Source organism: Copadichromis virginalis, linkage group LG9 (genome assembly GCF_057382275.1).
Source record: "Copadichromis virginalis isolate Kocher_CV1m ecotype Utaka linkage group LG9, C_Virginalis_male_GT1.1, whole genome shotgun sequence".
NCBI lineage: Eukaryota > Metazoa > Chordata > Actinopteri > Cichliformes > Cichlidae > Copadichromis > Copadichromis virginalis.
The window spans coordinates 23747724-23819812 of NC_140626.1; the positions used below are offsets into that span (position 1 = coordinate 23747724).

Below are 72089 nucleotides of genomic sequence, written 5' to 3' on the forward strand. Positions count from 1 at the left end.
GGGACAATGACCAAAGCTAAGCTAAACACTTACAGGAAATTTAGAATTGCTGTCAGATGTCATAATCGTACAATTAAAGAATAAATTGTACAATTAAAGTCTCCCTTGTGATTGTACAATTATATAACACCTAGTACACAGTTATGTTTTACCATGTGTCTTGTGCTTTTGGATAATAATACATTTGATACTTTATGGCACATTTGCATGAATGAGACATTTCACTCACTGCCTTTCATCACAACTTCAGATAGGCTGTTGCTCTGTCAGTGTGTGGTTGAAATCCTGTTATTCTCTGCTTATCTTTGATGGTTTTAAGAAAGAACCTTGATTTTTGGGAGGGATTTTTCTTACTTTTAAAACTGACATGACACTATTAGTGAACTATACTGATGGTTATTGATTTTAGGTAGTTAACCAGTCACCTCAAAGACTTTTCAGAAACGTTACCATGAAAGGCTAGTGTCTGTTATTATTATCCAGCAGTCCCAAGCCCTCTTATTTTAGAGGGGCCTGTTTGTCTGTACATAAGGTATAACAATATCCATATTCTTGCCAGACTGCCAGTCCTAAAGAAAACTTTTTTAGTGGGGCATCAACCATTTTAAGTCTCTGAGATGCAAAAGTCCAACATAATATAGATTTACATGCAATAAGTGTAATTCTTGTTACATTCTGAAGCAATGCTATTATTAGTGTTGCCTTACTTTATGCTGAAATCTTTGTTAGATTTCCATTTATGATTCAAAGCCTATTTCAAATGCTTCCTATCATCACGGAGTCAAAATTAGACCCATCAAAGATTCATATATTTAGGCCTTAGTTTCATTACGGCCCACTCTCACCAGCTCCTATCTCGTGAATCATTATGGACATACTGAGCGTGGGTGGTCATCTCCAGTACTGTGCCAAGAATTACAAACTAGCTGATGAAAGTAGCAGGGAAATTGACTGTTTGACGTTTGTCGACAGTCATCAACAAACACGGCAGCAAGTGGCGTCAGCTGGTATTCAGGCAATTTCACTGCCTGTCTAAAAGAACGATCAGGGTATTTGATTTGTTCTCTTTGCTTGCCAGCATTAAAAAAAAAGTAGATTATATTTAATTTGTAATGCGTGAACATTGCCCTAGATAATACCTTGAATGTGCTTAGATTTACAGCTTCCTGTGAGCAGACAATATAGAAAAAATGTGCATTTACACAAGTAAGAAAAAGTAATCAATTTAATTTCTTCACACCATCAAGAATCAAAATATATTCAATTTAGCATAACAGCCAAATCGCAGTCAATATATATTCTTGGCTGGACTGATTGATTTCTTGGATTTGTATTTACATTTAAAACAAAGGCTGAGTTTTCTTACATCTAAGAATGAACTTGTTTTTATCTTCTTTTTTTGTCTTACCGTCTGTCTTTACAATGAAAAATCTCTGACATCCACTTTAGAAGTGGCATAAACAGTCTGTACCCACAGGGGGGCTCTAAATGCCAGGCTCTCGTTGCTCCTTTTATGCAACCACATTGACCTAGACACATAGCCACCACGTAGACTTGGGCGCACACACCCTGACACCAGAATGCCCTACTGCACAACACTAGTCTTCTGTCTGCACTTCAAATGACAAAATACAGGTTTAAATACACTAAAAGATCATTCAAAGGACTCCAAAATAGCTCATAAAGGACATGTTGTGTGACTGCTGTTTGCTTTCTATAAACAGAGCTTCTGTGGCTTTAGAAAACTCCCCATCCTCCACCCATCTTCCATTCCACATTTGTCTTTTCCATAAATCAATATCTGCTGAGAGTGTGGGGCTGCTGATTGTTTTTACAGAGCGTTGCTGTGTAATTTTGTTAAATGGTACTTGCACCCAGTTTACTTTGAGATGGTAAACAGTCTGGCTGGTAAAAAGTGAGGGTGTTGATTCCCCTAGAAGCATACAATCAACATAATTGGTATTGTGGACTCAATGTATTTCATTACTTACCTGGGAGTTAGGCATGATGATAGGCCCGTAATAATAAGTACTATTTTGGTTACAACCAACATTATGGATCATGTTCAATACGGATCATCTTGTCTTACCTAACATGTGGCATGAATCTTTTTGTTTTTCTGTTTGTTTCATATATGTTATAGATGTTAGCCTCACATGTGAGACTGCAAACAAAACATATTAACAGGGATTTGCAGACTCAGAGTCTCGAGCTCTTTTTATACAACCCAATAAAGGTTTTACAATGTGTTAGAGCTGCTGCTCTTGCCTCAAACAGGAGTTTTTAAATGGTTAAAAAAGAATTAGCAGTAAATACTTCCACTCTTCAGCTGGCACAAACCAGGTTTTAATCAAAATGTAAAAGTCATTTTCTTCTTCTTTGCGCTCCAATGATGCAAATGTAAAAGTGACGATGATGATCGAGTTTTTGGTTCTTTCTATAACAGGTACCTTTACCAAACAAGTAGCAGCAGGCCTGCATACTTCTGTGTCTCCACTGCTGAAGATGTTGCTCCATAGTGGAGATCCTAGACTGCTTGTTAACAAATGATACAGACAAGGTCACATTTCCAAGCTTTTAAGCATGCCTTTATTAGCTGCGTCTGTTCTGCTCACACAGTTCCTAAAAGACTTCTGGTCCCCGAAGTCCCATTTATGTGAAACGTGAGATTAAATTCATTTAACATCTTTTGAACTGTGCACAAGTGAAAATAATGGACACAAACGTATTTTCACGCATCCATTAATGCACAAAATGCCGACTCAGTGGCATCAAATGTTTCCTGCTGTATCTGTGTTCCATCACAGTACTTTTCCACTGATGCCTCACTCACAATTGCACTGCGCCTGAACCTTCTCCCTGGCCCCAAACCACACTAATCATACAACTCCCCTACGACCCCTCCGCCCTCTTCTATAAATGTAATTTGAGAAATTTACAATGAAATAACCATGCACTACATTGTATCTCTCTCTCTCTCTCTCTCACACACACACTCATGCAGTTGGCCTTTTTGCCATGATGTGTTTGGATGAAAATGTTGCACTGTATCCTGCAGAGGTGGTATATTCCTCAGGGATGATCACTGATTTTGCATGGATTTCCCGGATCCACACAAACCATGTCTTACAAAACTATTCTGTCAAGAGGATGATGAATTACCTAAAGCATATGGCTAATGATAACTTGTATATTTTCACTGGAAACAAATTCCATGGAAATACTCCTGGTTTCATTCCAAACGCCTCCTCTCTCATTGTCCAAAAATGATTCAACACCCACAATCATAAGTGAGTGTGTTGCACTGGATAACATGCGGTTTTACTCTGATTGACACAAGCACTTTTACGTACAGTGTTTTACGTGGGCTCTGGATAGGCTGGCTTGGTGCCAAAAGTTCATAGTATAGCGCACCAAAGGTTTATTAATCTACAGCTGGAACTTAACTCTAGTAAAAACAAGCAGTGCTAAGGTGCACGAGGAAATTAACTGGGAAGAAAAATGTAGGGAAAAAAGTGGGGAAATTAAACTAAGAAGAACTGAAACTGTATATCTGTGACTTACTGTAGCCTTTTTTCAAGAGAGTTAGATTTGGTGGCTCAACAGCATAAACAGAAGTATGAGAGGATGTATCTTGTTGAACTTGGACAGTTAGGAATAGTTATTTTGCCCCTTAATAGATTTTCTGCCTTGTGGCACATGCCAGGTCACAAGGCTCGTACGCTTTAATGTTTTGATTCATTACCCCAGGCAGTAAATGAGTGACTGCACTAACAGGTAAATAGTGCATTAAAGGCAGACAAAATATGCTGGAAACTTCTTATTATCCCCGTGGTGCAAGATTGCCTCTAAACCATCAGCTACAGATATGACCACACATAGACTGACCCCAGGCACTTAAAATCCTACAATGTTGTAAACACTTAATTTAAATCCTTTGTTTGGTCAAGACCAGAGTGCTTGCTGGGGTAATGTCTAAATCACTATTTGCCACTGGGCACCCTGCAGTTAGTGGTGCGCTTGAATTGACTTTGGTATAAAAACTAAATTCCCATCTCAAAAACCATTTACCCTAAGTATGGGTATTCATCAGGTTAAACATGGTGCGTACAACCATGTACAACTGTAAAAACACAGACTCTAGAGTTGATTTTATTAATAAAAGAAGGACATGACCTTGACCCGCCTTTGCCTCCAAAACACCGAGTATACTGTATCCTACTTGCGACTTTCGAATAAATCAAGGTTCGGATATGTGTCACCATTTCTTCCTTTTGATAAAGGCATTGCTGTGAGAATCTCCTAGGTTTTTCCTGCATGCCTGGTTGTAATTAATGTCACCTTTCACAGGGTCTGGACACTGCGCAGTTCAAGGGAAATGATGACTACAAAGGGCTCTTTCAGCAGCTGAGAGCCTTTCCTAGTCTGACCTAAATCTCCTCCTTCTCCGCTCCCCGCGTCTTTACTGCTTCATAGCAGCTACTCAGAAATTCAGCCCTCATTCGGCTTTACGGGGAGCAAAAATGCACATCTGGTCAGGTAAATACACGGCCCTCAAGGGGGAAGTAAAGCTCCAGAGGCTGTCGGCAATAAAAAGAAATGGGATTTGATAAGAAGGTGAGAACTTGGATAAAATCTAGGGCTCAATCTAAGGTGGATATTTTATTAAGTTTCTAGATGGTAAACATATAGTCATGTAAGGGGTAAAAATCATAGTTTTCACTGGATGTTTTTTTCCTCTGTAAGCTGTGCTTTTAACACCTCCCCTCTCTGTTCTGTCATCAGTCTTCTAAGCACCATCTGTACCACTTCCATGAAGTTGCATGTACATGTTTACACTTAGCCCCTAAGGTAAACTGAACCACATTTGCACTGATATACATCATCACACCGCGCCCAAACACTTCGGGGCTACTCCCTGTGCAGAGGAGTACTTCAGTCCAAACCAACCATGATGGGTTTAACATGTGATGCGTCCAGACTTGAACTGATAAAGCGATAAGACAATGAAAGCTTGTATGCAGTGGTAACTACATCCAGACTTTCTACAATCTACGAGGAGACTTTTTGGTTTTCTCTCTGGACAGCGAGTGCTTTAAATGAAAGAATGTGCTTTCAGCTGCTCCATTATTTCCTACGAGGTCATCAAAGTGGATGGATTCACATGGTATGCCAGATGCAACCATCACATTTACCCACACTTATGACCTCCTGAAGCTGGGTTTGTGTCTCCTTTCAGGGTCTCGTGAGACTCATGAGGCAATGTGTTGACTATACCGCAGCATACTTTAGTATATTAAATGCAAAATTAGAGTAAATGTGAAAACATTAATTTTTCAGTATTCAGGGTTTTTTTAATTGAATTAGACAATAAGTTAAAAAATAGTTTGCTGAGTTTCAAAATAAAGTCACTCATATCTGTCAGAAAAAAGGAAGAACATTTTGCAGAAATATTTTCAGTAAAGCAAATCAGTGTTGCCAATATTCAGTACAGAAAGAAGGAAAACCTTTCAAGTAAAAATGACACATCGATCTTCATTTAGCTTGAATTCTTAATGAATTCTGCTCTCTTTGCTATGCAAAATTACAGTGCACAAGTTCTTTTAATGGGGCACAAACCAAATGGAAATGTAATTAAAAAATCACAAATAAAACCTTGACTGACTCAGGGTAGAAAACAATGTAACTTACACTGCAGAAACATGATTATTAGCACCAGTAGTAACTTTTGAAGCAATACGCAAGTTCAGTCACATTTTACCTGAAACACAATTTTATACACAATGGTCATCTGCACAACCTCACACAGTAGAGCTAATTGCTAGCAAATCAACCAGGGTGGATGAATGATGGTTACCATGACAGAGCAATAAAAATCATGACAATCTACAGCATAGATGATTTCCTGAAAGATTTTTGTTTTGAATCAAAAAATGAAGCAGTAATGTGACAGAAATCCTTACCCTGCTAGCTTGGTTTTTGTTTCAATTTGTGTATCAAAACTGTTAATTGCCTTTGTTACTTCCCTGGCCTCTCTATTCTCTGTCTGACAGAGGTTATTTGAATGCAACTTTTTCAAGATTTTAAAGCATCTGCTTTAAAAAAAGAATCGCATCAGAAGAACAGCTTGTGCACAAAACTTCAAATCATACAACCAAACAAAAAAAAAATTGGATGAAAAAAAGCGAAGCGTGGTTGAAAGACTTGACATCATAAGGCCGTCAGGTAGTTCAAGGATCAATAAAGGACACTGCAATATAGCGGGTGCCGCCGGTTGTGGGTAGGCCTTCATGCAGGTGAGTCAGTCGTCCCGGGTGCATGAAGCTCCAGCCTTTCCTCGGTGATTCTATGCTACAGTTATACCGATGGAAACGGCAACCCCCTCCCTAAAAAAAGTAAATTGGATTTATAATTGTGAAATAAATCACTGGGTTAACAATACTCATCAGACAGATTATCTAATTGGAAAGCTTAAAATAAAATCTACATTTAAAAAATATATATAACAGCTATAATATTAGTGTGACTTATGCCCCATAATACAAGTCCTTACCTGAAAGTCTATGCCTTTGTTATTGAGAGCAATGTTAATGGTGAAGGTAGAGGAGTCATGGTGGGGCCTCAGGTAGGCTTGTCTCTCAGGAGTGTATTTTACAACAAAGTTCATCAAAGCATAACCCTGTGACAAAAGGATAGAAATGCATTGGCTGACAGTACTGATGTTACCTTCAAATAAAGAATTATGCTTACAATGTGTTTACAATATGGTAATACTATTCTAATAAGTGAACCTGTCCACCAGTATTACTTTATTATTATAAGGTTACTATCACTTTAAAATCTGTATAAAATTTTTTTAAAATACATGGATGTCGCCTCCAGCTCGCACTGGAACGGTTCGCAGCCGAGTGTGAAGCAGCGGGAACGAGGATCAGCACCTCCAAATCTGAGGCCATGGTTCTCAGCCGGAAAAGGGTGGAGTGCCCACTCCGGGTCGGGGATGAGTTCCTGCCCCAAGTGGAGGAGTTCAAGTATCTCGGGGTCTTGTTCGCGAGTGATGGGAGAAGGGAGCCGGAGATCGACAGACGGATTGGGGCTGCAGCTGCAGTAATGCGGACGCTGCACCGGTCCGTGGTGGTGAAGAGGGAGCTGAGTGTAAAAGCGAAGCTCTCAATTTACCGGTCGGTCTACGTCCCTACCCTCACCTATGGCCACGAGCTGTGGGTAGTGACCGAAAGAACGAGATCGCGGATACAAGCGGCAGAAATGAGCTTCCTCCGAAGGGTGGCTGGCCTCTCCCTTAGAGATAGGGTGAGAAGTTCGGCCATCCGGGAGGGGCTCAGAGTAGAGCAGCTGCTGCTCCACATCGAAAGGAGCCAGCTGAGGTGGTTCGGGCATCTGACAAGGATGCCCCCTGGGCGCCTCCTGGGTGAGGTGTTCCAGGCATGTCCCACCGGGAGGAGGCCCCGGGGCAGACCCAGGACACGCTGGAGAGATTATATCTCTCGGCTGGCCTGGGAACGCCTTGGTATTCCCCCGGACAAGCTGGAGGAGGTGGCTGGGGAGAGGGAGGTCTGGGCCTCTTTGCTTAGGCTGCTGCCCCCGCGACCCGGCCCCGGACAAAGCGGATGAAGATGGATGGATGGATGTCAATTTTATTGCTAGCAAGTTCTGATAGTGTTTCCAGTATAATATTATAGTATTCCTACTAGACATACATACAAAGGCATATGTATGTTTCCTACTACAGTTTTTAGGGCCACTGAAGATTGGTGAAAAAAATGAGGGAAGGGGAATCGTCTCAGAAATTTGCCACTTTAATCTTGAAGCTTTGCCTTTTTTTCCCCTCATAAATAAATGCACCTTATTGTCTTTCTGATCTTCAGCGGCCCTAAAACGGTATCATAGTTTTCCCTAGTTTCTGGGTACTTATTACCAAATGACTTAAATTTCAGTGTCACATTAAATTATTATAAACACTGTTGACACAAGAGATTAGTTGGATTACTAAGGGGTAATAACTTAAATTTTCCATATTGGCACCTTTTTCTTTCCACCTTACTACCCCATTATTACCATTATTACCACAATATTAACGAGTGGTGATGGGAAATTCTACCAATTTGTCATCCAATGGAAAATTTGTCATCAGTTGTTAAGATTCACATCAGAATCACAAACATAAACATGAATAGCAGGTCAGCAGCTCATTATATGATTAAACTTTTCTGCTGTTATAACTCAGCTTTTACTAGAAAAAGGTCAGATTCACACAAACCTTTGTGTAATAGCCAGAGAAAACTTTTAACGTGACAGGTGATATGAACTCTCGGATGAAATGCAGCCACTCTTTCTCAAACCCAATTTGCTTCATGTGAATGTCATCTGTCGGCACAGTCTCATAGCCTCCAGCAATCCGCTTGTCCTGAGAAAAAGGAGAGAAACAGAGCCCGATGCAGTGTGACTAACGATGGAACAAATGACCTACTATCCTCAAAGTGTGTGTCCACAGTTTTCAAAGTGATGGTGATTGTGATGATGTGCATGTGTTATTTTTTTTTAAACCACAGGCTGTTCTGTTGTCTGCCTGTATGAGACTTAATGACCCATCCAGCTCAGTCGTCTCTCAAACAGAGTCAAAGTATTTGTAATATATTAATCTCCCTGGCCAACTTTGAGCCACTGGGAATTAGACACCATTAAACTAAAACACAGCTGGGGTTTTTTGGTTGTATTCAAATGGCCAACCTTGTGATGACAGCACTAAAATCATTTTTCACTATATGCATTAATCATAGTTGCATGTGTGTAACTTTCTGTGTCATACCAAAACATAACTTTGACATTTAAAAGCTAGCAAGCTAACCAAGAATAGTCTGTTTGATACTTGTTACATCTGGATGCCATTTAACCCACAAACAGTGAAAGAGTGCTTAGAAGTATCAGCAATAGTTAACTCAGTTAATTTATGTAAACTTTTGGGGTAATTTCAAAAATCTAAATTTCTACTGTATAATTTAAAAAAAATCAATAAACCTTTTAGTCATGCTAGTGGTGTTAGCAAATGGTAGCATGCCCTCACACTATTGTTGTGAGCTAAAGCTGGTGCTGCACATAACCAGCCATAACCAGCTTCACTAGCAGGCTTTTTAATCATTATTAATGATGGGAAGAGTGTCTTCTTGTTTCTGGCAACACACAATGGGTATTTGTCATTATATAACATAAATGAAACCATCAGTTGATGAATTTAAAGTACACTGGTTGTATTTAGCCCTAAAAAACTTTAAGATGTTAAGCAAGATAAAGCAGACATATCAAACTATAAGTACATTTCAGTTTTCCCAGCACATCTGTTATGCTAACTAAATTAACTTAGGCTACGTTCACACTGCAGGTCTTAATGCTCAATTCCGATTTTTTGATCAAATCTGATTTTTTTTGCCTGCTTGTTCACACTACAAATAAAATGTGACAGCAAACGCGCTCTAGTGTGAACGCTCAAAGCGACCTGCATGCGCGAAAGAAGACGTCACACACAACAAGCTGTGTTTAGATGCAGACCAAACAATATTGTTTGACTGATGGCCCTTAATATAAAGACTTCAGACTTTACGTTTCCCAATTTTGCTTTAAGTTATAAAGTTATTTTGTTATTTACATTTGGCCTAATAATTATCCTTATTGCTGTTTTAAAGAGGAGCGGTGCTTCAAAGGATAGTTGCAGATTTCTGTCAGAATCTACAGATTATACAGTACAAATAAAATTTTCACGTTTCTCCAACGTTGTCTTCCCAACAGTTTCACTAACATCTACACTGGATGGCCAGGAAGCGTTCATGATGACTTCTCGGGGGCTGATAATTGGCGTCTGTCTTGTGTCAGTGACGTAAAAGACGGATTTAATGCGACATGACCGTTCAAACAGCAGTCGCTTTCTAAAACATCAGATATGTATCGGATTCAGTACCACATTCGAAAGTGACCCAGGTTGGATTTGAAAATATCGGATTTGTGCTGTTCACACTGTCATACCATGATCGGATATGGGTCGCATAGGGTCAAAAAAAGTCAGATTTGATGCGCTTTCGCCTGCAGTGTGAACGTAGTCTTAATCTTTTCCATCTTCTTTCTTATCATAGTGCTGAATTTTTACGTTCTATACTTTTGGATACATTTAATGTATTTTTTGTCCCTGTGGTGAAGAGGTCAGTGGTTGCATCTCAGTGCCTGGCCTCTCTAATAAATAACCTTTGCTTTTTGGCTCATACTTCTAAACTGAATCCAGTACCACTGATATTTTATTATGGTTGTCACCTTATTAAAATGTGTAAACATAAAACACAGAAAGAATAAGAAGAGCACTGTGCCTGTAGTGTGACGATTACACTTAGCACTTTATGTTCAGTGAAACTGAGCTAACAATACACACCTGGTGTTTGCCTCCAGACCATGAACCGTAATGCTCCATCTCCTCGACTAGTTCATCACAAGCCTTCTCTGAAAAGACTGCGAACCAGAACACATCTGGACATGGCTATAAAACACGCACACACATATTGACACACAAAAAGAGGCCACTGAGAATAGACTTGAATAACACCTTCATGTTGAGCTCTAGTAACTGTAATGTAATACCCAGATATGGTAAAACCAGATGTTGGGATTTTTTTTGCTGCGACATTATGTCATCCCATTTCCCCCCTCGGTCTGTATCAGTATGTTGAAGACATACAGATACACATGTATATATACAAACCTGCTCCAAGTAGTTGTCAGTGAAAATTCGAGTGTAGTTTGAGTGGATATATTTCTCTTTCCAGTCCTGCAAGCAGAAAGTACTTCAAATTAGTGCCCATTTTTTGAACTGTTTTCTGACCTGCATACCTCACAGAGCTAATCTCATCTCCCACAGGGCAGATCCCAGCTTGTCAAATACAGTAGTAAATCATCAGCCAGGAGCCTTATCACACCAAAGTCATTATTCCAAAATTGTCTCACATTTGTAATCGTTCCATTATTGTTAATAACCTTTACAGGTGGCTGTTGTTTATCTCAGCTATTCAGAAAAAAAAAGCTTTTTTGTGGTTGAAGGATAATGAGAGATCATAATGACTTACCACAGGGTTTTCAAATATCTGCCACAAGTCATTGTTGTAATGAGAAATGTTATAATTGGCTGTGGAAATGAGCCTCCCAAATTCGTGACGGTTGGTTATGTACATGAAGACTCCCTGCAGCAAGCAGGAGAAAGTTGAGTAAGTTTCGATTTACTTGTCTACATAATCATCATGCATGCAGTATTAGAACACATGAATACTCATGAGTAGTTATCACTGGCAATGAAACTGACAAACTGATACTTGTGGCAAACTACTAAAAGCTTCATTTGCACAAAACTGAGAATATAGTTGGATTTAAGTGTGCTTAAACACACTGAAATCATTACTGAACTCTATGTTCAAACAGACACAGATGTCATATAAATAATCTTAGATTATTTATGGGTGTTGGGGGAGGGTCCTAGAGGGTTGGGAACTGGATAACATGGGGCAGGAGAGGAGTGGGAGAACAGGAACAGAGGGGTGCTAGGGAGGTCGGGACAAAGCAAATCCAGGAATTATATTCCCTCTAAAGTGAAGCATGGGGAGGGAGATGTGTAGGAGTGGTTTGGACTTACTATCAGACTAGGCTTTGTGCTTGATGAAGATGAATGAAAAATTAAGGATAGTTTTGCAATCTCTTTGCACAAGATTCCAAATTGCTAATGTACAAATGCATTCTGTGAAAAACTGTGATTTGCACCAGATGTTTAGCATGACTGCGGGAAAAAATAGTTTGAGCCTAGTCTGAGATTAGTCAGTGTGTTTAGAAAGAGCAGCTGGTAACGTGTGTGTGATGTAGGGTTTGGTTGTTTAGGGTAAAGCATCAGGACAGGGGAACTGCGCACTGTGTGAACTTTTTTGTCTCCTCCGTGATCTCCTCTTAGAAGCAATCATAAAAACATAAAAGATTATGAGTCTTTCTCTGTCTGACTGAGATCATTTTACTTTTAGACCTAAAGTTATCACAAGCAAAAAGTCAACATCAATTTTCGAAAAGTTGCCGGTCATCTTAATTTCTTATGCAACAAGTAGGCAACTCAGTACGAATTTATTAAGAATTTGTAACTGCGCATTTTCAAAAAACAAAACCTCCAATACTAAATTCAGTATAAGGGAAAATTTATTTCTGTACCTAAAACTATGCATGCTACATGGCTTAGATTGGTTTCTGAGTGCTAACCCATTGGAAATGGATGTTTCAGAAAGCAGAGTAGTCAAAACAAATGGAAACCTTTGGGGGCCTGAGCATATGGAATGATTCCGGAGAAGGGGAGTCTTTTTCTCTGTGACTGGTCTAAAATAAAGGAGAAGCATCATGTAAATAAGGTGACATTAGTGAATTCAAAATAAAAAACAGGGTGACAGAGGAAGTACATATGTCACACACATAGGAATTCAGGAGGAGAGGAAACACGCCTGCATGAAAAAGAAGCAAGATTCCCTCTGAAGCTGATGTTTTTGTAGGTTAACATGGGAGCAATGCATGCTGGGGGAGCAGGCCAAGCAAACCAGACAACATACACTGTGTTTGAATCAGACACCGCAGCTGCCAAGTCCAAGTGACGCAAAGCAAGACTAGGTAACAAGTTCACAAGTGAAAAGGAAAAAAAACCCACAAGAGACAAGACCCTTTCTGTCTGGTAGCCAGCCAGGCATCGGTTGTACTGACTGCGCTCAAGACGTAAGGTTAAAAGAAGGTAAAGGATGATGGGATACAAGTGTAGCAGAGAACCTCGCACGACCAAAGAGACACTGTAAACACAGGACGGTCATGACTTGCTGACGAAGACACTCATACATACTCATACATACAAACACTGATACTTGCCAGTCTTTGGTTTCCGTTGAGCTGTTGACTTTTGTTAGTAGCAAATTCATTGCTTAACCAAACTAACTATCATAAATATACCTAAAGTTAGTATGACCTTATACATTCTTGTTGCTAAATTAATCTTAATATTTTACGGACAGTAGTGCTAATAGAGGAATCCTTAAAGATGGCGGTTGTTCCTTCTTACCATGTCTCTGGCATTTCTACATAAAGCCATATCTGGGTCCAGTTTTTCCAGAACAAAGTAGTTCCTTTCTTTCAATTCATTCCTTAAGGCACTGCCCTTGACCAGGTATACATGTGCCATGTAAGGAATGTTCCACACACCCCTAGAAACAACAAGACATAAAGACAGGAAGTGCTTATTTTGTATTAATCCAGTATGTATGTATGTAAGAATGTATTCTTACAGTGTGCAGTAGTGAACTGTGTGGTAGAAAAGAAAAAAAAGCTCAGCATATTCATTTAGAATCTTTTGAAACTTACATAACAACCATTTATTTTCTGCATGCTGTCAATCTGAGTTCCAACTGTTGTGGGTGAATAAGTGTTTCCGTGCAATCTTAGAGCAAATCTAACTTACTAACTTACTTTTAAGCAAAGTCAGTCAGAAATAAAAGTTTAACTTAGTGTTTTTCTCATCAAATCACTTTTCTGACTCTTCACATAGGCCTTCTAAGTTAGCAGGTCTTATTTTTTGTGGCTAAACATGAAGGAAAATAGTTCCAGCACAACGGTGCAAGATTTATTCATAGTTACGGACATGCTCAGAGATCCAGTACCCACATTTGCTTTGTGAACCATGAAATGCAAAGCCATAACTTTGTTTACCCTTATTGCTCTTGTGACTTACACGCGTTTCCTCTGCACAATGTCAACATAATCTTCAGATCGGGCGTAATACCCATCCAGACTCAAGGCTCCCCAGAAGTTGGACCACAGCTTGCCGTGACGAGTGACAAGGGGGCCAATTATTTTTCTGTTGGAAAGTGAGAGACGGAGTGAAGAGATGGTAACTCTGTCAGGGCAGTTAAAACTCAGTGAAATCTCCCAAGCAGGCAGCCACCTATTGCACCAGACCACTTGCCACTGGGGTAAGGCCTCTATCTAAAGTCTCAACCTCTAGCTGGATAGTATACTTTATATTACACTGCAAAGTCAGAAACAGATCACAGAAAACCACGATTCGAACCACACCAGTACATCATGCTGGACTCAATTCAAAGAAGTGTACTTTCTTTCTGTTAAATAAACTGGGAAAAAGTTTGCAAAATAACACCACCATAAATCACAGTGTGGGTTCGTATATATACTGCAGTATGCTAATGGTAAACTTTCTTGGTTGAGATAAATTGGACTTTTGCTCCCACAACCTCTGTGCCAGCTGAGAATTCCCATGCTGTCTTTAAATATCCGTAAACGCCAGTCACAATACCATGCCACGGCCACAGTGACATCTAGTTTATGGGAAGGTTTCTTTAAGATCGTGAGCTGCAGAAGGGCAAAAAGAGGTTGAATGTTTGTTTTTTGTATAATGCAAAGTGGCATTTCTGAGTTAGTTCAATAGACTCTTTTGCTGTATCCATGTGGCCAGAGAAAAACAGGAAGCCAACGCAGCCTATTTTAAAACTTTAATTCACTCAGCTGTAATGTTCCTGTGGTTTTGCCACTTGCGGGATAAACTAAATGGTTCAATGATCACAACAGCTACCAAGAAGGTCCAAACAGGCTCAGTTGTGGCTTCTATTCCAGTTACTGTGTGATTACCTGTTTTGCTCAATGAGGAGCTTCAGTGTCTGTCTGTTGGTCAGCATGACATCAGAATCTATGCTGAAGTAGTAGTCGCATGTGGCATCCTGACGGCAAAGATCCCTAATGAAATTAAAACACAGACATGGCGGAGAAAATGATTTTTTGTTTTCCAACCCAGAGCTGATTACGGTCAATAAAAGGCTTGGAATTAATCACTGTCACGGCTTTAGATTTATCAGCGTCAAAGTATAAGGTGTAATTTTCAATGGTGGAGTCTGACTCTTGCTATCTTTAAACCTCCAGTGGATAAGGAGATTTCAGAAAATTAGAGACTCCTAATAAACCTAAGACTTCTTCATTACAGGGCTGTGCTGACCAATGCTTCCCGGCATGCTGTGCCTAAACGTTTTGGTCCAAATAAAGCTGCAGTTTACACCTGAGTGTGTGAGTTTGTGAATCCTTACACATTGCCGAGGATTTTAAATCAGTCACAATGCAGCCTGGAAAAAAAATAAGTCAATGAATTTAATTTAGCAACATTTACAACCTTCTTGAGGACAGTCTCAGTCTCCATCAGAGGTTTGTAGATGCTTATGACACCTGCTAAACTATGAGAAGACATTTTGGATTGGTCCTCCTTAAATAATTGTTTTCCTTCTACAACAATTCCTTTATGATGAATTGTAGATAGATGTGAAGAGTTCAGACTTAGTTGTAGAAATCCATAATGTCAGAAGGAAAATGGAATTGCATGCTAAAAATCAAGCATGCCCAAATATAAAGTATGGCAGACGGAGCATTATGTTTGGGGCTTCTTTTCAAAAATAGGGTCTAAGGCTTCACAGACAGAGGAAGGAAATAATTAAAAATAAAATTTAAAAAATCAAAAACATTAGAATGGCTGAAAATTAAGAAAATTCATATTTTTGAATTACCAAGTTGCTGGCCTTAGCCTGACTGGGATGCTGAAGAGGGTTGACAGTTACAATAAAACATACCCTGCCTTGACATCCTTTAGAACGATAATTTACAAAATAAACATTATGTTATAGTTAAAAAACTTTAGACTTTAGAGCATGAACCCATTAAGAAAGAGCTTACTAAGACTTAAATAACTCGACTTTATTTTCTGTAATAGGAGTGGACCCCTACTACCATCTTTTATCTAAAAGCAATTATATTGATAGAGAGGGGAAGCTCACAGCCCACATTTCCAGTTTCCTTAGCACCTTTTCCCAGGTTTGACTGTGAATGATATTCAGAAGCAAAAACTACAACTGTTTGCCTGTTATTAGTTTAGTCATATTATGTTTATCTGTAAATCTGTGATTTAGCTGAACCTAAGACCACGTTTTATGAGTAATCAATACAGAAAGACTACAAAGCAGCACCAAAGGTGTATTTGTCTCTCTGGTTATTCTTAATACAGACCTTGAATGCACTGAATTATTCATGCTTCTAGCAACAAAGATGACCGTTTTCCCAAACAGAAACCATGAAAACTCGTTTAGAGGTTTTGAAAGTATTGCATGGTTAATCAAAGTCAGAAAACACCATATCCTTTATAATCATTCAAAAATTCTAAGAAACTTCAGATTCTGAGAAATGATACATTTATAATAGTTATACATACATTGCCATATTCCTGGCCTCTCCTTGGCTCAAATTTTCTTCTGGTCCCACAACTTTGAAACTGTTGAACACATTCTTGTTCTCTTCCCAGAACCTCTGGATGTGCTTCTCGTGGTAAACCTCCTGAGCAGGGAGCCAATATTAATGGATTAACAGAGACACCACATACTGTGTAAGGAGCCATGTAGAGATCTAGGAAGGAAAAAAAAAACTGCACATGCAGCTGCATGTACTCACATTGTTGTGGACAAAGAGTTTGAGTTTATCCTTTGGGTAATCCAGGGTCAGCAGTCGCTGAAAGAATTCAGGAAGAAATGGAGTTGGCTGCTCAATGAATACTCCAACCAGCACATTTGGATACTCCTGTTTAGATTCGAAAGAAATACATATTGTTTAGATTTCATAAAAGTGTCCCTGGCAGTGGAAGACTTGTTTAAAATAAATCATGGATGATTTTGACATTTCATTTCTCACATAAGCAAACCATGAAGCCAATACACCTGTCACTGCATTAACTCTATTTTCTTGATTTGACTTTAGAATTGTGCCTTGACTATTGTCTTTGCAGAATTTGGTGCTGGCTTTAACATTTTAAATATGTTGTTAACACATTGCAAAACCCTTCGCATTAATTTCCTGAACATCTTCCATCCTGACCAGCTGATATGTTGTAATCTAATGAAGTGGGTAACCAAAACCACGGTACAAACACGTGCACAAAATGATTCCGCAGAAAGTTGAGGAAATAAAGATAAAATGGAAAAATGAAGCAATAGAGAAGAGAAGAGCAAAGACTTTCCCATGACACTCAGCTCCAGCCCACACAGCTCAGTCTGGACTCTTGAGCCTCTTGACCAGTTCATGGCAAAGGTCTGGGCCAAGGATGAAAAGAGATCCGAGAAGAACCATCTAATTTGCAAGTTCCACAATGACTGTGTTTTAGGCACAAGAATGGGAGCTCATCCATCAAGGCAATGTGAGCTTAAATTGTCACAGAAAAGCAGGAGCAGACAGAAACATTAAAACGAAAGCAAAAAGTTACCCTTAGCATTTCTTATAGCAGAGAAAAGCAACACCCAACAGTAGAAACAGTTAAAGAAAAGCAATGAAGTGGCCTGGGTGGGATTGTTTGGTCTTTCGTGGTGTAACTCTCAGTGTCATTGCAGGGCTTAATTTCAATCTCAAAACACAAGTACACTAAAAACCAACAAGTACCTCCTCCAAACTGGGTTTACCCCACAGGAAAGGCCTGGACAGTATGACCAAACTTTCCACATGACCTGAGCTCCCACCAGTTTCTGTCCCACATAAACAAAGGGGCACAGTGGAATGAAATGTCCTTTCTAATGTGCCTATTATTGAGAAGGAGTAGTGTTTTCTTCATTCACTGTGGAAGGTCACCAATAGCAACTTTCACAGTGATGCCTTTCATGTAGCTTGGTTTGTACTGAATCGGCTCCAGTTAAACTATTGAAGTGTATCCATGCAGCATGTTGGATTACAGCAATTTTATTTGTGTAATGTGAAAACATCAATTTTAGTGAACAGTAAAAACACATTTTGCTCTACAATAGACAGATTTTCCTCAAACTATTTTTAAGGTAAAAATAAATAAAGATGAACTGAGATCTTGTGTTGGTTACAGTGTTCGCCTAGAGGACCCAGAAGTAAAGTTTGGCATCATTCTTGACAGACGTAACCACACAGCAATAGACATTTCCTATTGCCTGCCATTCCTGCCGGCTATACGTTGCCAGCCTGGGTTGAACTCTGTGACAAATTTTCAGTACAACCACTGTAAGTTACTATTGTGGATAAAACCCACAGTGCGGCGCATGCTAAAAGACAGCCTGGTCGACAGTGACACCCCTTTAAATGAGCCCTTCAGAAAACCTCAAAAGCCATATCCTGCACCGCAGATGTGCAGTGCTTCCTCTTGCCCAAGTAGTTCCCCTTGCACTTATGCTCTTTTAAAATGGTCCAGAAATGCGGAATGGGCACATAACCTATTATCGCTGGAAAGACAGTGGAGTACCAACAGAATTGCTTATCTGTTGAAATACGGAAAAAAATCTGGGATCTTCAACTACTGTCTAAACAGTCAGTGATACATGGGTGGTTGATGTTGGGAAATGGGCTGTATGTGTCATCCTTTCCGGAGTCCAGAAGAGAGGATGAAGAAGAACTTTCCACAGCAGCTATTTCAAAGCAGACTAAAAAAGGATGGCAAGTAGATGGAAAAAAGCAGTCTGGTGCACCTACTTTTAACTGAGAAAAGTCTACGACGTCATCATCACAGTGGCTACAGCCGTGTTCATAGTTCCATGCATTGGGAACATAGTTGGCCAGATAGTTCAAGTACATCTGCAAGAAAAAAGCATTCAAAGTAAATAAAAGACTTGAGACAGCTGAGGTCACATTCTTATGATATGTTTGAAAATCCTAACCTGGAATACAACTGTGGACGTAAAGATTTATTGTACGACTGTGTCATGACTGGACACATTCACTTGCAGGTCAGACTAAAGGCCACAGAGTGATGTGTCGTCTACAGAAGCCAAGGCTTGGCAACAATGTTATCATTCTTCATAACTTTCAACATATTGTTAGCACAACCATTGCTGCTCTGTATTTAGTGTGAGAACGTGTAATTTACCGGTTGCTACCGTTTGCCAGTCTGTTATTGCAGACGTTAACGCCATGATCATGTAGCTGTCACAAAACTCAACTTGGCGAGATAACTGTGAAATAAAATGAACTAATGGTCTGACAACTCGCTAGTCAGCTCATACTGTGATCTCTCATTAAAAGCTTTTCTTTCAGCTGTTGAGCCCTCTGGGAAGAATGACTCAGTAGTTTGGTGGGTTTGGTTCTTTAACAGGGAAGACCAAACATAAACAGTTGGCCAAAAAATGAGACAGGAGAAGGAAAAGACCAGAAGAAAAATCAACAGAATTATAGCGGGCATCCTGCTTTTTAGTTTCCTCAGCTCTACACCATGATGTAGAATTGAGTGATGGCAAAAACAAAATGAGAGTATTGTAGCTATATTCACTGCCCTTTATGCCTAGGTAACTAGCAAGTATCACGTTACCAGTAAGTAGAGTCAAATTTATACAACGAACAGAACATCAACAGCAGTGATGAATGGTTGCTGGATAAAATCTAAAAGTCTAAAAGGCCAACAGAAACTCATTTGCAAATGGCAGGAAAGAGTTTGATAATTACATTCAAGGTTAGTGTCATAGGTCAGGATAATTATCTTAAAAGTATCTGTTCTGTCCCTTAAGTAGGCTACATTAGGTGTGTCCTTGACTGCAATTTCTTGCTCACTTTGGTGTTTCCGTTGCCATGGACAACTACTGGCAGAGAGTCATACGCCGTGTTTCTAACTCTCACTCTGTCCGTTCCAAACTTGAGAAGCACTTCATCTGCCAACAAAAAGGGGAACACAAGACATTTTAGGCCATATTTTGAAAGCTGACATACTACATGGGCAAGAGCTGCGAGGATTTAGAACTTATAAACTGCAAATCCTACATGTTCACTGAAAGTAATCCACAGATTGGCGGCAGCACCAACATCAAATGTTGGTTTAAGTGTTTTTTTTGGTTGTTGTTTTTTTGCCACTTAGACATCCAAGACAGAGTTTAAATTATAAAGATTCAGAGATTATTCAATTAGAAAATAAAATATCTTTAAATTCTCACCAACAGCCCCGTTCAGGTTTTGAAAAATCTGGCACTTGTGGTCCAAAGTCATATTGAGAGATTCCTGTAAGAAGACAAAGACCTACATTTAGCCATCCATAGCTATCCATAATTTAAAACACAGACATGTGTTTTAAATTAAGATGCTGCCATTGGGATTCAGTGGTGCACAGTTTACTCTTCTGGGTCTGTCTTCTCTTATTGCAATAACCACATCCAATTTGAACCTGTTGCCAAGCTGTGGAGCTCCCATTACATTACTAATTGAGACATGGCAGATGTTGATGCAGGCACGATCAAGTCACTGTGCCCGTGGTTAAAAAAACACAATGGAGACATGAACCAAGCCACAGATTTAGAGAATCTTTGCTCTCTTGGCAGGACTCACCCGCTGTAATGGGTCCAGGTATATTTTAGTGTAGAAGAGCTGGTCATCATCATTATCGTGAAGGTTCCACTGTGAAACTATTCTGTTTATGTACGGGGCGTAGCCAATTATACCTGAAAGTAATAAACAGTGTGAAACACAAATCCAGCAGTAAAAGATAGAGTGAGAAATGTTTACAGGCGTATACATGGCTGGTAGGCTGTTGGTGACAATTACAGTACAACTGCTGGCTCCGTGGTGTAGGTCGAAATACTTGGGAAGCCTGGACGTCTTAGCACAGAGTGTGACTTTTGGCAATAATCCCAAGCACACACGAGAAATAGCTAGGGACTTTCTCTTCCCTCAGAGTAATAATGGGTAGTAAGAAGGATCTTTATGTTTAGAACAACACAACTTACTGCTAGCTGAGTTTCTGAAACTATATTTGGTGGTATCTTACACACTATAAATGCACATTCTCATGGCAATCTCTACTCCAGTTTCCCCCCCACGTCTCTTCTTTTCCTCACTGTGTTGCTCAAGGACAGTGACCACAATAACAGATTGCAGGGTTTGGCTGTGTTGCTGGTTTGCTCCATTTTGCATCCTATCATTTGAAAAAAGCCTCAGACACTGTAAACAAGTCGATGGACAGACATGACATAATCTAAGCGGCAGGAATGAGAGAAAAATGTTCAAAAGAAATCATGTTTTATGTTTTTAAGCTTTTATTCCTGATAGCTAGTCCACCTCAAATGCTGCGAATTGCATGCCTGTTGGAAACGTTCAGTGTCTTGTACTGCTCTACTAGATGAGGCAGCATAAAACATTCTCAGGAATGAAAACACATAATATGAAACAACAGTTCACATTTTTTATGATATATATGCTTGGACAGACAGGGTTTAATGGCCAGATCCCAGGGATTTCGGGTAATTAGCTTTAACCATTAGTAGTTTTGTTAGTGTGCGTGACCCCTCACTCTACTTAAATAAACACATGCAGTCACACACAAACATAACCCTATCTTGACTGCATCTCAAAGACACTAGACTCTCTGTGACAAAGTATGCATCCAGATGCTATAAAACTTTCCCCAATGGTCACTTGGGCGGTAGCGTTAGGAACACAAACAAAGCCTACAATTTTATACAAACTGTGGCACATTCAGGGGCCCAAGACAAATCCACATGTCATGTCAATGACAATGAATGCTAAAAACAGCCTCTGATCAGTCTGAGACAGCCGGGCTCCAATATGGGAGGTCAGACCACACTGATGACCACAAGGAAGGCAGTAATTCAATGTCCTGAAGAACTGGCAGGATGCAAATGACCAGGCCATACGGCTTATATATGAGAGCATACTGTTACTGTTTCTTTCTTAAAAATGTCTGCATGAGTGCGCATATTCTGAACTGTCTTCCCCCTCTCTCATTTCACATCTTCAGGTGTGTATTCACATCCCCTCATGTAGCAGAGAGGATCATTACTAAAGAAAAGAAACCGCAGTATGCCATGGGATTCACCCACCTCCAGTGTACCGCAGACAGGAAATACCTGACGGAGCAAGATTACAAGGAAAATATAGTTGAATTTCGCAGCAAAAGATAATAATAATAATTAAAAAAACATTAAGTGGTATTGTATTTTTAAAACTAACACTGGGCTGCAGGTCTCGCAGCTTCTCCACCTCTCATAACTGTAGAACTCTGAAGGGCCAGTGCGGCTTAAATTCCCGAATTCCAGCCAGGCTTACAGGTCTTCAAACTTTGACAGCTGATGGTGGAATTTCAAAATCCCTTTGCACACATAGAAACTAGGTGTGTTTACAGTCAAGCATAAAATATCTAGGCACATAACATAAACACTGTGGGTAACATTGGAACCAGTTTCAGTGGAAACCATTGCCGTAATGATCCTAATATTGCCTTCAGATTTGCAGCGTCCAGTTGTCCAACACAAGGAACCATTCACCCTAACTAATACATTTTATTCTCTGGAGATGCCTGGATTTTGTCACTTAGGGTAAAACATGGGTGACAGGGTTGAATTAGAAACATTATGTTTACACAGGAGGTGCAGAGCAGCAGCAGAAAGAGAATGCCTTCAGGCAGAGTATGTAGTTGTGCTGAGTCTAATATACAATCCCTCTACTTGTGCATTTAAGAACACAGAAAAGAAGACCTCACATCTTTGTTTTCTTCTTTGAGTAAAATGCAAGCTGGTATACAGCTCGTGCAGACAGCTGGGTTGGTTAAAATAGAAGTGAATTGTTTCTGTCAGATGCATGCCAAACATGGGATTAAAAAACAAAGTTGCAATGCTTTTTGTGTAGATGTACCTCTAGGGAAGAGCTATTCTAGTCTTTTGAACTCACTTTCTTTAACCACAATTTATGGTTACTATTACTCCAAAGTCTCAGAGATTGGACTTGAACAAGTCAAAGCAGCTTTTCATATTCAGAACCTACCTCCAGAGTTGAGGTAGCGTTTCCCAGTGCGGACTAAGGGGTACTTGTCAGCGAGCTGTTTATCTGGCCATACCAGTCCCTCTGCAGCAAATAGCACCTTGTGATTGGCCTGCTGAAACTTCCTGAGAATTTCTTCTGGTCCCCCAGCAAAGATAAGATCATAGCTAAAAGGGAGGAGTGAAGACGAAATGCAACAGATCATTTAACCTTTCAACTTCATCAACATCTTTTTATCTTACATCTGACACACCTGCTAGGCTTCTACTTGCCTGAGACTGATAAACATCTCAATGTAAACAGTAGACATTCTTCAGGTGGGAACACTTGTTTAGCCAAGCACTGTGGATTGCACTGCTAGGCATTTCAAAAAATGCTGTGATTTGTCAGCCACCAACACACAAAAGCACTTTAACTGTGCTGACGCATGCATGGCCTATACAGTTCTGCGCCAGACTGAGGGGAAAATGCCCACCTCATTACATAAGCCTCATGGTGACTTGTTTAAAAGTATGCTATTACCCAAAGGTCAGATGTTTTAGTATGTGGAAAATCGTAATATTTCTGGTGATTTTATTACTTGGAGGTGTGAAATCATAACAATAAAAGAGGCGATTCATTTTAGTGACACCATTCCCAAAATAATTGCTTAATAAATATTTTCTAATAGATGTGGCTGTGATGAAGCCACACTCGTCTGTACTTGTGGGGATTTGACATGAACTAAATCCCATTTTTTATAATAGCTCGAGTTGTGCAATGACAGTTTATCACCATGCCAAGCAAAGCAATTGCAAAACAATTGTAACTATTCATGTAGTTTGCAAACCAAGAAAGGTGCAAAAGACAAATTTGTCCATTAAAACAATTGTCTTTTAGATTTCTTTCTCTGTATTTCTCGTATTTACCTAAACTTACTCAAATGTCTTTTCATGATGTTTAATTAACCATCACTGTAGTGAAATGCCAAATTGTTTTGCTACAATTCCAAACTTTGGTGTTATTGAACACTGTGTAATAATAACTAGTGAATATTAACTGCTGGTACCAAGAATTGTTTTAGGTTGCTAGACTCATCAACACAAACTAGCAGGCGAATGTAACCAGTATCTAACATAGCTTAAACAAGGTGCTGGAAATATTCCTTAGAGATTTTGGTCCATATTCACGTGATACCTAAATATCCACGATGTAAATATCCCATTTCGAAGGTGCTCTATTGTTACCTACTTACCATGAAGTAAGTAGAAAATTTGTCAATAACATTGTCATGATTTGAGCTTTGTGACATGGTGTGTTGCCATCAGAAAATGGGTTCACTCAGTTACAATACTCAGGTTGGCTGTGGCATTTAAATCATGCTCCATTGGTGCTAAAGAGGCCAAGGTATGTCAAGAAAATATTCTGTGCCCCATTACTGCACCAACATCCTGAACCATTGGTAAAAGGGATGTTATTTACACCCAATTCGGACTCTAGTATAATAATAATGGATTGGATTTATATAGTGCTTTTCAAGGCACCCAAAGCGCTTTACAATACCACTATTCATTCACTCTCACATTCACACACTGGTGGAGGCAAGCTACGGTTGTAGCCACAGCTGCCCTGGGGTAGACTGACAGAAGCAAGACTGCCATATCGCGCCATCGGCCCCTCTGGCCAACACCAGTAGGCAGTAGGGTAAAGTGTCTTGCCCAAGGACACAACGACCAGGACAGAGAGCCCGGGGATCAAACCGGCGACCTTCCGGTTACAGATGCGCTTCCCAACCCCCTGAGCCATGATTATTATCTGAATGTTGCACCAGAAATCAAGATATCAAGCATGTAATTAATTTGTTTTCCAAATTTGTTGAACCATTGCAAATTGTGGCCTCACTGGGTGACACCCAGTGTGGTCTTCTGCAGCTGTTGTCCAAATGCTTCAAGGTTCAGCATTATGCGCATTCAGAGAAGCTATCTTGCACATCTTGGTTGTTACCAGTGATCATTTCGAGGTTCTGTTGACTCTTCTGATCTCTGGCATTAACAAGGCATTTTCATTCAGAGAACTGCTACTCACTGGATATTTTCTCTTTCTCTGACCTCTATTTTGGACCTTTGTATGACCCAGACATGGTTGTGTGGGAAAATCCCATTAGATCAGCAGTTTCTAAAATACACCAGCCTGTCTGGCACCAACAACCTTGCCACGTTTAAAGTCACCTTTCCTTCCCATTCTGATGCTCACTTTAAACGTCAGCACATTGTTGTAACCATGTCTGCATTCCTAAATGCACTGAGTTGCAGCCATGTGATTGGCTGATTTGATATTTGTGCTAATGAGCAGCTGAACAATAATAAAGTACCCAGTAAAAAGTACATCTGGACATAGTTATGCAGCAATTACAGAAAACGTGTTATTCTCCTGTCTTATGAATTTAAAAATGGAAAAACCATTCCGTCCTGTCTTTACAAAGGTGTGAGAAAACACATTTATCAATTTATATTGTGCAACGTGAAACACTGAAGTGATTACTTCTATCTATGCATGTCTTTTTTTAAATGCATGTAGGCGTTTTGATTTTGAAAATTCAGCACATTTTTTAAAACGCACAAAAACACAGTGAATTACAGTTTAATGACTAAATTCATCAGAAGACAAAATATAGGCCTGTGATTGTAGCGAAGGCAGAAACTGTCAAAAAACCCGAGGTGGTCTAGCAGGATTATAGATGTTAAATTACATTTAACTGGCTCCTAATCCTCTGAAATGCAGAGGCAGTTGAATATACTACAATCACTTCCTCTAAAAGGAAAAAAAATACATTCCAATTACCTGTTTCAAGGGTGTGACAGCTCTGCACAGTAATTATGGTGAACATTATTCATGTCACATGGTATGGCAAGTATCATCGTCCGTTGCTCTATTTAAGGAAACGTGGCATGCAAAGCTCTTATTATTCTTAACCACTCACATTTACTCAGTGAAACTTTCCATTTGACTGCAAAACTCATAATTCACCTACCTGCATGGGAGAATTATTCTCCTCATGTATTTGGTATTGCTCTATAATAATGCCTTTGCAAGAAGAAGTGGAGCACACGTAAATATGCAGAAACACCTCTCACTCAGGAAATAAGGCTTTCAAAGCAATTATTATGCTCTGTGATTGTGAAAATTAGTTACAATATCTCATTTATAGCTCTACGTAGCAATTAAAGGTGTTTTGCATCTCTTTTTTATACTGAAACAGAAAACATAAATCAGATCAAAGCTGATGGTTAAACAGAAGCTGAGCAACAACAAAAAACTGAAATAACAAAGATATAGTGTAAGGAAGCAAAAGCACATGATCAAACAACTTATTCTTTTTTTAAATTTATTATATTTATTGACTGTAAATATCATAAGAATAAAGGCTTTTGCTTGTCTGCACATCTGTCTGTTGGGAATATTCTGCATATCTTACATCTGTCAAGGCTTAGATTAAAATAAATTTAGCCAATCAGACATATTTTTTATATATTTTCCCATGTAATTAAATGTGTTTATTTAACAGAAAATGAATCTGAATATTAAAGAAAAGTTCAGAAAAAAACAGAACGTACCTATCCACAGAGAGGACAACAAGATCCTCCTGATCAGCCAGAGCCTCCATGGCATTCTTCAGTAGTCTGACTTTTTGCCCTCCACCAATAGAACGACCCACATCGCCGCCCTTCCATACCTCTCCCATTCCCAACACCTAAAACATAACACAGAATGAGTCCCAAAACCCTCTCGACACCAAAACTGGCCTTGCAGCCCTGCCTTGTCTGTCAGTTTTATTTTGTATAGTTTTCAAAAAAACACAACTCTAAAATGCACAGTCAGATTGGTTACTTGATTAATGATAAAATAATTCAAATTCTTTAAAGCTGATGGGTTAATATTGCTCAGTTGAAGAGCTTATTACGCTGTGTTCAGTCTACACAACTGCTACAAGATATCAGCCCGCTTATGGCTCGATTTGGAGGACACAGGGAATCATTGTCTGATGGGAATGAAAATGGGAGCGTTGCAAGACAGCTGATGTTTTAATCTTACATAGTGTTTGTGATGAGAACCAGCGCTGCATCCGGAGCATGCAAGCCTTAAAATGCCCCAGTAAACAAAAAAGCATGTTAAGAGTTTTCTGGCTTCACGCCCTGGAGGACGGGGCTGTGGCCCCCCCACACCCTCTAGCAGATTATTACATGAAGGAACCTTTTAAAAAAAACAAAAAACAAGCGCGTCCATGCTCACATCTAGCCCTCCTTCTTGATAACAACATGTGCAAAACTGATCCGGGAGCCATGTTTACTCTGCAGCCTGATCCCGTACAACGCAAGTGTGATACTATAATACTATAATAGCCAAAGCTAGCATAATAACCATCAGTAACAGGTAAAACTCCTGAGATACAATTACATTTTCTGGATATTCTTTTTTTACTAATCTTTTTTATGAGCTTTCTGTACAGAAGTTATTGTATGCATTTTGCAGAAACAATATAAGCAAACACATAATAAGAAACAATACACAAGAAGAACTTAACTTAGTTCAAACCACTAAAATGGATTGTCTTGGCCCAAAAGGCTTACAAAGTATCTTGAAAATGTCTGCCTGGAGAACAAAAACAAACTGGTGCAGCACAATTACACGCATAAGAATACAAATGAGGGCAGAGCATGAACTGAACCCTGAGCAAGAAAAAAAAAGAAGGAAAAAGCGTTTTTTTGCAATTGTTTCAACCACAGAGGGGAATTCTGGATCCAGATTAAACGCTATCCATGAATGTTTTTGCAGCTTGCTCCACTCCATTGTTTCCTTTAATAAGTGCAATCAATCCATGGAAATTTGTGTTAAAAAATTTTGCTGCTGTGTGTGTCAGTGCAGTGCCCTTAACTCTGGATTTGTGAATATGCAGTCATTTCAAAATTTAAAAAGAAAGTTTTACCTTCACAGTGTAGTTAAAATAGTCAGCAGACCTCATGAAGCGGAGGAAACCATCTGTTTCCTCAGTTGCAACAGTTAAGACGAGCAATTTCTCTGAAAAAGAGGAAAAAAAGAACGTTAAATATTCCTTATTTTGACCTTAAGTCATCAAATGCTTTCTTTCCTGTGAAATTACAGGGATGCAGGGATATACTCTTGCAGAAGACATATTAGGTTGCAAAATTTTTGGCTTTCATTGAAGGATATCCACAAAAATGTGTATATTTTTCTAAGCTTAAATATATGCATTGAGATTCCCACTTCTTTGTGGACCATGATCGTTGTAAACCTCAAACCTATGTCAACATACTGGTAACTATTTGGTTAAGCAAACCTATGTCTCAAATTAGGAGGGACTACTGTAGTTTTAGTTTGATCCCAAAACGGAAGTGTATTTTCAAAGACAGACAAAATAATTTCTTCCTTTTTGGGATAGAAGAACTCCCACAAACCTCCAGGATATTTCTAGTGGCCTTGAGTGCTGAAAACTGAGGTCTGAAGAAGGGTTAACCAAATGCAAATTTTCACAGTAGTGTGTCTGGATTCCTCAAAAGCTCAACTCACTGAGCTAGTTTTCACTTGTTCTGTCATGTTTTGTAAAACGAGGTGTGTGTGTGTGTGTGTGTGTGTGTGTGTTGGGGGGGGGGACCACACATCTTTAAATCTTTTTCATGAAATGCTATTACAACATAAAGGGGGGAAACTAATTAATTCCTAGCTTACATTTTAAAATGTGCTGTTCTGTGCTAGCCATCAGACAAGCTAACAAAAAAGTTAATGATGCTTTTATGTGGTTTTAAATGACTATTTGAGAACTATTCCTGCTTTTCAAATATGGAAACCAGACTATCCTCTGTTTAATATACAGCACAAAGTTCCATTAAACCCCTGTAAAATATTTATTGGACATTGGCAAGTGGAATTGGGAGTGGGAAAGAGTAGATATCTGGGACTTATAAACGCTTCCACAGGACCTAACTCAAAAATGCAGCCTGCCCGAGAACATAGTTAAAGAGCTTCCATTTCTCCTTTGGAGTGCAAAGTTTAACACGATTATCATCACTGATCTTTTTCTTGTCTTTTTGACTGCAATGCAAACCTCACTAGACGTATAAAGAGTTAAATTATTAGACAGTTCAAAAAGGACATCACGTTTTCATCTTGAGAGACCTGTTAATCTTGGCCAAATAAATCTTACATGGCTGTCCTTTGATGTGGATCTAAAAAAAAAGCTGATACAAGTTAAATGGATACATTTGTTGCTTCGGTTTTATTTCATATAATTTAAATGCAGTTTATGAAACCCTAGTTTTTAAAATGTAATGTTTGTTCAATGTTAAGATACAGAGACCTTAGTTCCTGTTCCATCCCTTGCCCCATACAATGAACAGTTGGAGGAGCATGGGCTTTTTAAAACATTTGAACAACTACCCTGAAAACAGAAGATTTGTCTGCAAACAAGTGATAGTGTAACTTAAAAAATGTGAAACAAAGGTAAAACAGAGACCCTTTGCTCTTGAAACTTGTTGGCTGCAGCAGTATGGCACAGCTTTTACTCTGAAGGCAAACAGTCTTATTTGCATTTGTGTTGCACTTTTCACATTTTCACTACCATTTTATTAGTAGTTAGCGAGTGTTTGCAGGCAAGTCTGTGTCTTCTAAGCATACTGTGGATGACTGCAACACTACCACAGACGTCCATGAGACCAGTTTCACCTAGCGAGACAGCAGCATTCGGCAATCAATCACTGACTGATCAGTAAATAAACCTTTTTCCCGAGTAACCAGTAGTTACCAGGGGCCACAGACCAGTATCTAAGTCTGAGTGACCAATTGGAGTTTTAGCAACTGATTTTTTAGTGACAGCCATCAACCTCCAGCGACCCCTCGCCAACTAGTTGGGGTGTACACATGCTTCCCTAGTGACTGGAGGTTGCTAGGGAGACACCAACCATTCTCTAGGCCTGTTTAACTGGGGACGAACTGACACAGACATACTAACAGCTATCTACTACTTCTCACTATGTGAACAAAAAACACAAACAACTGAATATATGTAAACAAACCTCCGAAACTAGTGTAAAATTAAACATGCTGTCAAGTAGAGCTGGGCGATAGAACGATAACGATATGTATTGCGAAATAACTTTTTCTCGATTGAAAAGTTAAACTATTGCGATAGGCCTCATCTCTCTTGTCCTCTTAAAAAAAAAAAAGAACAGCCAATCAAAATTAACTAGCGCAGAGCCGAACCAATCACGGCCGCAGCATCACGTCACGTGACTTGTTACGTACAGCACAAGTGCCAAGGAACTAGTTCACATGGTAGGTCCTGTTCTAGAGCTGTATTTGTCCAGAAACCTCATTGCAACTCTTTTCCATCCCTTTACTGTCAGTGTGACTTAGCTTAGACTTAGCTCTCATCTCTGTCTAGTCTGTGGCTCCGTCATCACAGCCATTCCAGTATTAGTGTGATGTAAAAGTCCTGATCGAAAGTGGAAATAATGCCCTGTCTTGCTTTTTCCAAACAGTTCCAAATGCTATGTCACCCAACAAAACCTAGAAACATTTAAAAGAAAGAGTTGCACGTCAATCACTGTGGGATGACTATTCTGAACCACAGGTGTTCCCTGTTCTTGTTCTTGGCTTGAAGCAAGAAGATGTTGGAGCACAGTGCTGCCAGGGGATGATGTTTCCAGCAGCTGAGAAACACATTTCTCATACCGCTCTATAAAACAGGTTATTTAAACGGTTGCAGGAAAGGCTTCTATTTTGCCCATTTCCCTAAACCTGGCTGACCTGTGAGACACAGAGGCAAAGCTGATGTCTCACAGGTCAGCCAGGTTAGGTATGGGGATAAACGAACAGACTTTCAGACTGTGTACCTTGGAAGCTAGCCATAGTGTTGCAGACAGAAAAGGCGCACACAAATATGTCTTGGAAAAATTCCGAAACCTCCATGAAAGGTCTCTTTTACTTGTGGGCTGTGATTACAGCCAGGGGAAATGTTTAGTATTTCTTTTTGAAATTAACTCCATTTGTTTTTTCTGCACACACATAAACTCAAGACTTCAAGTAGGTTTGTTTGTATTTCTACGATGAAAGATAACAGGGTGCTGCATATTGTGATATCTGCACGGTGACATCTATTTTCACTTCGAAGAGCTGTGCTTCAGTACAGTATATACTCTGAGAAAAAAAGGAAAAGAAAAACAGTGACTTTCCTGTTATGTCAGTGAGACATTTCCCATGAGGAAGAAACGCACTGACAGCTAACACCAATTACTCCTCTGTGACTCTGGCGTGACCTTTCGGAACCACATACTTCACTCCTGTCATAAACATGGAGACCACATGAGTGCATCCCAACAAGCAAGCTCCCACTTAAGTATAGCCTGGAAATGCAAACCACCTTTGATTTAAAAGAAATGAGACATACACTTTTATTTCCTACATTCCAAGTGTTTCTTTTTTTTTTTCAAACATTTATGGCAATCCCCTAGGAGTTTCAGTGCCCTCATGTGAACTGTTGATGTTAACTTTGCTTAGAAATTTGTGAAACTGTCTTCAAATGCAAGCCAAAGTTCCATCAGAAAACTGATGGGCCAAGCCAATTTGTCAGGGAACGTTTGATGGAGGCTATTGCTGCTTCAGGAGTCTCAACAAGTTACTAATTCAAGGGTTCACATTTCCAGTCTGCATTTTGGGTAATTATATAATGTGCTCAACAGAAACATTAAAAGTAAAGCCATTCATGTGTTCCTAGTTTAACTAGCATGTGGTCTGCTATTGTGACAAAGATTAAAACCAGACCACATTTTGCTACCAATTAATGCAGAAATCCAGGTAAATCTGCCTATTTATTTTACATTTAGAGGACTTGTTCACTCTTCATTATTTAATGGAGCAACAGCACTGTCATATTAGATTAGTGTAAGCTTCTAGGATAGGGCTCCATGAAATTATAACAGACTATTAAATTAAAACAGATTATAACAGTGAAAAGAAATAGTTAAATTATTCATCTAATCTAGCTATACCATCTCACTTGTTTCCCCCAAATATTACATTTTCTTTTAGAAATAAATATCCTTTTATGCAACATTCATAACCTATATTATTCATGTTTAATATAATAATGATAGCTACTATAGGCTTGGTTTAGACCAGGGGTAGGCAACTCCAGGCTTCGAGTGCTGGTGTCCTGCAGGTTTTAGATGTGTCCTTGATTCAACACAGCTGATTTAAATGTCAAATGGCCTCCTCAACATGTCCTGAAGTCCTCCAGAGGCCTGGGAATGAACTATGATCCAGGTGTGTTGACCCAGGGTGATATCTAAAACCTGCAGGACACTGGCACTCGAGGCCTGGAGTTCCCTACCCCTGGTTTAGACCAACTAAATAACTGGGTGATGAGCTAGCGCAGGGGTGTCCAACTCCAGGCCTCAAGAGCTGGTGTCCTGCAGGTTTTAGATATCACCCTGGGTCAACACACCTGAATCAAATGATTACTTCATTATCAGGCCTCTGGAGAACTTCAAGACATGTTGAGGAGGTCATTTGGCATTTGGATCAAGGACACATCTAAAACCTGCAGGACACCGGCCCTCGAGGCCTGGAGTTGGACACCCCTGAGCTAGGGTGTTAATAGAAGACGCACTTCCTTCATTATTTGACTTAATCCGAGGGACTTTTTCAGGGTAATAGAAATACACATCTTCCTTTGTTTTTTTTGTCTAACACTAATTTTGAAACTTAGGGCAACTGACCAGCAGTCCTTTGATGTGTTTTTATGCAAACACCATAATCACACCCATAATGAAGCATAATTGAGCGGCAGATGGTAACACTTATAAAGGAGGTTTTCATACAGCTGTGATTTTAGAGTTTTAGTGTCTAGTCAGGGTAAACACAGCGTGTTCTCTTGTCAGTAGTGTATGAACAGCCCACAGGAGGAGAGGAATGTAGCTCATACAGTGCTGCTGAAACTCTTCTCCAAAAAAGGCATGGACGCCAAGTGGTCTTTCCTTTGCACTTTTCCTCTGCACCACATGGGGCTCAGCCGTCTAGGTAAACTTTCACACTTGGATGAGCAAAAGTTCTGACTCACTGGCTGGGGCTAGGCTTAAGTAAGCATTTCTTGCAGAAAGGAAAGGGGTATCGTGGGAATGTGCCCTGGCCTGCACATAAGGATAACAGGATTCTTTTTGATGAGATGGTCCTGGCCAGTGAACACAAGCCTTAGTTCTATTTTGGTCAAGTAAGTAAAGATACTTCGCAAATATTGCAGTCAATGACCTACACTTATTTTATCTGCATTTACTGGCTTGAGGACGCTGTTCATGTCAACGAGAAACAATCGGCCTCATTCACAGTCTGCTGGAATTGGTCCATATTAACCAGAGCATGATGGCAAGAACAAGAGACCTACTGAGCTAGAAAGGGAATTCTTATAACCTCATCCAGAGGTCATTTAGATTTTCATGCAAGGATTTCATAGTGAACTTTCAGATATTCTTGCAGAAACTCCTGAAAAGCCAGTCTGTGATGTAAATTTAAATTTAATTAAGGTTTGTGTTGACTTCCTGCATTTCTGAGTATATGGAACATGTTAAGAAACTGAGTATAATGGATTTCTAAAGATTCCTCTTAATGTATGGCTTTGCTCCTCGTGCATAACCAGAACCTTAACGCTGATTTATACTAGCACTTTGTATAGCTGAAACCCTTCATTGTGTTACTTAAAGTAACAAGTCCTTCACATACAATTATCTCTCTTTTAAAGGTAATGCTGCTGAAAATATAACTATATAAAAGAAAAGTACAATGGAGAATCATTTGGCTGGCCAAAGCACATTTTTCCTAAGGCAAGTTGGAGGAGCAAGGTTGGTTTAGCAACAAAATATAACAACACTGTTTTAAGGACCCAACCAAGTTTTAACATAGAAGACTACTTTTGGCATGCTTCAAAAATGTACTGAGACATGCTTGGAGGAAGCTTTGTTTTGAGTGCATGAAGGAAGATTAGCTCCAGAGGCCATACTGGTGCTGGGAAGTGACGAAGCTATGCCAGGTGTTCTTGGCGTTAATCATTGCAAACAGTGCTTATCTTTGTCTACCATGACATTCCTCAGCGTTATTAAGAATTTTCAGATAGAAGATAACGAGGTTGTTGTATTTTCTTGTGTCCTGCAAAGCTAACTCCAACCCTGGAAGAATGTATACTTCAGCTTCTGATGAATGAATATTTCATCACTTGTATCAGTTGCCAAAGTTACCGAAATTATTCAAATTCAGCCATCACAAGAATCTGCAATCAGCCAGCATCCCAGCTGAGATACCGGGCCGCAGCTGGAATGAGAAAGGTGTTGATCTGAATATCAATGCAAACTTGGTTATTTAACTCACCCACATTATTAACAATGCCACACAGCGTTAGTCAGTCTCCTTCAGAAGGCTAGTAAATTTGGTTTAACACATTGAAGGGACAGAGGACTTGAAGAAAAAGCTCAAACCCAATCTTGACTGGACATTTCAAAACCTTTGTTTAAAATGTGAGAGAGTAGGGTATTTCTGAAGCTTTATGACTTGTGTATATTGATACTGATAACTTGGCACTGATAAAAATTAGAAAATGATGACCATATGAATGTGTACAATATAAGAAGAATACATGTACACAAAAATGAATGAACTCTTAAACTGTTAATCCCTGACATTTACATCCCTTCATCTCTAAGTTTTCAGATACACATAAAGCATACTACCCAGCCCACAGCTATTTTGTAAGGCTTTTTCCAGCTTTGGAAGATTTAGAATTTTAATGTGACCACAAAGAGGCTTACGCACAGAAGTTTTACTTTTCATGCATTAAACCTGGAGCTTGCAGACACGAGGACCTGTGTGTAGCCTTGGGATAGGCAAGGCATTAGTAAACCTTTTTGCTTACAGAATTGATGAAACAAGTCTTGTTTTTGTTGTCTACAACTAAAATAAAGAGTTTATTTTTTAGTGACTACCAGAGTCACCATAACTGATAAAACACACTATTTCCATAACACAAGAGCCACGGAGGGCATCCACAGAAACGGCTGTGTTTTCAATTACACATTTCAAACCACAGGCACTTCAGGCGTAGGATGTGGCATGATGTCACCAACAGTGGGCCAGGAAACAATTTTCGTAGTCTCGTCACACATCATTTTGAATCAGGAATAGCTCATTACCTTTCCTTACACAAACAAATAAAAACTAGAAAAAAAGCTAATCTGTCATTTAGGTTTTGTCATGCTGTGACAGTATGGACAGTAATTTTCTCTTCTGCCAAAAAGCTGGTTATACTATAGACTTTCAGTAATGAAAGGAACACATAGTCCAGTTCAACATTATGCACTCGCAGGTTAAGCACTCAATCAATATGCTAATGTATTCTGTGCTGAATTGCTGTATAAGGAATAACAAACACAACTTAGGTCTCAATCACATTAGAGTAGAAATTGAATGTCAGCCTTTGTGCAACCAGGACAAATGTGTAAGTGATTGGGCTGATTTTCAGTTTTTTTTTTAATTTTTTGCTGTTTTAGACTGATTACAACCAGCTGGTTGTCCAGAGGTTGAGCATGCAAAATCCTCAACCTCTGCAAGCTCAGTGCAAGGCAATCTGTCTTGGTCCAACTCGGACTCACTCAATCACTCAATCAGATTGCGGAAGGCCTCCAATTAATCGCCATATGTCAAAATAAAGCTGTTAACAGGACTGTATATGTGTGTTAGACTAATGTCTTACTGTTGCAACGTGTTAGGTTTAGTGTTAAATTAACATGCACAATTCTCAGTCTGACAATTTGTTTGAGACACTCACAGCCAACACAACAATGCAAACATGCCAGGATTACATCCCATCTCCACTTGAGTAGTTGTGCCATTTAACTTCAGTATTTTAATAAGACATACCGTAATGTTAAAATGCAACAGTATAAAATGCTTTTAGTTTAAAAAAAGAATTAACATAACACTGCAGTAGATTCCTAAGAAAATACTTGCTTTGATTTCAGATTTTCTCCTACTTTCCTGGATAGTAGTTTTTACAGTGATTGAGTCTTTCTTTTTACCCAAATCTGTAAATATCTGACCTGAGAAGGAGGGGTCGCCAGCAGAACTTCAAACTTTTAAGAGTTAAGAAACATGTGAAAATTAATCTGTAACGTGTTTTCCAGCATTATGGACCACAAGTTCTAAGTACTCTAAATGTTTCAATAAATAATAGTCATCTTGGCGATTTTTTTCAATGAGGAGTGTCGGCCCATCATGCCTCCAGCATCATCAGTGGCAAAGCCAATGAACTGTGCTTGAAATATTTCTTCAGAGATGCCCTCATAGCAAGGTTTTCTAACAGTGCATAAATTCAATTAGTTGTACGTACTGCAGAAAAACCAAAAGATGTGAACATTTAGTTTTCTGGCAACGTAACAGTGACTTCATTACCAATGATGGCTCAGGATTTGATGGGCAAATAATATTTTATGTTCTTCTACACATATATATATCAGCGGTTACACATAGATTTCAGGTTTGCATAGAGGAATAATTTGTAATAAACCAACAACACAGAGTCCCAAGTAATTTCTAACAGAAGAATTCACCCTTATATCATAATTATATTGATTCTCTCCTCTCATTTGTCAGAACTGTCACACAGTTTTCAGAGAGAAAAACGGACATTAAATTTGCTTCTTTTGCTGCACCTGGAAAGGGAATGAAATGATTTGTTTAAGGCAAACAATGAGCGGGTCCCTAAGAGCATGGGTTGGCTTCTTCTCAGCTATGAAATTTATTTTAACAAGAATCAATGATTACTCATATAAACTGAATCACTGCCTCATTAAATAGCACAAACATGGCTTTACTTTTGATTTTTTCTTTTTTAAAATTGGTTTTGTTGTGTATCAATTACTTAAACCAACATTATAATCAACTACAAAAGGCACTTGATGAGCACATCCTTCACCCGGACTAATGACTTATCCTGCAGTTTTATGAAGTACAAATCAAAACTTAATGTACTGTCTCATTGTTCATGTTACACCTTGATCTTTTCAGTTTTGTTTAATTTTGCAGAACAGCAGGAATGCACATGAGCATGTCTCTGACTTTGTAGCATAAATAAATAATAACTAAAAAAGTTTTGTTGTTTTTCTCTCTACTATAAATGCATTAATGACTTTCAGAGGCAAAGTCTGCAAACTGGCCCCAATGTCTAACTTGTTGGCAAGTGAAGGTAAATTTTCCAGCCTCAGTATTTTTGACATTCTGGCCAATATTACTACAATCTAAATGAGTCCTGAAATTTTGACGAATATGCAGGAGTCTGAAAAGTACTGCCTTTTCAGTCTTTTCAGCTGCATCAATATAAGGTTCAGCCAGCATGTCTTTTGTCAAAGATCAACAGCTGCTTGATTCCCAGAAAGCCATTTAAAATGACTTAAAATAATTGATTATTTGTACAATAGGGAGTGTTTCGACATTTTTAAAGTGTCATTGACTTTCAGTTCTCCTTGAGAACTGTGCTTCTTGCAGTTTTCATGTATCTATACATTTACAAGTTAACATAAAATCCCTGGGAAACAGCAGAGAGAAAACAAGGCAATGCAAAAAAGCAGACAACACAACACATATTTGGCATAAAGAAGGCACGAAACCAACCTTGTGGTGACATAGTGAAAACGTTCTAAGGCATGATTACAACCTTGGCTTGGCAACAAGGTTTGTTAAGTTTGTTAGACTGGAATTACAGGCAATAGAGAGCGCTATTATACAGTATATAAGGCATGGACAACCTTAGGTGGGGTTTCCTTTTCTTCTCTATAAAATGCTGCCTGTTGACACGTCAATGATGTCTGGGAAAAGGCTGAGAGATGCATTATCCATGGAATAGGGGGACAGAGTACAAGCCATGAGAAATAGCCTTTAACCTAGCCAGCATTTACTATTAAACTTCAGGCATTGCGTCATATTAAATGATACTAGTTCTGATAGGATGCCTGTCAGAGGTTAACAGTGGGCTGGTTATTTTAAACTATGTGTTGCAGCAAACTATTCAAACTTGGATTAGCAAGACCTGCATATTGAATCCAATGCTCCGTCCGAAGTTCACACAGTCATTCAGACATAAGTGAAAGGCTTCTTTCAGACTGCTGGACAGTGGGGGTCTACGCAGCCCCAATTTTTGTAACTTTCCAAAACGGACAAACCAAACAGCCATGTCCGTTGTTCACCATGAGTGGCCAGGTGCACACTGGTGAGAAATGGGCAGAGCTGTAAATTCCTCCTCTTCTACTGAACCCTTTTCAGTGCTAAATCACACCGTTTGCATCTTGTGCTACAACCAGTGTTTAACGAACACCTAGGGACTTAGGGTCCTTTCATTGGTGCCTTATTAGCTACCATTTCTACTTTTACTTAAACAGTGGTGACACCTTGTTCTTTCATAGCAGCATGTGATTTGAAGTTGTTCTAATGAAACATATTTATGTCCACCTGGCAAACACACAACTACCAAGGTGTTTCTCTGGAAATGTTGCCTTTCTGCAAAATACTCATCGAGTTGATGCCAAGCAGAACAAATGTTTCTCATGGCCTTTTCTTCCATCTAATGCATGCCTGGAAATGGGTGACTGTGTATTAAACACTTAATTGCCCCCAAATGGAGTTACTTTATACTTTTCTGATGTTCTTCAGATGCTTAAAAGAAAGTCTTGCAATCATCCACTACCATGTACTGAATCTTTAACGTAGAACTACCCAAAACTAAAACAGCTTTGAATTCCCTCCTAGTTCTTTTCATTTAATCACTTTAGTAAGCACCACCTTTATATACAATGTGTAAAATGAAATGTCCAGTGCTCTCATTTTAAATGACTTTATATGTAGAGTTTACAGTTTACGGGTTCAATTTTAATATTAGTCATGGTTTTTGAAAGTTTGCTCTCTGTCACAAATTTAGCCAACATATTGCATCAGTTTAGTGATCGAAGGCTTTCACAATAAAACATTATATCCCTTGTAAAGTTAATGTGGCTACTGTGTGGAAGGCGCTTGGTTAGTCCAGAGCAGATGACAAAACAAGCCTGTAGAGACTGAAAGCAGCTGTTGTGTCCTGATAGTCAAATCTCCCAGCTTTTCAAATGATCCCAGATGCATCATTTGAAAAGAATCAGATTTCCAGATTTAACTAAAACACAAGCCACAACATCTGCTTATGTTGTCTATAGGTTTTACAAGGTGCTCTGTGACTATGGAAGAAGTCATGCTAAACGGGAATAATATGAGGGTAATTTAGAGCAGTTTAACGACAGCTACGTGTTAGCAGAGGGTGGATTTCCCCCTCCCAAAGTCAATAAAAATGTGACACGATTTGCTTCAAGGAGCTTAGCCCTTTACATCAGAATAAAGCCTGTCTCAAGATCTGAGCAGTGTTTGGCTCTGTTCCATAAACCTTAAATTATAACACGTTTACAGGCGTTTCTCTGTATCTCAATCACATAATTGCTTGTTTTCTGTATAATAAATAAATTAATAAATAAAATGATATACTCGGGGATTTCACTAGGATCTAGGTTGAGTCAATAACGATTTGAATGTTTAGTCTTAATGCAGAGTAAGGGGAAACTAGTGAAATCATCAAAGACTCGCCCGCAATTGGTTAGTTATTTCTCGCAGTGAAATTTACAGCCTGACATCTTTATGAAAAGCCAGCGCTGTGTGCAGCCAAACAAATAAAAACAGGATTGTGAGAAACCGCAGACGACTCTTCTGTCAAGCAACATCATGTAATTTTACGTTCCGACATATGTCGCGCTAGACATATTCACTTTCCCACACAGGGAGCCGCAGGCAGGCAACCTGCGTCTCATGTAGACATCATGTAACCGGAAATTACAGCCAGAAAAATAACCTACACAACTTCGTATTTGCACAGTTGGCATGACAACTCAGACGCAGGAAAATACAGCAACATGTAAACGCAGTAAAATGTGATGTAGCCAGTGGCGGTGTCAAAGTAGCCATATTTGCCAGTATCTAAACAAGAAGTGAAAGTTTTTGTTTTGTTTTGTTTTTTTAATCGTTTCTTACCTTTAGGAATTGGCACAGGGGCTTGAGGAACATCATTGGACAAGACAGAAGTTGCAAACTTGATCGAGGATGAAATCACTAAAACCATGAGGTATTCCATCTCTGCTATAGTGCGTGCTCCAGGTCAGAGAGCTGGGATATTAACTCCCAGCCCGGCAGCAGTGGTCAAGATCAGCCCAGGAGGCTCGTACTATTGGCTCTCGCGATAATACAATTAATAAGGGAGGATTTAGGAAAAAAAAATCAACGAGTAGTGTGATTTCTGGTTGGGAGCCTGTAACTATTCTTTTAGCTCTAGGGAGCTGTCGTATAAGTGCTACAATTCAGGGAAATTAAATAGCAACAGGCGTGGTTCCTTAATTGCAGCTGCAGCTTGAGTTCCCGGTAAAGCCTATGAAGTGAGACGGTGCAGAGGAAAAGATAACGGTATTCATTCACCCCTGGCACAGGGACGTCCTACGCGAAAAGTGTGAGTAAGCGCAGCTGTATTTGAACCCCGCACCCCGTCGGCTGTTAACTGTCCCCTCCCCCCTGAGCACATGGCATCTGGTTGACCAATACTGCTCCCCTTCTGCAGGGAAGTTGAAACAGTTCATTAGTGTAAAAAATATATATATATATATAAAAGTCCGTTTCCAGAAATTACTTTCCTTTATAACTATAATAAAAAATAAGTTTTACTTATTTTATTTATTTATTATTTATTATCTCAACTTCTTGTTTTCTTTCTTACTTTCTTGCATATTTCTCACACTTAGACGTTTCAGATGGTCAAAAAACAAAAATAATAATACATTATTAGGATATCATTAGACAAAGAAAACCAGACAAAGCTGTTTGTTTGTTTGCATCATTATTTCAATATTCAAGGGAAAAAATGCTATACAGACTTATCTGATGCTTATTTTAAATTATTTAACAGTGATTAACCACATTTTTCGGGAGAAAAACACAGAACAATGTCTAAATAACTGACCTCTGTTGAGGTCAGTTATTATGATTCAGTAATAAGAAATAGACTGGCCAAAAACAACATCCACAGGGAGAGTTTCAAAGCCAAAACCACTGTGATTAAAAAGAACACAAAGGCTCATCTCATATTTCCCAAAAGAAAACTCTTGATGATCCCCAAGGCTTTTGAGAAAATATCCCGTGGAGTGAAAAGACAAAAGATTAATTTTTGGGGGGTTTGAGTCCAATTAGATTTGTCATAAAACTAATACCACATTTCATAAAATTAACATGAGAACAATCAGACATGGTGGTAGCAGTGTGGCTGAAGCTGCTTTGCTGCTTGCCATAAGTGATGAAACCAGGAATTCTGCACTCTACCAGAAAAGCAAAATCCTGAAGGAGACTGTTTGGCCATCAGTTTTTTTCCATTAGAGAAATTACAGTATGAGAAAGTTTTTCCTTTTTACTTACTTGAATAGTTAAATAATCCTTATAATTGAGTGTAAATAATTTGGTATTATAGCACAAGCTTGAGTTGAATACATATACGATTAGACATGTAAACTTATACAGTTAGAATGCGCAGCTTATGTGACAGTCCAGCTACGAGTAGGATAAAAGCTCTTCGTCCTTTCTGTCTTGGCAGGCTGCAGGCTCCCTGATGGCAGCACGGACAGCAGCCGGTTGTTGCTGGAATCCCATGCGATCTTCCTGGCTATGGATCATTTCATGTATATGTCCTGTTGGTTGAGTAGACCATCCTCCCAAGGACCAACTGGTCCCATCAAATGCAGATCCTCATCCAGGTGATGATATACAGTAGGGAATCCTGTAACATAATCGAGCCGATCGACATATATGAAGCAGCTATGCAATACTACACATGTTAGAGCTGCTGTATGCCCTCAACAAGAAGAAATGAAGGAGAAAGCAGAAACCAGATGATAAATCTGGCTTTCATTAACTGTCACATTGTATTTGTGTTTCCTTGTGTTTTAGTTGACACTGAAACTAATGCCTTCTGTGATTTGTGTCCCTGGTTCATTATTAAGAGTAACAGACTTGTCCCCCAGCTCAGACCATTTCTTCCTGGTAAACACTTTGCATGGCTGTTGTAATCACTGCCAGAAGATTGTTTTGCTTAATGACATCACCAGAATCGTGGTTTTAAATTTAGAGTGAGAACCTTTATTACTTCTTTCCAGTGAGGCCCTGATAGAACTATAAAATGTAGAGTCATGCCAGAAAGTTGGTATTGGATGTTTGACTTTGATTTCAGCTGTTCTCTTGTTTTTGTTTTTAATTTCTTCTTTTTTGGTAAGTCAGTGTGTAACTGACACTATAGCAAGCACTGGGCAGGCACGCTTGTTGAAATTAGTGTGTCATTAGTGTCATGAGAAAATTACCCCTTTAAATCTTGCTGTCTGTCTTGAATAGAAATACTTTCAACAACAGAGATTCCTCCTATTCGGAAACTCAAACTAACGCAGACCAAGTTATAACAGTAGAACAACCCTTGCTTTTGCACTTTTGCAAAAATTTCAGTCCAATCATTCACAGCCAAAAGAAGGATTAAAGCAATTTGACAGCTCAGCACCAAACATATAACTTATAACAGGGATTTTTGCCCTGTGGGTTTGTGAGGGAACTCTCTGCAGCTGGAAAATAAAAGTGTTTGTGGTGCAAAACCTAATGTTTTCTTTTGGAAGCTTGTGACAGGAATATGCTACAACCATTGCTTCAGTTCACTGACTAAATATCCATTAGATATCTGAAAAAGCTAATGTAATGTTCTTTAGATTTGATTACACCCTGACAAAAATGTCCAGAAGTCATACAGGGTATTTCATTTTCTGCCAGAGACAGTAATTGGAAATGTGACATACCATAGAGCTGCAAAAAAAGCAGGAGGCCATCTATAGAGTTTTGTCTGCACTGAAGATTGAAGTAATGACATGTCAAGAGTCCACGGTGGTGGCAGTAGCACTGTTGACAAGTTTAAACATTGGGTATGTGGTGTGGGTGAGAAAATTGCATTTAATTACACAAAAATGGGCAAGTGCAGGGTACAGAAACTGGGAGATGGCTGCGGTGACGGGGGTAATGGCAGAGACGCCATTAGCTCATCGTTGCAACAAGACACACCTGGACCTCATTATCCCCACTCTATCTGCCTGCGTATCAGGGGATACTTGGAGACTTTGGATGGCAACACGGTTAAATACAGCTGTTTATCAACCTTTAAAAGGAATGCCGGCTGTTTGAAAGTTTCCTGCAGCACAGGTGGTGTGTTCTTAAGCCCGCCTTTTAATTTAAGCTCATTTTTGTGGAAAACAAGAACACACAAGCCTCCAGCATTCACTGTCACTTGAAGTGAGTAAAAGGCTAAATAGTGTTGTAGCTCCCTGACGACAGCAGACCATCCTCTATTTTTGGCAGTGTTGTGGAGACAGTGGGTTTAAAAGCGCTGCTTAAATTTAATCAAGCTGCAAGAAGAAACAGATGATTCATTAGGGAGACAGGTCTCAAAGAAGATGCTCAATACTGAACAGAAAACAGCAAAAATGGCTTAAAAAGATGAGAGAAACAGGGACAATTGAAGACAAAACTGCTCATTAACTGGTAACTAACACAAACAATAGTGAGAATAAAATGTAAAGAATAATATATATTACTCATTTAATTCATGTCAGTGCAATAGTTTAGGAAATATATAAACCAGAATATTGACTATCTGTCAGTTGGCCCTGGATTTTGTTCTACTTTGTGCTCTATTTTTAACACAACCCTCTTTTTCTGGTATGGTTTTGCAATTGCACTGGTGAGTCACATATAACAGAAACCCATAAAGCATTCATGAGAACCCGCAACTGCACTGTGATTGTAAAAGAATGGGTTTTATTTTTATCCCAATGCTTTGATCACTTCACAGAAAGTGTAATTACTAGTCCAGATCAATGGAAAGAGTAAAACTCATTTTTCTTACTTCAGCAGGTCATCTTCCCGAGCACCCAGTACGTCACCACGTCATCGCCTGGCTCCTGTGGTCACATTTATGGGATTTTAGGGCTTCCATTGGCCCAGGGTGTGGCTGAGGGATTCCTCGAAGGAAGTGCTAGAAGGTAACACTGCATTTAATCTTAGACCAAAGACCTTTAAATAGCACAGCGTGCACATTTGTTATAGTCACAGAGTCTAGCTGCACAAGGGGAAAGGGTTTAGATATGGATTAATTCCCTCTTTACGTGGATGGCTTTGATCTTTCTGGTACAGAGAAGAATTCATGGTTCCAGTTACAGCAGAAGCAGGAGACCATCACACTACCACCACCGTGTTTCACTGCTGGTTTGATATTCTTTTAATGAAATGCTGTGTTAGTTCTACACCCTAACCCTTTTCGTAATCCATGGATGACATTTTTGCCCAGTCTCTTTCTTATTGTTAAATCATGAAAACTTTGACTGATTTTAACTAAAACAAATGAGGCATGCACTTCTTTACAGTATGTTCTGGGTTCTTTTGTGACCTCTTGGATGAGCTGTTGAGGTGATCTTGGAGTAATTTTGGTAGGCTAGCCACTCCTGGGAACCTTCCTCAGTGTTTTCTATTTGTGGATAATGGTTTTCTGACATCTCAAAGCTTTAGAAACATCTTTGTAACCCTTTACAAGCGGATAGATTTCAGTTACTTTGTTTCCCATTTGTTCTTTATTTATTTAGATCAGGGGTGGGGGAACTCCAGGCCTCGAGGGCCGGTGTCCTGCAGGTTTTAAATGTGTCCTTGATCCAACACAGCTGATTTAAATGGCTAAATTACCTCCTCGGCATGTCTTGAAGTTCTCCAGAGGCCTGGTAACAAACTAATCATTTGTTCAGGTGTGTTGACCCAGAGTGATATCTGAAACCTGCAGGACACCAGCCCTTGAGGCCTGAAGTTGCCCCACCCCTGATTTAGATCATGGTATGATCTGTTGCTTTTGAGATCTTTCAGCCTACTTCAGTTTCTCAGACAGTTTCTACTCAAGTGATTGAGATTTGACTTTCTCGTGTGACTTTCCACACTTAATTCAGGATTTAACAATGGGGCAATTACTTTTCCACACAGAGTGAGGTAGGTTTGGATAAGAACTGACACTAACATTCAATCATCTTTGTCTGATATTACAATATGTGTGATGATCTGAAACATTAAGTGTGACAGATCTGCAAAGAAATAAGAAATCAAGAAGCAGGCAAATACTTTTTCCACAGCTCTGTATATACATGTATTATAGTGTTGGTCTTAAAAAAATCTCTCTCAATTCTGATGGCAAAAGAGCCAAACGGGACAGGCGGCAAAAAAAAAAAAAAAAAATCTCTCTAAAACACAAATGTCTGTTTCATTTTTTGACTAGTTTGTCAAAAATCTTTCTTTCTTTTTTTATTTACAAATTAAAACAGCTTCTAAATCTTTTTTGTAAACAAGCTGTTTCTGATACACTTACCTTCATAGGCACGGGCAGTCTAAACTGACTCCAGTCCAGTCTAAACTGACTCCAGTCCAGTCTTTCTTATTTCAGTGTAAAAGCAAACAACCATCCCCCATTTTATACTTTACATCTGTTTTCTTCTACCCTTGTGGGTATATAGTGTTTTCTTAGGCTCCATTTGCACAGATGTTGCTTCAGCCATTTGTTTATCACCCTGGGTTTAAAATACAGATACCAGAAATTCCACTCTCTGTATACTGTTGGGAGACAATTGTAGTCACTGCAACACAGAGCAATCTGCGTTCCATTTTATTCTCAGAGCAGAACAGCAAATGTAATGAGAAAACGTGTTTTCTATTCCAGCTTGGGTTTCGCCGATTTATCACAATACTAATAGGATATGCTTATTGCATGCATGACAAATGCTAACAGATGTTAAAATGAATTTTAACATCTTTCAACATCATTAAAAATATGCAGAGTGATTACACCAAGCAGTTCAGTTAATATAAAATAATCAGCCAAACTTGTGAATCGATTACTACTATAATGCTGGCTTGTTGCTAGAGCTGAAGAATAAATTTGTTTCATATCACAGTTATGATTTCTAACAAAGGAAATCACAATCTGCAAATACAGTTTTAAAAGTATAGATTGTTAATACTTCATTCGAATTAATACGGTTATATTTTTGTAATGTTTGACAAATGTTTTTTGATCTGAGTTTGTATTTTTTCATTGCAACGTCAATATTGAACTACAGCTTGACTTCAAAAACCTTTTAATGTTGTAAATCACAAGTCAGGAATACAAATAATTCAGCCCATCTAGTTTCCCGAACCGACACGTCTGCTTAACCCACCACTGTTGTAGTATATTAAATATGTTTGACTCACAGATGTTTATTTTTTGTGTAACCAATTGTGTCATTTTTAAGTATATGTATTGCAAAATATTACACAGTTATCGAAAGCAAATGTGTTTAATTATAATGAAGTTTCAAATGTTTTGCACAAAACATTGTTGTTTTTCCAGAATGTTTTTCACAGTCTGGAACATGTCAGGCATCAAAATTGCCGCACCGACATCAGTGAGGTCATTCTGTGTGGTCTGAATATGTAATTCCTAACAAATGTGGAATGTTCCTTGGAAACATGATAGCTTATAGCAGTAACAGCAGTAACAACTCCAGTAAATTCTGTAATGTGTGCTCTTTTACAGTACATGTCAAAGGAGAGTGATTTTTTTCTAAGGAAGTCTTCTAAATCCTTGTTAAATTGAATTTGCAACAATAAAGGGATTGCTCCTCACAACAGATAGTAAAGTTCCCAGTGGTGTTGATTGAAATGTGGGGTCACAAAGAGTTCAAAGGTGACAGTTTTACACCTGGTGGTAATATTTGTAACAAGCTGTGGTGAAATGTTAGCTGTGTGTGTTACCATTTTTGCAGGCATCTACATAGCGCTACATTGTTAATCTCAAAAAACTGTTCCTCATTTTTCATGGTTGAAAACCAGGGTAAGTTTAAGTACAGAATTACAGTTGTCAGAAAAATTGATTATATTTAGTTATGTTAGTGAGGTTATGTACTTAAAAAGTTAGGTACACACTCTCTGTTTCCATAGGAATTAACAGGGTAATTAGCAGCCGTGTGCTGCTAATCAAATATACCTCATTAATTTGATGATGACCAAGTATGAGGACATCTATAAAAGCAGATGTTTTGTCAGTTTGCTGGTCTGGAGCATTCAGGTGTGTGCCACAATCTTCCAAAGACTAGACATCCCAGTAAATCCACGTCAAGTTCAGACTGTACAATACTCCGAAAAACTGCAGAGCTACACGTTGGACTCTACAGGCCTCAGTTAGCATATTAAATGTAAAAGTTCATTAAGCACAATTGGAGAAAGACTAAACAAATATGGTTTATCTGGAAGGGTTGCCAGAAGAAAGCCTCCACTCTCTAAAAATTACATGTCTTTGGAAAGTTGCTTTTGAACAAAGCTAAACACTGGAACAATTTGGAGATGTTTGATGCACACTGCCACATTTGGTGAAAACCAAACACAGCTCATACCAACTGTCACCTTAAAGTCACTAAAGTGACCATGAACTCCTCTGTATACCAAAGTATTCTAGAATAAAATGTGAGGTCATCTGTTTAACACCTAAAGCTTGGCCAAAACTGAGTTATGCAACATGACAATGATAGCCAAGAAAGCAACAAATCTACAGAATTACTAAAAAAGAAAAGAATCAAGGTGTTGCCCAGTAAATAGCCCAGTAAAGGTCCAGACCTTAACCTAATTAACATGCCAGTACCGTAAGAGCTGTACATAAACAAATGTCTGTAAAGTTCAATGAACTGAAGCAACACTGTAAAGAAGAGTGGGTCAAAATTTCTCCACAACAATGTGAGAGACTAATGAAGTCAAATAATCGTGCAGTCACAGTGTCTCTGTAGTGTATTGGTTTATACATCTGCCAAACCAATGAAGGATTCCTGATCCCTGATTCTTGTAGCAATCCCTTATGAACAGGAGACCAGCTAATAGTAGCTATACTGTATATGTATTTGTGTTAGAATGCTAAAGTTAGCATTCTAATATACAAAGACTGACTTGGCTTGTTTACACTGGCTTATACTGAGCTGCCATAGTGATGCCCCTGTAATATGGTGGACTAGTATTGCCTATATTTACTCATCTCCATCTTTGCTGTGGGTATTGGGCACTAGTTTGGGAGGTTTTTGTGTGTCACAATTGCTGTGAACAAGTGGTTGTTATGGGGTTGGATTCATTGAAGGCAGTTTATTTGATTGTACTGATACTCTGGTCTATTTATACCCAATACAATGCTGTGATATTTTGTTTCTCTGTGCCTACTATGTGACACAGCCTAAAGGCAGAGTTGGTTTACTGAGGCTAGAGTGATTATCAGCCCTTTACTTACAGGGCGTTGGGTCTTGGAGGACAACTGTTGTTTCCTGTTAAAGTTGTCACCATAGTGAAGTGTGGCATAGCTTGAACTGTGTGTTGTATCCCTTTTGCAAGTGGGACACTGGACTATTTTGTCCCTTCACTTTTATGATCAGTGTACTAATAAATTATCTTTTAGAATTTTATTGGTTGTCATCTTTTGCCCACGGCTGAGAAGGTTGGTCAGATCTAGAATCTGTGTGTGTGTTACAGCCCTTTCATAAACCCTTTAATAAAAGAATGGATGTCACTTGAAGCCTAGAAGAGCTAGGCTTACTTGCACATACAGAAAATGTGACTTGCTCTATCATAGACATCGCCCGTCCACAACAATCTGACCATCTATCCACCTCAGTACTACTGCAAATATAACCACTGCCATACCTATGTCATGAGAAGAATTTTATTTGATGATCAGAAAAAAAGGAAAAAATGGCATGAAGTGTTATTTTTAATCACATCCTCCCTCCTCCACGTGCACTCCTCCACACTATTTTCCAACCACAGCTTAATTATCTGTACCACTCAGAGAAGTAGGACATCATGTATTCCGGAAAATATTGCCATATAACATGAAAACCATCTGCACCACAAAAATAGCTGAAACTTGATATTTGCCATGATTCACACATATCCTTAAGTATAATACAAACCCTATATATAAGAGAAATTTGCCCTTAAATAGTTACCTTATAAGGAAGCTCTTAATATAACTTAGTAATGATAATTTTCATAAACACCAGGCTCATCAAAAGATACGAGTATTTTCACAGCAGATAATTTTTCCATTGAATAAATGTCATAACAAAAGGTGCTGTTGTTGAAAAGGCTGTTGTAAATGAGAATTACTTGGACTTATCCAATGAAGGTTTGCAGCTTATTTCAGAAGGGAGAAAATGAATAGTTTTCGTTTCCCTCTTCATTCTGCACCTCAGATCAGGTTTTTCCATTTAAAATTCAACATTCAGAAACATTAACAAAGATGTTTTAAGGAAACCGATGAAAGACCAGATGAAGGTGGTTACCAAGCACAGTGCCTTTACATAACCGTTTACAAGGTCTGAGCATTGTTATTAAACATATTGAAATGACTATAACAAAGAAGTTCATTCATAGTACTAAAGTTGAACTTTTTCACTATCAGTGGTTGTTAATGGTCAGTTTCTACTCATTTTAGTATTGAAATCAAAAGAACATCACACATCACGGTTCTTTTTATTTTTTATTGATGTTTTTCCATGGACTATTTGCACAATCTAAGCGTAGCTCATTTCCATTCATTGCGTGACTAAACAGTTTATCAGTTTACAGTAATAGTGCAAAAGTAGAAGAATAAGGACTCTAACTGTTTTTGTTATATAACTGACTGAAAATAGCAAAGTTCCCTTTTTTAAGATCACATTCTGGCTGAATTTTTTGGCGTTTAAACACAATCAAAGAGCCTTCAGAGGATCTAGCACCAGCATCTTATACTACTACTGTATTATAAGAAAAGGAAAGGCCCATGCTAGTGGCGAGAATGGGATTGGATTTTATTTCAACTGAGTATTATCTTAACCAACTGTATGCAAAGAAAAAAAAACAGACTTCATAAAAGACATCTATTAAGTTTTTATTTAGGTTTCGCATAATTAAGGGGTTTAAAAAATTATGTTTATAAAGAGAGAAATATATCCACTTATGGCTATTCTAAAAACAAGTGTCAATACATTAAAGGCAGAATAAAACACTCTGGACACCAAAAAAAAATGTAAGTTTACACCAGTAATATTATCTCTTCCAACTGGCAGTATATAGTACTTTTACAAAAATAAAAGCTTAAGTATTAATATGTAAAAATGGCTTATGATGGAGGCTAATTTTTCAGGTTTGTAAAGTCACAGATTACACAGTCATGGTGAAAAAAATATTTCACAAAGAATGTTTGACACATAACGCCTTTGCTACAATACTTTATACCACCCCTAATCACACCGATTGCCACAATTAATATGTATTATAATTTTAAATTGAAGTATGGTGAAAGAGTACCAATGTTCATTTTCTGCAAAATATTACTCTATTGTACTGGAAACTACAATATTGTGATACATGTAAAACTGTCATATAGGATATTAATGTAAAAGGTAAACATAATCAAAATTAAATGTAATATAAAAGAAAATGGAAGCAATATATGGATATTAAAATCATATAATGTACAAAATGATTTAAGAAAACAAACCAGTGAACGCTTTATGTTCATAGTATCAGGTGCAGGTGTGTAACGTCCAGAGCCAGTAGTGACCAACACTGTAATACAGTAGTAGCATGCATTTCAACCTGAGTTTATCAAAAAAATATACAATGTCATCAGATACTAATAACATTAGCAAGTATTTATATCGTTCATCTGGGCTGCTTATTCTTAAATGAATATCTAGCTCCCTCTAGTGGGGAAGACAAGAACAGTATGTCAAGCTTATAGCACATCCTTTCTACTTCCCACCCACCCTTTCCTTTAAAAAAAAAAACTGTGGAAAAAAATATTTTATGGTATTATAACTTCTGTTCACAGACAAGTACAATCATAGCTCACAGACACACAAACACTTGTTCAAAGCAGTGCGCACAGACATCGCTATGTGTGGCAAATGACCAAAACATAAAGCAATAAAAAACAGGGCACTGGATATCAGAACTACAGATAACTGAATTAAACGAGTTCCTTAGTTCTCACACAGTAGATACAAGCAGAGTAGATTAAGTAAATTAGTATCTTTACTTGTAATGTGACCAAATTGCATATGAGGGTTTCATACTAATCATATTAACACCAAACCATTTTTTCCTACACCACTGTGCTCCGTTTTTGTTTCCTTGTATATAAATGTATCTTTACCCTAAACGTTATTTTGCAGTAATAGCAAAGTTTTTTCGGGGTTCCAGATTGACTTAATGGTCACAATGTAAAACACACAGCAAAAAATATATTAAAAAAAACATTTCCTTTAAATAATTACAAGATAATAATTATAATAATGAAATCTTCATGAACACTGGCTAAACTAAAACTGCATTTTGCACTTTCAGCCCAATGACATGATTTTGCAACAAACCTGAGCAGCTAAGACTAAAACAAACCTTCTATTTCTTTGTTCATGCAAAGTGTTGACGTTGAGGTACCATTTGGTACTTTCTTTAAACTATTCCTTTGAAGGCTGTTCGATGTTAGGGCATTTGGGACTAATCATCATGGCTTTGAGGCCTCGTTCTTCTTGCAGAGGTACAAGGAAATGCGGTTTGGCTCCTAGTTAGTTGACTCAAAGAACATGAAATCCTGTATGCAAAATAAGGAAAAAGAAAGCGTTCATAAAAATGTTTAAAAATGTAACGATGTAATGCTTAATCGTCTGTTAAAATGCATCAGCCAAAGCATATATAAAATTTGTACTGCCAATTTTCTAGAAAAGTAAAAACATATTGAAAGAATTTAGCAAACTCTGTTTTCTATTAGTTGAAATTCAGGTGATTCTAAACCACATTTCCCACTAAATGAGGGCAAAGTTACACATTAAGTCAGTCGGTCAGCTGCTGGTTGACTGTGTTGAAAATTACACCTAATCTGCAGCTCAAGAACTCTAAAATTATATCCTTTACAAAGCCTTAACATGACAGGTTAATACATCATATAATCATTTTGATTAAAAGGTAAGTGAAGGTTGAACTTACAATGAGAAAACATGCGCCGATCATCACAGCCTTGATTTTCACATCCAGATCCATGGGAAACTGGATACCAAAGTTGTCTGAATCTGTGAATGCCTCCCTAAGAAGCCCTGTCCACTGCTTACTGATTTTCCCAATCTTGCTGACTTCATCGATTGTTAAAATCTGTGGAAAGAGTTGCATAAGAAAACAGATTGTGCACATGTGTTGCATTAGCGTAAAGGTCATTCCCTGGACTTGTTTGGTTTTACTGGAACAGGATCATCGAACAGCTCATAATTCGATTTTGTTTTTTGCCCGCTGCCACTGAAATCTGAGATTTGTACGCTCCATAATGAGTTCAAAGCAGCTAGGGGATGGTAATATCATGCTTCAGTTACCCTTTCTTTGGATCTGGCAAAAGGCCTGTATCACTGACCCAAATCCCCTTCACAGCTCAATCTAATAAAACTAGCTGAGCCATGGAACAAAGCCTACACTATGCCACACAAGAGCATGCCCTGTGCAGTGGCTTCATTCAAGCCATGGGCTTGTGTTACTGGAAACACATTTCTCGCTTCAGAGCACGAGGAGGCTTCCTTTAAAAAAATAATGTCCAGTGGGTGTGAATGTAACCATGTCATGTTGTGTTTTCACAAATTTCACAGATTTCTCTGTGTTTGGGTAAACCCACCTCAAAGTCAACATCTGGAAGGCAGCTCCATCCGCAGAAAGGCCCATGAATTTTCAGTACAGGTTCGTTGTGTTCGTTAGCAACAATAAATTTAGGGGAGAAGGGATGCCACTGTTGTATCACATAGCCCACTGTGTTGCCGGGGGGAGCCTGCACCTCCAGCTGAATGAAGCGTTATTAAAGAACAGTTTCATTTCTAGTCAGCTTTTAAAAAATACATGTAAAAATCACAGATGTGGTGCAAGGTGTAAACAATGAGTGATTTGGTGATCAAAGGGAAATACTGTAATTTAACATATACAAAGAGGATGTCTCTAAACGTAGTTACTCTCACCTCTTGTAGACAACAAGGGAAGAAGCATGACATGCACTTAAGTGGTCTGGTGACAGTGATGATTTCTTGTCCAAAATTGTCAAGGATGTGGATGGTGAAGGAGCGCAGGGGACCGCAACACTGTCGACTCAGACAGTCGTTCTCCTCGACAGCGTAGAAGACGTTCTGGCCCATGACATTACGAACTTCATACTTATTATTGCTTTCAAAACCAATAAGAGCTGCATGGATTTAAAAAAAAAAAAAAAAAAAACACTGAACAACTGTCGCTAAAGACATCCTTAAAATATGCATGTAGTAAACTATTTACGTACTATACCTTCAATCAACTCAACTTTCTGTTTGATGAGCAGCTGATCTACCTAGAAAACCACATAAGCAATGTTATTTTTTTATGTAACACTTGAGAGGAGCAGCTGTTGGTGGCGTAGTGTTATATATGCTGGCATAAACATAAATAACAGGTGCTGTATTATTTCTCCCTCTCCTCACTGCCACCCAGTCACAGGAAACAGCCCCCCCTCCCTGAGCCTGGTTCCAGGGGCGGATCTACTGTGGTGGCCTGGGGTGGCATGTGCCACCCTAAAATAATCTTTTCCCACCTCTAGTACCACCCAAGATTTGCATATGACAGTTGTTTATTAAAATAATCTATCATTAACACTTTGAGCCTAGCTTCAATTAGCATTGAATATCAATTCTAAAATGAAATATACTGTATAATCCCCCCCCCTCATTAAAAATGGTTCAGCCCCTAAACCAAAATGGCTTTGTTTCTTGTTGTCAGAAGCAACCCACGGCACATTTTTGACGTTTTGTGTAAATTTAGGCGTGTAACAATTTGATTATTTGCTTAGGCTGCTGCCCCCGCGACCTGGCCCCGGACAAAGCGGATGAAGATGGATGGATGGATGGACAATTTGATTATTTCTAATAAGAAGAGTGAAGAAATTTCTAACTGATCCATGTCATGTTGTGTACTTTTCTGGATTGTATACTTATTGGTCTAAGAAAGATACAGATTATGTTTATATGAAACATGTGTATACTTACTGCATTTAATGTATTTATCCATATATAGTACATATTATAGAAGGTAACACCTGCATATGTGTAAAGAAATGGCTTTGATTTTGCCACCTAATCTGATTTCCATGCCACCCTCATGCAACTCTAAGAAAACGTTTCTACATCTGACCCTGCCTGGTTCTGCCAGAGGTTTCTTCCTATTAAAAGGAGTTTTTCTTCCTGCTGTTGCCAGGTGATTGCTTATAGGGGGTTGTGTTATTTTGGGGGAGTTCTCTTCACTATTTTAGGGTTTTTACTTTACTATTAAATTGCCTTGACTCAACTGTTGATGTGATTTGGGACTATAAAAATAACAGTGAAACAGTTCGTTTCACTGTTATATTTATAGTTCATTGTTTTAATGAGTAGCCCTGGATCTCAGATAGAAATAATCAATAGAATAGAAGAATTATAGCCCTGGATCAATACATTCCCCCCGAATTATGATAACTCTTATCAAAAATGGTAGTAGGGTATTTTTCTCCCCTCTTTGGGTCATTCAAGCAGCAGATAAACTTCAAATCACTTGGCACACACTCATTTTATGAGAGCGAGGCCAGAAGAGACAGAGGGAGCGTTCCCATTACTGTGTTTGTCACTTTTGGCCTCTGGTGGTAACTAAGCTGGAACGTAAGAAGCTTTTTCTAAAACAAAAAAAGGATGAAGGCAATGAGGCGCAGGCGAGGCCAGAGGGATCAGAGAAAAGAGTTGTTGCTATGGCAGCAGAGTAAGGATGTGAGAGCCACTGCCTCATCTACAAACTTTTGCTAGCCAGTTAATCTAGACAAGTTTTGTCACTGTTCAAATTTGTCAAACTTTAAATGGAGCTCTAGAAGCTGAGCAAAGCAGTGGGAACAAACAGTCTAGCATATGAGTACCAATCTATCTCTGATGACTTGATTTTTTTTGTTCTGAAAGACAGCCTTTGATTGGATCAGAACAGCCCGGTCTCACATCTTTTACTAATTATAACAACTTACCCTCTGGAATAAACACATGCAGAGCATCTCACTTTATTTTAAGTGGATCAATATACTTTTACCATGGACTTCATTATGTTCTTCTCAACTTTAATGAATGGACCTAAAGCTGCAAGGAATGAAGAAAAAGACTGGTGGCTTCAACTAACTAGCAACTCTTTCCAACAGAGCTTATTCACAGGGCAGATGTTGACTTATCACAGCAAGCAAAAGTGTCACTATTAACAACAAGTGTAACAAGTGTAGCTTGCACAGAATTCAGTCACTTTTTCTTTAATTTTTCACACTCTCCTACTGTAACATGTCTGAATGCCTGTGTGAACATCAGTGGTGATCATTATATGTAGGGTTGTTAGTTACGTCAGTTTGGTTAAGCATTCAATTTAAGCTATTTAATTTAGAGGAAATATTGTCAATGCTACACAGCATTTTAATCTATGTAGTCACAAAGGATGAGTAAGTCAGGGTATGTTTCCATAGTTTTCACTGCTATGTGATTTTCTGCTGTGTCAGGTGGCTATTTAATATTAGGAACCAGAAGGAAGGTAATATTGCTCATTATGTCTGGCCTTGAGCATCAATTTAGACTTTTGGCTATGCAGATTGCTCCATTTAGAGTCACTTGTACTTTACCAACCTGCGTCAGGTACTCTAATCCTGGGGGACAGCCTGGTATTCCCGGGCTGGGCACAGCATACATGTTCATACCGTCCAGAGGGAGTTGATGAGACCTGTTGATGAAAAGTGTTTAAAACTGAGAAATGGCGCCATCTTCTGCTTATGTATAATCACAGTCGTGAACAAATGCTGCTAAACCGAAGCAAATGGACAACGATCCGTATATTTTCGACATCTATCTAGTATTTTGAGGTCGATAGAAGAGCCTGGGGGCATCGTTGTGCTCTCTAAGGTCCAGTATATGCTTTTTGTTAACCAACAGCGATGTAGTTATAGTCCAGAGCGTGGGGGAGCGGCTGCAGACCTACATGGTGGGCGACACAGACATTCTTGGTTGGTTCTGGAAGTGACGAGCTTCTGACGGGGAGACACCAGCTGGAGAAATCCTCTTAGTCCGTTTGTTTACACATAAGACTGCGGGCCTAAAGCCCGTGTGAGCCACACTAACCGTATTCAAGCAAGCAGAGCGAGTCAGCGCAGATTTATGTGACCGATCGCGTTAAATATGTTTACTACCCGTGAATGTTTCGTCAGCTGGTGCAGAGAGCGCACCCCGATCTGCCTACTTTGGGATTCAGACAGAGCCAGTCGTTCAAAGCGACGCTCTACAATCAACACGAAAGTGTCTCTACACGCCCTCCGCAGTGCTAACTAGACGCGAGACACCCAGATGTTACAAGAGGGACAAAAAATACTCACCGATTTTAACCTGCTACTTAAAATAATAACGGGCCACTCCGGAACCAAACCAATGGAATAAAACTCGAATCTCATTGGTCGACGTGGTTGTACTTCCCATCTTCATGCACCAATGGCGATATGAGAGTATAGAAATGAACTCAGCAGAAGCAAATAGATTTGAGTAGAACTGAACAAAATAGAGCAAAATAAAAAAAGGAATAACTTGCACGATTAGAGCGTTTGCATTACACAAAAGCAAAAGCAAACCAAAAATAGATAAGTATAATTGAAAAAGCAAACATTAATAATTAATGCTATTTAATTTATTCATTCATTATGCACACGTTAGCAGCATATCGGTTTTCCTGGTATTTTCTTTTTCCATCCTCTTGATGTCACCATAAATACGAGGAAACGCAACTCTGTGAAACGGTTTCAAGTATATCCTGTGCATCTTGTTGTGGATTTTACAAAGCAGTCTACAATAAATTCGAGCAGTTAGGTTATTTACACCAATATTAATGGTGCCTTCATAGAAAGCAACCCTTGCCATGTATGGTAATCACATCGCATATGTGTGCTTTTGAACTGCCTGCTGATAACAAGCCGATAGTTTCTTCCGTCTTTAGCAAAACGCAAAAAGCAACCCCCCCCCCCCCCCCCAGATGTAAATATTTGATTTGTAAGAGTAACATGACAGTTTTCTACTTTGCCTCAATCCATATTATATTTTAAAAAAAAAAATACAACAGCCTTTCCGGATCTTGGTCATATATGTTAATTTCTTTGCATCATAAAGGTCAAACTTTTTTTGAATGCAGACAAAATATAATCAGTCACAACAGTTTATCAGACCTGATCTCACACAGTGATTTCTACTACAGAACGTTTTTTTTTTTTTTTTTACAATCCCTTGTTTATGTGCTTTGATTAAGCTCTCAGATGTTATTTTTGTGTCTTCCTGTGTTTTAGTGCTATGATGCAATTGTTGTTTGATAATAAAGTTAATAGTGCAATGTCCAGAGGACTTTCAGATGTTAAGACCATATGCTGCCTCCTAAGCATGGATGGCATTTATTAAAATTGTTTCCTTAAGGGTAAGTACCCTGCAGTATATCTGGCTTTAAACTCACTCATTTGGCATTAATACCCTGATTATCTGTCTTTGGCTTAACTCCTTCTATTTTGAAAAACATTTTTTTTATACTGAAAATCACTATACAGAAATAATTTTATATTATATATTCTTATTGTTATATTCTACTGAAACTGAGAAGTTGAGATGTTTTTGTTTTGGTCATGTGGTTGAAAGACATATGCTGAACATCACATTACATCACATCAATTCAATTTAAGTTGAAATTGATAATAATTTTTCCATTTGTGTTGTGTGGATTATTGGTAAGATTTCCTTTTTTTTTCATGACTACTAAAACAGTTAGTTGAAGGAAACGCACATGAACTCTAAAACATAAATTTAACATTTAAATTTATTTATTTTAAATAAACTAAATTAATTAAACTTAATTAAACTCTAATCTGCACACAAAATAGTAATAATGCATTACTGCACTGTACTGGATCACATTACATTTTTCAGTAATGTAACTCAATATTATGTCATTACTTGTGTTACAATGTTTCTTGTTATCTACATGCTGGGTGGATATAAAGAAAAGAAAAAAAAAATTTTCATTTTATTTTTCGCACACTTGCGCTGGAATCAGCTGATTTCATTTCCTGTTCCGGAGCAGGAAAATGGTGGAGCGGTTTACCACAGATAATTTAACATTAGTTTTAGTTTTGAATGATGGCAAAGTGTAAATCGTCCAGAACAGAAACAACTGCTTTATAGTCCTAACACAGCTTCTGCTCTTTGGAAGCACCTGCACAGACGGCATGCTAACACAAAGCTAGCCAAGAACCCAGAGTGATTTGAAAGGTGAGTGCATGCCCAGCCCAGGAGCCAGAGACTGATCTTTATCAGGTAACAAAGACAGTGATGAGCAGTCAGGCTTGAAGCCTGTTTGTGCCTGTTCATGTTTCTACAGTAACACTTAAATACTGTGGCATTTGTTTCTTTGAGCTGGTTTCATCTTTGCTTTTTGTTGTGGGTTTTGTGTTCATATGTAAACACTAAAAGAAAGATTCTATGTATTTTGGGGATTTGTGTTGGTGTGTGGGACTGAAGCACAAGGTTTATATTGCTAACTGGTAATCATGTGACAGTAATTAAGTAACATACTGAACTGCTTTTAGGGAAAGTAATGGTTAGTTTGTAATTCATCACTTTTTTATTGAGTGCCAACCCCAACACTGGCAATAGGCACATAAAGCTGGGTTGTATGGTCATGTCACCCAAGGCACTAACAATGATCATGGATAGTATGACAGAGGGATGGTGTGTTGACACCACTAGAGCTCTGAAGTTGTGGGATTTTGTTTCACAATTGGTATACGAGACACCGACCTGTGAAGGGAATCATCTTTACACCGTCTCAGCAGATTGAAGCAGCCTCATTGCATTCTGTTTAAGGGAGGTCTCACCTTACAGAGACCTCCCTTACATCAAGATAATTTGTTCCTTTCATGGCCAATCTTGAAGAATCTGTCTTGACTATAACTATGAACCAATAAATGTGGATCCAAGGTTATCAGTGTCAAACATGAACACAGATATGCTAAAGAATGGTTTTGGCTCCCGAATATTTTCAGTTTTAATGCTACCTTCAGGGATGAGCACTTGCCTCTGATTTGTTTGGTCTGACGTTTTTTCTGAAAACCTGGTTGCTTGTTTTCTGTGTGATGTAATCAATATCTGTATGTTGGATGGATGGATGGTTGGGTTGTCAACACGACAGAAGAGTTAGTACACTTTTAGCATACACACACACACACAATCAGTCATGGCTGCCACTCCCTGAGCCTGGTTCTGCCTGAGATTTTCTTCCTGTTTATAGGGAGTTTTTTGTTTCTACAGTTGCCAAGTGCTTGCTCAAAGGGGCATAGAACTTCTGAAATTCTGTTAAATTGAAAAGTAATGTGATTGTTAGCAATAAAAATTATAATGTCTGCAGAAAATTATTATTTAATCTCCCTAGAGGCCATAAAATGTGGAAACTGCATCATTTTTGTCATTTTCACGAAAGTCCATGTGCTCTTGGCATCCATAGAAGGCCCAAAATGTCCTCTCCTGACAGTGGAGCACAACTTTTATAGATTGAATAGAGTCAGACTATTGGTCTCAGACTGAGGTCCTTCACACAGGAGAAAGATGAATTGACTTATAACAGTTGTGTGAGTTGATTTGATCTCCCTGATTTAAGCTCTATTAGAATATCAAACTACTATGCATGAATTTGTTAAGTCCAAATAAGTCAGCCTTCATTTCCTTATACTGTATTTTACTATGATGGGTGCACTGTTTTGAAATATGTGCAGTATTGATGAAAATACAGTATATAAGGACAAAACAGACTTTATACAGTTCTAATAATTTTGCAAGTCAATATTTAGTATGGCCGCCTTTATTCATCAGCACAGCCTGCAATCTGTTAAGCAAGATTTGTTGTAATTTCTTTAAGTAGTCTTCAGGAATAGTTCGCCAGGCTTACTGGAGGACATTCAAAGCTCTTCTTTGGATGTTTCTTCCTTTTGTTCTGTTCTCTGTCAAGATGATCTCACACTGCTTCAATAATGTTGAGTTTTGTAGAGGGTAATCCATCACTGGCAGTGTTTAATTGTCTGTGCTTTTACTTAATTGGCACTGAGTCTGGGATCACAGTCATCCTTTACAGATAGTATTGCATGGTGTATCAAAATCTGATGGTTCTTTTCTGTGTTGATCATTTCTTAATATTCCGAACATCGAACACCTCTGTCTTTTACAGTGTGGTTTCATGGCTATACACTCACTGTTGCACCTCTCTCCTGACCTGTAATGTACATACTGACAGCAATTTGAACCGACAGTTTCAAATTTGGATTCACACACTTAAAATCTGTTTGTTTTTTTTTCATAAATTCTCAGTCCAGTTCCCATGTAATCTTCTTTTCTCCTTGTTTTCTTCCTATCTCTTAAGGATATGATTTTAAGATACTGTTCTGATGTAGAGACCTTTGTTTTAGTCATGTCTTGTTTTGTCAAACTCTGAACATATGTCATCCTTACAGTGAAACTCAATAATCCAAGACATGCAGGAAAAAAAAATTGGCTTGATTTCTTAGACATGGATTAATCCCAGACCTAAATTATTAAAAGCTTTTTCTTAGTCATGTTTTTAATCGTCCTTTAAAACTAGGTTTAGGTTTAGGTTCACTTATACAATCTTAAGCTGCAAAGCACTGGCATTTCAAAACCTTGAGACTCAATTTCTACAAATATAGTAGAAAACCCTCCCTGTGCGCTTGAACTTCGAGAGTATCAATGTACCTTGCATCCACTGGAGAGCAGTATCGAGCTAATGATGCCCGGCCTCATTGGCGTTCGTAAGAAGACCAATGTAGAAATTGCTTTTTCATTGTGAAAAAAAAGAAGATATTTTTGTCCTTACAAACACACACACGCGCAAAAAACATTTTCTCTGTTACAAATGACATGACGTCGTTGGGTCGAGTATGCTTATTTGTGAATACAAATTACCTGATTTCCTCAAGCGCTACTGATTTCTCCAAGAAACACTAATGAGAACAAATGATGACTCACACACAGATCTGCTGACACTTCAGGCGCAAACACCTATAAACATGTTTTAATTGATTCACGTTACGGCGATTGCTGACCTGATGTAACCTAAAAAGCGCTGAATCTACAGGCTGCTTTGTGTTTTCTCTGTTCTGTAAATAAATGTTTTGCTATAAAACCTAAATATTCACCCCCCCTCTCCAACAGCTATACACGTAGCATGAGTTTGTAGACCCTGGATCTAATGTGAAATAAAGCAGACTTATTTGTAGCATCGGTGATCCCATTTATCATCCCAGCTGCCCAAACAGAGCACTGAAATGTCTTCATCAGTGTGATCAAAACATACTAATGCTTTGCCTCTGAAATGGTGGCATTCTTTACTCCCATTTAAATAAACAGACCGTCAGGGGTCTTTGAAAGCCAGTCAGATTGTCCTTCTGACTTCCAGAGCCGAGTTACTTCCACCAGGGAATGATCTGCACGTTTGTGTACGAGTGTGTGTGTGTGTGTGTGTGTGTGTGTACCAGTTGTACACCCTTTGCTCTTGACATTCCTACCTGTTCTACAATTCTTCTGTGTGTTTTTGTTTTGTTTTTTTTTATGTGAAGGTGGTGCTCTTTATCCGCATGGGTAATCTTTCGTGCACTCCTAACGAGGTTGTCAGATTCACCGCATAATGAGGAGCCTAAAGATAAATGTAAAAATGCCTCCATTACACCGCTTTCATCCTCTTGTTCATTAGGTTAGCATAAGGTTACAATACATTACTCCAGTCCCAATGTTCCGCACACAAAATTGCATGTGTCACCGAAGAGGCTGTGTTTTAGTTTGCCATGATAATGTTCATTCAGGCACACAAGAGCACAAACACGTGCATTGTTCCGCACTTAAACTAAGACCTTTGCTGAACCTCGATCTCTAAATCTCTTTTTCTTTTTTTGCCTTATTATGTTCTGAACACTGGCCTTTAAATTGGTCACAACAAGGTTTTTTTTTTTTGCATGAAATGTCTATAATTCACACCCTGAAACAAACAAACCTCCCAAAAATACAGATTTATTTTGTACGTTTATTGTCCAAGAACGCTGCTTTTGTTATTCCATCGCTGTCTCTTCACCTCTGCCCATCCCTCACCTCCCTCCCTCTCTTTATTTCTCCCATTTCTGCACCCCTGTCAAGTGCTTTGTTTGCTGTGACTTTCCATGTGGTTATCTGAGCGGAGACAGTATGCCTCACCCTGGCACAGGACCTCAGTTTCCACGGCAACTTTATAATTGTTTTGGATGTGTTCCAAACGCGACTGGATACCGAGGCATTATTGATGTCAAAAGAAACATGTATGAAATGAGGAGATGTGGAGGCGTCCATATGGTTCTGTACACAGCCTCATGCAAAGCCATTTACCCGTTTTTCAATGGGAGTTTTGTGATATCACTGAATAGATCCCACATGTGTCGCATGATATTTCATAATTTTGATCTCCCTGTATCACAAAGGAATAATAGCACGCAATGCAACCCACTGAACTGTGCAGTATTTACCCCATTCATGTCATTAAGTCATTGTCGCAGTATGCACAACTGGGTTGAGTTTGGTGACCTTACTGAATACAATATGTCCATCACGATGTTGATTTTCTTTTTTAAAATTTGAATTGTGAAAATGAGAACTAACTGAACTCGTGAAAGAAAAAGAAAAATCGGTGCCAAGAAAAGCTTTTCCGGTTACCATAAAATATGTCACTGCTGGCCTCATTCACTTCAAGTAGTCTTTGTTTTGACAGGAGAGGTGTATGAGTTATTCCAGCGCTTGTCACCGTAACCATATTGTGACCCCTCCACCCCCATCCCCCACCAACTCTGTCTCCCTCATACGCACACACACACGCACGCTTCCTCGCAGCACCTCTGAGCCACGAGCCGTGGCCACATTAACCACTGCGCTGCAACACTCATTAAAATAACATATAGTGTCAACAGCAGTGTGGCCCCAAGTGGATGAACCCAAAATGCACCATCCCAACTCACAAATCCACCGACTTGTCTGTACATTAGGGAACCTCTCACCAAGCAGCAGGTTTGCTTCTTACACTTGCTTATGAAACAGACTCTCTCTGTGCTGTTGTAGCACAGAATATGTGGCAAAAACCAACTGAAATAAGGCCCTGACTGATCTTTTTTCTCTGATCTCAGGCCTCTCTTCCCTCCGCTTAATTTATGACCTGTGAGGAGGAACCCAGGGAGTGAGAAGTGAGTGAGACTGGTGTGAAAGCCTTGAATAGAGCAGGGGCAACAGGCCCTCCAAATAATACAAAAGAGGCACCACAGCTGTTTGGAGGCAACACAAGCCTTCGTGAGGCACTGTCTTCTCTACTGAGCTCCGAGACTGGCACTCATGCTGACTTTGAAAGCTCTGTCCCAATACTGTAACGTTATGTCTGTGGAGAATAAACCTTACAAGATGATGTGCATGTGAAATTTAAAGTTTAAACGCTGGCAAAAAATTTGATCAAAAGACTATTTTGTTTAAATGTAAAACCCATCTTTTTCCCCCCTTTTTTGAAATGATTATTTGCGTTGAACTGGCATTTCCCATACTGGCTCTTAATGTGGTGCTAGCAACTGAGCAAACAGAGCAAAGGAGCGAAATGTAAATAAAGTGGAGAGAGGAATGAAACACACTCTATATTTTATTGCACATTGAAACAGCCAAGACGAAGGAAAGAAAAACACCACAACAGCCGATCATCTTTACAGAGGGCTGGACCACTGGGGGACCCCGCTGAGCCCCAGGAAAGTGTCACCAGCTTTCGTGAGCTTGCTGTCAAGTGCCGGTTACTGACTGTCAACTGCAGCTAAAAATGATTTTGGATTCAGGGGTTAGAAGTTCAGCATACTGTTTTCTTCCCTTGACTGAGGGGAAAATGCTGTCACTATTGCTTGGCCTATAATAATTTATTCTCCCCTGTCCAAAACTCAGTTGGCTCCCAGTTCCCACGTCTGCTTCTTAGTTTTCCACTCGCACCCATTAACTAGCCATATGCAGGCCGCGTGTGAACTTTCTGGAAGATGGCAGCTTTTTGTATAACTTAATTGCAGGCCGTATTCATCATTATGATGTTGTTGGGGGAGGCATATTGTAAAATTGTATCTAGCGGCACTTTCATTTGTGACTTTCCGTTGATCAAAAATAATAGAACATTGACTAAATGACCCATTAAGGTAACTTGTGAATAACTGGAAACTTCAGACCTCAATCGTTAAACCTCAGGTACAAAAATGGATACAAAAGAGCTCAGCCCTCTCTCGCTCGCTCTCATTCCCAACCATCCACACAGAGAGTATCCGGAGCCATCTGCAGACCACGATCCATCCCCAAACACTGGGGATCACAAAGGTGTTATTTTTCAAAGCTGGCCCTGTCCACCTCCTGCCGAGGGTGTGCGGCTGCGGTTCAAGGGAAGGTGGGAAACTTCTGAGGCCCTGTTCCCCTTGTATCCCCCTCCCTGTCGCCTGCCTCCTCATGGGCAGCCCTTTGAGGGTGTCATAACTGCAGCCTGTATAACATGGGTTACTGCTGACGGCGGTTGGTCACAGTTGATGAAGCCTTTAAAGCAGCCTCCCCTCTCATGGTTTCTGTTAAAATTCTGGAGAGCAGGACCAAGGCCTGGCTCCCAGACAATTACAGACATAGGAATGGGAGGACTCTGGAGCAAAGTCGGCCTGCATTTTAACTCATGATGGGTAGAGGGTGCTCCAAGTCCATATTTCACCAGAATATTGTTCAGCGCATTGCAAACCTTTCACTACCGGCTTCCCCTTGCAAAAAAAATAATGCAAAAACATGCGTATAGACTATGAAATATGCTGTAAATGGACAAAGCTGCCGAACGTGCAGCTGTTGTGATGCCATCCTGTTGTCTGGCGGGTTGGGGGAGGGTGTATGCAAGGTAGAAATGGGACAGAAAGCCATGACAGTATGGTGGTAATAGCATGAGAGGGTTCACAGCACCTGGTACTCACCTCTTTCTCCAGAGAGTCCCTGTGGACATGGTTTCCTGCTGGCACACCGTAAAACTTGATTGTGGAAAACACCCTCACGCTGAGGCTGATAAAAGAAAAAAATAGCGCATGTTTTTATTTTCAAATTTTGGTTGTAACAGCAGACAGGGAAATAAATTGTTTTGCAAATATAGTTATTATTTTAGGTTTGTTTTTTTTCTCCCCTAACCCTTGTTGAATTTTGACATGTAAAAACTTTTATAAAACATTAACCATTTTCTTACAGTATAACTTAAGGCTTGCTAATAACAAATATACATTTTTTTCTAAATACAAAACATATACTTTAAATTATTGTTTCTTTCTGTCAGTCTTAAAAAAAACTTTGCACATAAATGTGTAAACTTTAGTCAAGGTTTAAATATTTTTTACATTTAAAAAAAGCAATTTAGGTTTGCAAAAAAAAAACTATCAGAAAAATAATCTTAATATTGTTAATGATAATACTTACTGTTTAAGAAAAATAAAAGTTCATTTTTGAAGGAATGCTTAGCAAAAAAACAAAAACAAACCAACTTTTAATTTGAATTACATTTTGTAACTAGTATTTTAAAGGTTTCATGTTTTACATTTTGCAAATTTTTTTAATATAAAAACATTGTTGGTGAAGTTTTATATTAAATTTGAAAAATTGAAATAAATATCAATTATTATATCTTTGCTGAATAAAAATTAAAAAACAACAACTTATAAGGGTTAATATGCTAAGGTTAACATGCCAGTGCTTATTGCTAAATGAGAAACAGCTCCGTGCCTACAGTGAGTCTACTGTTCCTGCACGGCTTAGGGAGCGTGTTGAACCTGGTCAGGCCAGACAGATACAGCGAGGTGGCCACATTGCCCTGTGTGAGTCAGTGTCAGTGCAAAGTGCAAAGGCCAGTGCGGTTCAGGACTCCTCCTCAGGCTGTGCACTGTGAGCTACAGCATGTGGACGACGTGCACGGAGTGGACCTGAGGAGGCTCGGCGCTGCACAATGCTCCTCTGTTCTTTGTGCTGTACTTCTATCTCACTGCCTCCCTGTCTTGCTCTTTCTGTGCTGCAGACACACATGCACGCACACGCACACACACACACTTGCATGCACACTGAAGAGTTCTCTCCACACAGTTGGAAAGACAGGGGTCACTGACTGGATGCTCCCGCCTGAGTACTTCAGTGCAGCTCTTCTCTGAGACATACACATATGCGCGCACACACACACACACACACACACACATTCTGTTAATGTCTTTTTCCATGCAGGCACCCCATACAAAGCTTCAGTGGTGTCGTAGTTTGCTTTTCTCTCACAAAAGCTACCATTAATTGGATGGTTTTTTTGTTAGTTTTTTTAAAAACCCCAATTATTACTGTTATTATTATTATTATTATTCATTTTCTAATCAGGAACAACTGTTTCACAAATGCATTCTTACACTTGAGGTAATTCTGGCTCCTTCAGTGCTAAAAAAGAATAACCATGGCAGTTAATTGTTTTTAATGGTGCCTCTCAGCAAATCATCCATAAATTTTATTGAAGACTTTGTTTTGTGTATGAGGGGAAAAAAGCAAGAAAAGAGTTCTTGCTTTCTAAATTTAATCAAAATGTAATGAGATCGAGTCATTCTCCATGATATTCTCCGACTGTACATGGGCTGGAAGGATATTCTGTGTTAAAACTAGCGCAGCACTGTGATCAGATACCGCGTGCTTTCGACCCCATAGCAAAGCTGCCGTCAGCCTGGAATCTTACTTTGCCATCGCTATAAAATGAGTCACTTCTTTGTGAGATCCATTTTATTTTTATTTCACATAAGTGGAACTATTAAAGTTCAGAGAAATTAAAAGCAGATATACAACGTATTTGAAAATAAGGCTTGCGGAGAGAAATGGTATTTCATTAGTCTTGTAAGAGATGCCCTGCAGTGATTAGCTGGAAACCCTATAAAGGCACAAAAGTTTACTTTATTACAGGGCAGACTTTTCACATTATGGCAATAACAGAAATAAGTTGCAGTGAAAATAATGTTTAACCAAAACAAACAGAATGTATGGAGGGATTGATTCAATTATGCACGAGTAATTGACTCGACTCTCTCGAAGCTTTCGCTTTTTCTACACTGATGGATTCGTGTCAGCAGATGATTCAATCGACAACCTTTCAATTGTCCTCTGTATTAAATACCGCCATATTGCTGTAGCATCGATCAAAAACTCAGTAAACCTGCGGCCGTTAATCATTTGTGTCAAAATCAGAGAAACATGACCCAACCACGCAGTGTGTGCGGGAGAGCGAAGGAAGCTGAATGCACGAGGAACAGGGAGGTTGATCCCTCTGCCGCTTTGACATCCATCTACTGGTGTTATTCCTTAATCTGATTCACTTGGCTGCTCAGCAGACCAGTGTTGCCTGTTGGAAGGGTTTCATGTGTGTGATGGATGCTATTGTCAAAAATGCCAAGGTCAATATGCGACACAGCGGCGAAAAAAAAAGAAGAATTTCTTATTTCAAAAGTGCTTCCCATGTATCATCATCTCTGCAATCTGACCTTGCTTCCCTCTGTAATAACATTCAGAGGGAGGACAACTGCTGGGTGCATGCTCATGGGTTGGCGCTGATCTTTAAAACGGGTCACGGAGCTGAAGAGAAGAGGCCCGTGTCACTCATGACAGTATGCAGGCATATTACTTACACTAAGACAGAGTTGGTAATGGAGCTGTACTCTCTGTATGCTGGGTGACAATTATGTCTTGATTTGGGAATCTTAACAGAGGGGCCACTGTTTGACTGCTCGCTTTCTGTGCGAGAGCAATTAGCTGATATCGAGGCACAACATCAGATCGTCACGTAAACAGATTCAGAGTAACGAAGCGGCAATTTTGGGAAATGATGAACAGTCGAGGTGAACTTGTCGCACAAACAGGTGAGAAATGCAGCGCAACAATTTGTTCGCTTGATTGACAGCATCAGCTTTGCTTACTTTTACCCCGTTTTATGCCTCATGTAACTGCTAAAACTTAATGATATCACCTGCAGTATTACCACGTGAGGCAGTGATAGACTTTTAATGACATGAATTGTGTGGAAGTTGAATTTTCCTTTAAATACAATATTCCAGTGGCTCAATTAAATCCCCACACAGACATTTTATGCGCATGCAAAAGTATTTTTGAAATTTTTCATCCATTTTTAGTTCGTCTCGCACTGGTTTGCTCTCAAACTGGTTGTGATGGCACAAAATCAAACCCCCTAAATGCATCAAAAGTGATAAATTTAAATTGTCTTTAGTTCCTCCTGCACAGAGAAAGTCAAAGTGAATAAAATGAGCTAAACACATTTTGATTGTATGTTTGACTTTAAGTTATTAAACCCACTGTGCTATTTCTATGTCATGTAGTATTTCCCTTACCGCTCAGTTAATAGCTTTATACAACTTTTAATTGGACTGTCTGATAAGTAGAACAACATTACACATTCAGTTAGGAAAAGCTGCTATCACCAAACAAGGTGGACATCACACCATCCAATCCCCTCCTTCCTCTAAGCGATGTAAGGAAATGGCTGCTAACCCAAGTGGCGTTTCCCCACTGAGCCCTCATCTCCGACTGTCCACTGACTCGACGCTCCCACAGGGGATACTGACCTCCTCAGCCACCTGGGGAAGACCCCCCTACACACTGTTAAATATGCTCACAGAAGGGAACCAGGGAGGAGAAAATCACATTGTTAAGACTCTACACCAGACACGCTGCCTCCTCTCTGTCCGGTTTCCTTTTTCTCTAAGGCCACGAAATAAGAAATACCCCTAGTCTTGGAAAATGACTTCAATTAACCATAATGTTAATCACTATTGCTCAGAACAAAAGTCAAGCTGAGAAATCCCTTGATGGAAATTGTTATAATTGCCCTAACAACGGGGATGAATATTTCTCCCTGCTTAATTACATGTGACTTAATATTTAAATATACCATTTGCGGGATTTAAAGTATCTTAATCACGTCCATTAATTTTAAATATCTAGCATTTGGAGTGGCGGGGGAGCAGACAAACACCTTTTACAGTGTGACTGGTTACATGTGGCAGGTAACGTTAGCAGAATGTCAGGTATGCATTATGCACGAGGCGCTGCTGGCAGGGCCTGTATACCTCGACAAGAACAGGTAATTGTGCTTTCCTCTTACAGTGGGAGGCACAGAGTGAGCTGTGTAACAGGCTGACTTGCAGCTCTGACCCATCCGTCGTAAACAATGGCACCTTTCAGACGACTTAGATTGAATTTCAACAACCATGATATAAGGGACTGAGCATATTTAATGTGTAACAAAAATATGTCCTTTTAATAAGCTGTGCAATTGCTGACTGGAGAATTTAGTGCTTAAACAATTAGCTGAAGTTGGCGTGATGCCCACATTTTTGATAATAATTGAAGTCAACATAGGCTAGCTTGAGCCTTTTTTCCACATTTTGGACTGCTATTTAAAGAACTCGGAGACTATTAGGCATTTCGAACCATATTACTCCTTAAGCAGTTAACTAATTTACTTAAAGATCAATCAGCCTTGATGTCTACAAGGGTTAACTTAAGAAGAAACAGCGCAGCACTGTTTATCCAATGTTCATTCCCTCCTCTGCTCTCACTGTGGTCATATAGGAACTCGTGACATGACTCCTTGAGGATCAGGGGTGGCAACCCCAGTATCCTGGCCAGCAGCCAACTGTGGCCTTTCCAATCTGGCCACCTAAATCACCACCTCATCTAATTGGCTAAATCACCCGCTGTTCACAAACCCTCATTGCTGTGTGGCAAAGGCCTTCTGAGGATTCAGATGATGTTTGCAAACTGTTAGCGTTGTGTTTGGTCAGTGTTCAGAGACTCTTCCAGTAGTCTGAAACACAAGGGTCTCAAGTTCTAGAGTAAAACTACATTTTTTTTCTCAGTTTTTATGTTTGAAATTTGACTGCGAGAATAAGTTTTTGAGTTTCAGAGCAATTACTGCAATGCACACAAATCAACGCGACACTGGGACGCAGCTTTTCCACCATGCTGTCACTTATCGAGAGTTTACAATAAGCTGAAATGCTGTGGGGCTAGCGAACACACAGAAACACAAAGAGAAGCGCACACACATCGACAGACAACTGTGTACACACACACAAGTTAAGCAGGCCTTTGGGTCACGCAGTGTGAGCGAAAAACAGAGAGTGGGAGTGAGCGAGCAGCTGCAGGAGCCATGGGGTGGGTTGGGCCTTACGGCGAGCAGCAAGGGGCTGAGGGAAGCTTAGGGGATGGAAGAGGCTGAGGAGGCTGGGGAGGGCTGCAGGGAGACCCAGAGCTAGCGGCCGCCTGTTTAATTGGAGCTCATTTACACAGCAGTGGAGCAGGAGACACCTGAAGGGCCTTCCCTGCCTTATCAGCTAAATGGCTCTCACTCCCCCTATTCCACAAGTCAGATTTTACTTCTTGTTTATTCACGTGTCTCTCTTTCTCAGAATCTTGTTTCTACTTATATTTCTAGAGCTCTAGATCTGCTAAACTTTGTCTTCTCATATATTATTCTTTGATTTAAAGAAACAAAAACAAATATATAGGAATGTGGAGAAGACTGCTGTTGTATACTTACGACATATTTACATGAATTTTAAACAATCCATTCCTTTAATATATTATCCTCCTATAACATAATTAAATTAATTTGCATTGACAGCGATGCCACCATAACACCTTCCTGTATTTTTAAAATGAAGGTAGAGGATGGTAAGGTGGAAAACAGGAGGAAGCAGAGAAGGGGAGTATGATGAGGAGGAACAGGGGAAGAGGAGCCAAAAGAAGGAACAACTTACTGTAATCATAGTCATGTTCAATCAGACACCTGCTATTAAGTTGATAAATACACTTTTCCCAGTGTGAGCCCGGATACACTGAGTACCCCTAAGGCACTGTTCTGCTCTTTAACTACCTACTCTGCCTGGCTTCTTCACTCAACCACTGACTCTCTTCCCATTAACTCACATTTCACCCAGTCTCACAAGATGTCCCAAAATTCATTCCTTATAGGGCACTATATGATTGACTAAATGTAGTTCTCAACAGTGGGACACAGAACAGATTTGGTGAGTGGTTTTTCTGGCTTTGGGGGAGTGAAAAGGTAGGGAGTTGGGAACATTTTTGCTCCATTAGTAAGTACTTTTTTTGTCCTTTTTCCCTTTGTGCTTACAGTAATAAGAAAAAATGGGAGCAGAACGTGTGTATGCGTATGTGTGTCACAGAGAGGAGGCGGGTGTATAGAGAGGTGGTTGTGCTTGAGTCGGGGAGGGTGCACAGACAAAGCTTCTTGCCTCCTTAATCTCTTGTCTCGCCTTTTCAGCTCCCGTCGGTGCCCACATGCTGGTGATGGGGCCAAAAGGATGCCTCCTGTTGAGAATCTTACTCAGCACGGTGTCATGGCCGCCACAACACCTGATAAACATTAAGTACAGGCTGTGATACCTAAGTGTTATTATTTTTGTTTATTTATTTTATATCTCCTTAGTATTACAGTGTCCTCAGCTTGTCTTTTTTTTTTCTAGTAAGAAAAGGGAAAGATAGATGTTTTTAAGGTAACTTTTTTTCTAGACCAGAAAAGCAGGAAAACTGTATTTCTTATCCCAGGTTCCAGATTTAACGTAACTCATTAAGCCAGATAACTTCTTTACTATGTTGTGTGTACTATTTTAGGGATTTTAGTGTTAAATATGTGTCCTCCACCAGGTTAAAAGTAACTTCTTATTTTTTTTCTTCAAAATATAAAATATATGTTCCTGTAATTTAGGATACAAAAAATACTGCTTGGCTCTCTAG

General features: G+C 39.1%; 2 protein-coding genes and 1 long non-coding RNA gene across 5 annotated transcripts; 1 reads left to right on the forward strand and 2 right to left on the reverse strand.

The window, feature by feature from the left end:
- Nucleotides 1–5332: 5332 nt before the first annotated feature.
- On the reverse strand, nt 5333–40473 carry plod2 (procollagen-lysine, 2-oxoglutarate 5-dioxygenase 2). Of its 2 annotated transcripts, XM_085468284.1 has the most exons (20): nt 40000–40473; nt 27830–27921; nt 26460–26596; nt 22870–23033; nt 20419–20531; nt 20031–20094; nt 19654–19751; nt 18583–18684; nt 16558–16683; nt 16322–16443; nt 14704–14808; nt 13790–13915; nt 13124–13265; nt 12337–12399; nt 11121–11234; nt 10760–10825; nt 10433–10537; nt 8279–8425; nt 6554–6679; nt 5333–6386 (listed from the first exon to the last, which is right to left on the reverse strand). In XM_085468284.1, exons 1-20 carry the CDS (start codon nt 40097–40099, stop codon nt 6231–6233), a joined length of 2268 nt encoding a protein of 755 aa, XP_085324410.1. In that variant the 5' UTR covers nt 40100–40473; the 3' UTR covers nt 5333–6230. The 2 variants fall into 2 exon arrangements, with proteins under 2 accessions (XP_085324410.1, XP_085324411.1); XM_085468285.1 differs by lacking the exon at nt 12337–12399.
- On the forward strand, nt 40030–54363 carry LOC146701889 (uncharacterized). The gene is made up of 4 exons (XR_014922252.1): nt 40030–40090; nt 41600–41759; nt 43948–44075; nt 53972–54363. It is a non-coding gene; the product is annotated as an uncharacterized LOC146701889 (long non-coding RNA).
- On the reverse strand, nt 49612–56603 carry LOC146701890 (phospholipid scramblase 1). Of its 2 annotated transcripts, none has more exons than XM_085468287.1 (7): nt 56540–56603; nt 55800–55893; nt 53434–53476; nt 53115–53335; nt 52781–52942; nt 52111–52272; nt 49612–51718 (listed from the first exon to the last, which is right to left on the reverse strand). In XM_085468287.1, the coding sequence occupies exons 2-7, from the start codon at nt 55866–55868 to the stop codon at nt 51689–51691; spliced, it is 687 nt and encodes a 228-aa protein (XP_085324413.1). In that variant the 5' UTR covers nt 55869–55893; nt 56540–56603; the 3' UTR covers nt 49612–51688. The 2 variants fall into 2 exon arrangements, with proteins under 2 accessions (XP_085324413.1, XP_085324412.1); XM_085468286.1 differs by lacking the exon at nt 56540–56603 and adding an exon at nt 56149–56516.
- Nucleotides 56604–72089: the final 15486 nt, after the last annotated feature.

What these genes read in the sequence shown, in the direction of transcription:
- LOC146701890 (XM_085468286.1), bottom strand. Translation starts at nt 56,168, where the DNA reads ATGTCTGTGTCGCCCACCAT. An exon ending in ATGTCTGTGTCGCCCACCAT is followed by an intron (nt 55,894 to 56,148) that starts GTAGGTCTGCAG and finishes TTTCATCAACAG; the next exon opens with GTCTCATCAACTCCCTCTGG. An exon ending in TCCCTTGTTGTCTACAAGAG is followed by an intron (nt 52,943 to 53,114) that starts GTGAGAGTAACT and finishes CGCTTCATTCAG; the next exon opens with CTGGAGGTGCAGGCTCCCCC.
- plod2 (XM_085468284.1), bottom strand. Translation starts at nt 40,099, where the DNA reads ATGGAATACCTCATGGTTTTAGTGATTTCATCCTCGATCAAGTTTGCA. An exon ending in ATTTTAACTACACTGTGAAG is followed by an intron (nt 26,597 to 27,829) that starts GTAAAACTTTCT and finishes GTTATGTTTTAG; the next exon opens with GTGTTGGGAATGGGAGAGGT. An exon ending in ACGCTACCTCAACTCTGGAG is followed by an intron (nt 20,532 to 22,869) that starts GTAGGTTCTGAA and finishes TATTACTTTCAG; the next exon opens with GTATAATTGGCTACGCCCCG.